The following is a 72,089-nucleotide window of genomic DNA, read 5'->3' as shown; positions in this document are numbered from 1 at the left end:
GACCTGAAAGCTATGCAAAAAAATTGACAGTCCGTCCTCTTTCTGTAACTTCTTACGAAATTTCAATCTGATACTCAGAGAGAAAGTTATGACAATTTTACCTAAGGTCACCTGTTTGGGATGTAATTTGGGAACCTGCAAAAACCATATCATCCTCAGATCATATCTCCGAAAATATAGCGAGACAAGATCTTAAATTCAGACTCGAGGTTTAGAACAATTTTGTCTCACATGGGCTTTTTTTTAGCTTCTGAAACTTCGTAGAGAAAATGTTATTGTGAAAACTCCACGATGACATGTTTGGAGCAACGAACCCTAGAATCCAAAGCTCTGATACCAAATGTTATGCTACCAGCTCACAAAAGATAGAAAAGATAGATCAATGACTTAGAAATTAGCCTCTTCAAGGGGGAAACCTCCTTTACATTACAAAAATGAACAATTCTTGTATGATAAAAATGACAAGACCTCCTTTCTATATATAGGAGTATAAGGGGTCATAATATAATCAAAGCCGACATAACAATAATAATGTAAGGGAACAACAATAACAATAATGGGATTCTATGGGGCACAATAATAACAATATGGGGACTACATGGGCACAACAATATAATAAGGGGGTTGCACTAATAGCAATAAGGGGTTACACTAGTATTATAGGGACCTAAAAAATTATTAGGTGGGTCCATCCTCAGCTAATAGCATAATGGATAGAGTTGCGTAGCCGCTAGTGTGTCCTGATTATTGTGATCCTAGTTACTCACTTTTCTCCCCGTACCATTCTTCTGAGGTATTCCTTCTAGGCCATGCCATCACTCTTGCGAACATTCGTGTAAGTGGAGAAGCCAAGCCTCAATCCCACAAGCTCACTAATGCCTCCTTCAACAACATAGGGAGTTTATAGATATTTTAGCTCACCCCAAGTGCTCACACAGGGATTCACCCCCTTTAGGGTGTCTAGAATCCATTGCTACAATAACATAGTAACCACAAATATTCCATCAGTTCTTCCTAGAAGCTACTTTAGGATGGATTATTCCCATGTTATTATAATGTTCAAGAGTCTAATATCTCAACCTAGAGCCTCCAGGGGACCCAAGCTCTTACAGTGCCTCGGAGACTACATCCCAACGCACAACGTCTAGGGACCCAAGCTGTTACAGGGCTCCACAGAACTTTGTCTCAACCCAAAAACTCTAAGAACGCAAGCTATTATAGGGCTTTAGGGATCCTATCTCAACCCACAACCTCCAGGGACCCCAAGCTACTAAAGGGCTTTAGAGACTAGCAACTTGTCCCACAACCTTTAGGGAAACATAGAACCAATCCCCTTCTCTTCTCTTCTCTTCTCTTCTCTTTAGAGATGCCTGCTGCTTTTCTATCACTTGATGTTGAAATTTCATTTTCTTTCTCTTTCTTCCTCTTTCCCTCTCGTATGAATGTGTCTTCTATTATCTTTTCCTTATTTTACATTTTCTTCTCCGTCCTTACTAAACTCCAATGCGCAGTATCTGTTGGACTACTTGTCCAATTTTATTGTTTCTATTTCTCAAGCACCATGGGCTTGCTTACTTTCCCCTGGAGCCCATTCAAATTGTAGAATCAATTCATTAAATTCATGCACCAACCAACCTTTAATGGTTGTCCAAAAAATTTAGGTTTCTTGCACAAGAAACCACATCATCCCAAGAAAGTAATCCTCCTTCTAAGCTTTGGAATATGTGTCCCTTTGACTCAGTCCCCTTTTATAATTTTCACATATTGCAAAAATATTTGCAATTTAGTTTATGAGAGAACGATGGGTGGGGTTGTAATAGTTCCCTCCCCTTTGAGGGAGCACTACCTTCAATGTTCACCTACCCATATGCAACACCCAGAACAAAACAAAACACATACTATTTCATGGAGCTTTATATACACAACTCTATACAATATTACAATCATGTACACACTTACTTTAATTGGAAAACAAGAAGGGATATTTAACTTTCATGGAATCCACCATTTTCCAGGTGGCCTCCTCTGGCCCAACCTGCTTCCACTGCACCTTGAATTGCTTGATGGCTCAATTATAGAGCATGAGAGTCCTCCAATCTAGAATTCACACTGGCTCTAATTAGAATCCTCCCTCTAGTTCCACTTTTAGCACATACCAATCAATTACATGATTAGGGTCTTGTACATACCTTTTAAGTAAAGAAACATGGGAAACATCATGAACTCTAACTGAAGGAGGTAAATCCAACCTATATGCCACTAGTCCAATCCTCTCAAGGATTTCAAATGGCCCACAATACCATGGTGCCAACTTGGAAAATGTCAAATCCTTAGGGAAAATTTCTTGGTTTTAATCCTAAGATAAACATGTTCCCCAACTTGGAACTCTTTGTGCACTCTATGTTGGTCTGCATAGATTTTCTGCCTATCTCGTGCCACTTCCAAATTTTGTCTTATGATCTGAAATTGTTGCTCCATATACTTGATAATATCAAGACCTACATGGTCCCTGTTAGGTGTACCACTCCAACTAATAGGAGTGTTGCAACTATTTCCATACAATGCCTCAAATGGGCTCGTCTTTAGGGATTCTTGGTATCTATTGTTGTATGAAAATTCCACAAGAAAAATATATTCTTCCCACTTATTAGGATGATGCATTACATACATTTTTAATATGTCCTCAAGGATTTTGTTAATCTTCTTTGTTTTCCCATTTTTTGGGAATGATAGGTTTTACTAAATGCCAATTTTGTTCCCATTCCTACAGATAGTTTCGTCCAAAAACTCGAATTGGACCTAACATATTTGTCTAACACAATCCTCTTGGGGATTCCATGCAACCTCACAATGTCCTTTATGAAGGTTTGTTCTATGTCACTAGTGGAATTACTAGATTTGACTGCTACAAAATGGGTTATCTTGCTCAACTTATCCACCATTATCATTAATCCATCATGTTTCTTAGATGTTTTAGGAAATCTTGTAATGAAATTCATAGAAATTACCTCCCACTTCCACTACAGAATGGGGATAGGTTGCAACAATCCTACCAGATGCTTACAATCGACCTTTTCTTATTGGCATTCCATGCATTTTTCCAAAATCAACCACTTCCTTCTTTAGATTCAAGTAATGACATTGCTTTTTAATGGTTGTAAGGGTCTTTTGATACCTCGAGTGGCTTGAATAAGTCTTAACATGGGGTTCTTTTATTATCATCCTTTTCATTTCATCACTATTAGGAACATAAATTCTACCTTTGAACCTAATTAGGTTGTCCTCAGTGAGGTGATATTATTCATCCTTACCACTTTGCAACATCTTTTCTTTTAATTGCTGATATTTTTCATCTTGCACTCCAACAATTTTGACTCTTTCTATTAGATCTTTTGTATAAGTAACTACAACTCCCAAGTGATTTACTTGAATTCTTATGCTTAAAGAATTAACAATCTTGTTTTCTTCACATTTTATGTACTTGATTTCAAAGTTGAATTCACTGAGTGTGGCCAAGCATATTTCTTTCCTAGAATTCAACTTCAGTTTTCCAAACAAATATTTTAGTCCACTATGGTTTTTTATGAGTGTGAATTTCCTGCCAAGGAGGTAATGCCTCCACACTTTTAAGGCATGAATTATAACAACCAACTCTAAATCCTGTGTTACATAACTCACCTCATGCTCATTTAATTTTATGAACTCATTGCATACAAATTTCCCTTCTTGCATTAAGACTCCATCAAGTACCTCTTTATAAGCATTTGTACGTACCACAAAATCCTTGTCAGGATTTGCAATTCTCAGCACTGGTGCATTAGTTAGAAATTATTTTAACTACTCAAAGATTTCTGCAGATTGTGTAGTCCACTCGAATCTCTTTCCTTTTCTCTGTAAATATGTAATGGATGGCATATCTTGGGGAAATTCTAGATAATTATCCTGTAATATGCTTCCAGTCCCATGAATGAACTAAAATCATCCAAATTCTTTGGAGTTGGTCACTCCATTATGGCATTGATCCTTTTAGGGTTAATTAAGATTCCTTCCTTGGAGATGATATGCCCCAAATAAAGTATATGTGACTGGAATAAGTCACACTTGCTAAGCTTTGCATATAGCTTGTGCTGTCTCAATAGTTGTGACACCGTAAGAAGATGTTTCTCATGCTCTTCTTTTATCTTTGGATATAGTCCAATATGTCATCAATAAATACAATGAAAAACTTGTCCAAATAAGGACATAGCACGTTGTTCATCAAGCATGTAAGCATGGTAGGGGCATTAGTAAGCCCAAAGGGTACCACTACAAACTCATAGTGCCCATATCTTGTTCGAAAAGGAATTTTGTGAATGTATTCCTCCTTAATTCTTACTTGATGGTAGCTTGACCTCAAATCAATCTTGGAGAAAACTATTGCTCCTCTTAATTGATCAAAGAGATCATCAATCCTTGCTAATGGGTACCTATTCTTGACATTCACCTTATTTAGCTTCCTATAATCAATGCATAATCTAAGGGTTCCATGTTTATTCTTTACAAAGAATATTAGTGATCCCCATTGGGACAAACTTGGTTTTATGTAGCCCTTGTCAAGAATTTCCTTTAGCTGCAATTTTTTCTCAACAAATTCTAGGGTTCTCATCCTATATGGAGCCTTAGATGTTGGTGCAACTCTAGGTACCATCTCAATAGATAAATCTCTCTATGAGGAGGAAATCTAGGAACCTCCAATGGAAAGACATTTGAGTATTGCTACAAAACATGGTACTTTTTTAGCAATTCAGATTCCTCATCTTCTTATTCTCTAGTACCTTCCTCATTCTTGGAAACTTGCACTGCAATTAGAATGAACCCTTTTTTTGCTACTACATTTATCTTGGATAGCCATGATTAACCTCACTAAAATGGGATTTGTCCTACCCTGCAACAGTCTTTTTGCTCCTTACTCATCCAAGCATTCAATTGATTTTTCATAGCAATCTATCTTGGTCTGGTGTAAGTAAAACCAGTCCATACCAAGCAATATTTCATACACACCCAATGGAGACACTTTCAAGTGGGTTTTTGTGGGCATGCCAGTGAGCTCAAATGCACAATACTTTACCCAATGGTTGATTTTTTGTTTTGTCCCAACTTCTAGCTGAACCAACCAAGGTTCATCATGCAATTCCTTGCCCAAACCACACATATCAACTAGCTATTGGAATACATAATTATATTTAGAACCTGGATCAATTAAAATTGAAATGACTTGCTCTTGTACCTTACCTTCCATATCAATGATGGATTCCTGGTGATCTGCTTGGCAGTGGTCCACTGCTGTTTAAATTCTTGGCATACTCTGAGCTACTTCACCCACTGTACTCACCTCTTGAGCACAACATCCTACATATGTGGATAGTCTCTCCTCTTGTAGTTCCCACCACAAATGTAACACTTGATCGACTCTCAAACTTTAATTGTAGGTTGTGATGATGCTAGTTGGTACCCATTTCGCTTATCAACAACATTGGATTTCTGTTGAAACTGTCTTATATGAGTTGGGTTCTTACATTTTTTCCTTTCTAAGGTTTTCTTCGACCAATACTTCTTATGTTCAACATTTATTTTAGCCTGCTAATTACTTTTAGTATCAAGCCTTCAATTTTCTTTCTCATAGCAATGATCTTTATTTTTAATTACACCTTTCAGAGTTTGGTATTCCAACTGTTTTATTTCAAATAAGACAATGATGTGGGGGATAACACCAACGACTCAATTTTATCCCCGAATTCCATAAGCAATCCACTGATGAATCTTTTAATTTTGGATTTTTCATCCTAGACATATGAAAAATACCTCTATAGTTCTAAAAATTTGGTGACATAGTCATCATTGGTTAACTGAACCATTTTGAGTTCATAGAACTCTCTTGCTTTACTATCATAATAGCATTTAGACAAGTATTGTTCTCTAAAGATATTTTCAAACTCATCCCAGGTCAATTATTTCTCAACAATAACTCCAACATTATTCAAATCCTCCCACCATATATCTTCTTTTCCCTTCAGGCTATAGGTGGCGACTCTAGCTTTCATATTCTTAGAATAATGATGTATTCTAAAAAGCTTCCCCATTCCAGCAACTAGGATTTTGCATCCCCTACTTTCTTCATATCCTCATCAATTGTGGGTGGCCTGGATTTATTAAATTCTTCAGGCATTCTCTCCTTTCCTATGCTTCATGAATGATGATTATGGTAACAATGAGAATGGTGATTGTGCCTTAGGGTAGCATAACTAGATGGTTCACTTGAATAATGCACTTGTGTGCCAGTTCCTTCCTTGGGGTGCTTAAAGGTACATTTCCTGGCACAGTTTCATCACTTCCTCATATGTGCCTCTTTTTGGACCTACCACAATCTACTTTATTGGTGTTATCCTCTAAATCATGAAGGGTTTTCCTCTCTCTATGACTGGCCTTCAACTCAGATTACTTTTGTCTCTACCAATCCAAGAGACTCTGGAGATGAATGCATTAATCTCCATTTTCCTTTCTTGTGCTCTTAATAGCCTCTCTTTATCGACATTAAATCTTCTCACCTTAGCCCTCAGGATTATCAAGGTTTCCATCCAGTCTAGGGAGTGTTTCTCTCCCCCTTGGCCAACTAATCTCTCTTCTTCATTAGCTCTGACCGCATCACTTCCATGATGTGATTGATCAGAGTTGTACTCAACCATTATGGTCCTCATTACTATATTTTATCTTTTTTATGATGATTTTTCTATGATTTAAACCACACACACTATTCTATTTTCATGCAATAATAACATAAAACACCATGAAGGTCATGAGACTTGCATTCAAGGAATTGTCATGGAGAATTCTGCTATGGCAGAACTATCATGTTAGCATGTTAACCCTATTTAGTAATTCACGTGCATAAGTTAAAATTCAAGCAATGTAATTTATTAGTGCATCATCAATAAATTAAAAATCTAATTAGCCAGAGGGTCGTGCCCCTACAAGGCTTCCATAACATTTTTCCTGCACATGATGACCTTTAACACATCATTACTATAACACAACAATTTTCGTATTGTAACCTATGATCTAGAATAGTCATAATCCATCATAGCTAATAACATCTGTGCCCACCAAATAATTTGAGTCCTAACACCTATAGTCTTCACCAAAAATCATAATTGATGGTCCTAACCTTCCACCTTCAGAACTGACGATCTTGATTTTTTGGTGTAGATATACAATTGGCACAGTGGGGGTCAAGCCCATGCTAACGTCACAAAGGAAGGGGTGCGATACCATTTATTTCATTTAACTCAATAAGCTGATAAATGATGTGCACAGGGGATCCCTTCCCCACTGACATCACTCTAGGGGGGTGCGCAGACCGTGATATTATTATGAAACTATCTCATAAAATAGAAGAAAATATGGATCAACGACTTGAGAAATAGCCTCTTCAAGTGAAAAACCTACTTTACATCACATAAATGAACAATTATTGGATGATACAAATGATAATACCTCCTTGGTATATATAGGAGTCTAAGGGGTCATAATATAATCAGATCCTACATAACAATAATAATGTAAGGGCACAACAATAACAATAGTGCGCTTCTATGGGGGCACAATAATAATGTGGGGGTACATGGGAACAAAAATAATAATAGGGGGCTACAATGAAAATAAAAATAAGGAGAATACACTAATATTATAGGGAACTAACATGCCCCTCTCCTTCAAAAAAGTGTTGTCCTCAATGCTTGAGTAGTTCCAGATGCTTCTGTATAAAATTATCTTTCTCCCATGTGGAATATTTAGCAGTTAAGTTGTTCCACTTAATGAAATACTCTAAAATTAATCAATTCCATAGCTTTCAAGTTCTTCTTTCCGTGAATCCTTCAGGCTCAAATATGATTTTTCCTTCTTTGTCAAGTTCTGAAAACACTGTTTGAATTGGGAGCTTGTCACCAATAACCTTTTTTAAGAATGAAACATGGAAAAATGGGTGTACTCGGGAAGATGTAGATAACTCCAATTTGTATGTCATAGTACTAATATTTAGAAACACCTTGTAAGGAAAATAGTACTTGGGTGATAATTTATTATCCTTCTTAGCTTGATTGAAGGACATTTATTTATACCCAATCACCTACATCAAAACTTCTTTCACAGTGATGCTGATCTGCTTGTTGTTTCATTCAATTCTATGCCAGAGTGAGGTTATCCTTTAAGAGTTGGAGAATTTGTTGTTGATGCTTTATGTGATCATCCATTGCTTGAACCTTAGAATTTTCTCTTAAATATGATGTGATTTGTTGTTTCCATTCATTATTTATTGTCGTGGGAGTGCTAAGGGGTTGCATTCAAGAATTTTGCTTTAAAAAATAATCAAATTTGCGATGTGGGAAACTTTAGGCCCTATTTCCATAATAAGGAGCACTAATACCAGAGCTATCATCTATGGAATACTCCACCAAGCGAGCGCAGCAAGATAAAAAATAGAATTAGCACAATCATGCCTTTTTGGTTAAAGGTCGAGAAAATCACATGGAAGATCGCCATCCATCTCTGCCTGACCGACCCCTGGAAACATTTGTGGGGGGGTAACTTGCACGGACGATAGACCAACGCTACCCCCCAAAGTTTAATAGTCAAATGACTGAGCCGCCGATCTGACGACCTAGATTAATTCTGAGGGGTAACCACAGGATCCCACCTCCCATTCTTCCACATGTCAGAGGAATGTGGGGACCACCTACCATGTCTCAGTTTTTTCGGCACCATTTTTCAAGCGACCAATGAAAGTAAAGGTAAAATGATAACTTCCTCACCCCCACTCCCATCCACCTATCACCTACATCGCTCAATCCTCCTCTTCTATGTGTCCTCCCTGTGATGTCATGTGACATAAAACGACCGTTTCCCCTCTCCACCTATAAAAATCCTTCCCATTCCATTTTTTTAGATTTGGTTTTCTTTCCTAGTGCAAACTCCTCCTATCGTTTGTCCATTTTGTAATGCCATTCAATCACCAAGTTGGTCCAGAATTCCCCTCCAACGTCGTTTCGGCTGTCCCCAAGCCAATTAGGCAACTTGTCGGTCCACTCCAACTGCAAATTGTTTTGATAGTTATATAAATTGAAGAAGGCGACTGCCAAGACCCCCAAATCCCGGGAAGCCAAACCCTCCTCCAGTGTCGAACCACTCATGGACATTGAGTCACAAATTTTAGATCCTTTTGTTCTTACCACCTGTCGGACATTTAGTTCAACATGTATGGCCATCACGTTAGAGGAGAGGACCCACTCTATGCAGTTGATTCAAGGCTATATTATCATATCGCCCCTTTTGTTCATCATTTCCCTGAGTTCATTTCTTGGTTAACTATTGCATATATAAAAGAAAATAATTGTTTTGTTCCCTCCACTGAAGCCAAAATCTAGGAGGTGCCGCAGAGTTGATTCAAAGAGATATGATTCACCTAAGCTCCCCTGAAAACCAATAATTCACAGAAATCACTATGGTTTATAATTATCTACCCTTTCAGCTGCTAAACAAAAATCCTTTCTGTAAATGTTCCTAGTCCTTAGCTTGCAGTCCTTGCCCATTGCTAACAGTTTCCCAATAACTATCTTTTATGATTCTGTGCAACCTATTATGTCTATAATTGCTCATCGTTTTGGGGATTATAATTCCAATATAGCCAATAAATCATCCCTAGGGTTTCTAAGGGAGATGATGTAGGTAAGCCATATGTTTGAGATACCTTCTTACATGGCTGAGTCCATAAAACTCTAATTATGCCATTTTCCTACCACCTGATATTAAGGTATTATTCCCTATTGTTATATATGTTTGTGTACACCAATGTGGATGAGTTTGAGTGCCTGGGTATCAGTCTGATGGCCTCAAACAAACAAAGGAAGTCTATTTTTGACTGGGATGTTGCTGTTAGGAGGAGACCAGATAATGATGGCTATTCCTAGTTCATATCCTCCTACATGGCCATTGCTTATAAAATTATTCATAATGTTTCCCCTCGAAGAATCCTCCCTCAGCAAAAATAAATCCTTCAACTGAGTAAGGACACCAGGGTGTGAGACTAGTATATGTTTGAGGATTACACAAAGATTAGGGTCTATGGGTGTGAGCTTCCTCCTTACCGCTTCTTGTATTCATGCTTATCAGGATATTCACCCTTGAGTTCATTTAACAAAATCTTAATGTGGACCAACTCTACTTTGTCCCTACTAAGAAGAGATATATGTTCAAGTCAGGTAAGCCTATAGGTCATTTTATTGTTAACTCCAAACAGGCCTTCCTAGAAGCTAAGGAATTACTAAAACAAATTAATTTTCATATGGGAGATGTTTGGAATTATTATCCTCATGGTTGCCTTGCAAAGAAAAGGGAACTCATACATGCTTCAACTTATGAGGATGAATGTAGGCTTGAGCTTAAATGGAAGGCTAACCTTGATTCATGGCTTATTAACACAGAGATGGAGATTGAGACTCCAACAAAAAAGAACAAGGAACAAAAAAGGACCATTGATGAGGCTAAGGATGTAGAAATGGAAGACATACACACCAGCAAAAATCCCAAGACCCAAGAGATAGAAGAAGAAATCAAGACTAGGTTGGTGGAGACAAAACAAGACCAACCAGGTTTCCAGTTGACTTTGGAAGACCCACTGTAAGCTGTTGCCTCATCATCCTCAGAGGCAGCCATTATGAGTTCAGCAGGAAGCACAATTATAGCTGAGCCTAGTTGGCCTAATGTAAAGGCCACTGAAGAAAGGAATAAGAAAATAAGGGAGGAGAGGCAACAGAAAATGGCATCCCATTCAATATCATACCAGGTCAGACTTCTGGATGCTATGGACTTCGAGAGAAAAAAAAACGAAATTATCATTGCATCATCCATTAGCACTGTCACTACCATCGGGCTCCCAGTTCAAGGCCATGGATGTATCTTTAGATTTGGAAAGTGTCCCTCTACCTGATAATATCAAATTCCATAGGTAAGTGGGAGAGATGCTGTACAATGAGATTAATAAAAATGTAATGACCATAAGAAAGGCTAAGAATTTGATTGAGAAAGTTGCATCAAGATTAAAGGGTGAAAGAGCTAACTCTAGAGCTCTACATATGCAGAATGATAAGTTCAAGGAGTTGATTGTGAAACTGGGGGTGAATCTAGAGGATAAACTGCATTTGAGGCCCTTCTTCAAATCTCACAAGAAAAGTTTTAGGAGTTAAGACACAATCTGAAGATGCCAGCCAACAAACATGTGCAGTCCAAGGAACTTGCACAAGTGGAGGAAGAGAAAGAGATCCTAGAAAAATATTTGATAGACATAAAAAATGATATGGTGGCTCTCAAACAATAGGTAGCATAAATTCAACTAAGAATATACACTCAAATTTGTGCACAACGGGTGCCTGTGAACCCTTAGAATCCCACATAGCAACTTACAAAGACCCTCACTGAGCTCCAACTCTCGAAAGGGGAACTCAATAAGGTGCAAAAGGAATTATACATGACCCAACGAGCTGTGGCACAAAAAGAAAAGAAACTTGATACTATCAAGACTAATGCAATTATGATCAGTAAGAACCTATAGGCAACCAATTAGGAGATCTCTGAGGTCAAAGGAAAACTGAAAGGAAATATCTACCTCTTGCAAGCTAAGAAACTGGTTTGAGATGAAATAGTAGATGCGATGAAAAACAATTGGGAGAACATAACTCTGATGGATGAGCAAAAGATTGTGATCAAGAACTACGAGTTCTTCATCCTACCTAGTAAGGAATTAGGTGAAAAGAATTCCCAAATTTCCAAGAAATTCATCCAGTTTGTAAATGAGAACCCACTCAGTGAGTTGAGGGCTATAGATGTGGTGGATAGGGTGTCTGCTATCATGGAGATCTCCAAAGTAGTTTAGAAGGAGGAGGCCAAAGCCAAAGCTGAAGAATTCCTAGACATGGTGCTAAAGGATGTGGCTACCTACAACTCTAAGTTTGAGGAGAGAGTCAGAGCAGGGTTGCTTAACTTTTTGGCTTTTGTGGGAGTGTTGATCCCATGGGAACAATACAGTCAAATGTTAGTTGAGGTCAAGAGAAAGGTGAATTCATCTCATGAGAAGACTTCCACCCTGAAAGGTAAAACTGTGCTTAGTTATCTAATAAGGGATTTTCAGATGTTAGGATTGATGAAGACCTTGTTCTGCCCTAGCTTAACTATACAGGGCTCATAAATCTCAATATTGCATAACAACAATTCTTTCACGCTCCTCTACCAACTCCAACACTATGGTAAAGATGTGAAAAATTTCTCAATTCTTTAGTGCTCCAGATCATCGACCCATCAACGATGCCTCCTGAACTTGTCTATCATGATTAAAGATACTGTTGATTATGTTGATCATGAAACTTTGATAATTTATGTTTTATGTACATATTCTATTTTCGGAGACTTAATGCTAGTTAGTTAGGATCCGACTAGTATAATTGTGGAACTAAAGCACGTTGAGATTTTTGTTATGATGATTCATTGCCAAATCAAGAAAGAATATTTTGTAAAAGGTTATCTCTCTTAGGCCATATAAAAAGTAGTTTATGATATAGAACCAAGTGTCAGGCGGAAAGAGTCGATAGTGCGGACACAACCAACCTCCCTAGGAGCCTAAGACTCTCTAGTGACAAACAAGACAAACAAGAGAAATCCTTCTCTAAACATGCATTTACTATACGAGAAATCAAGTGTTTAGATCCTACCTGTAGTCCAACGCTGTTGTAGCAGTCCAGCCTCGCTGATCCGGATGAGCTCCTCCTTCACTTCGAAACCTGCATTCACTAACAATCAAACGATTAAATAGCACTTGATAATCTCATAAAATAAAACATATTTAACACATAGACCAAGGAGTACATGAAACAACTCATAAATAACAAGTTATTGAGAAGAATGGACTCATTTTCATTAATAGGAAACAAAAGGAACAATTACAACCTAAGCCTTGGTGTTGTGCAAGTCCCTCCCAGGGTCGATCAAGAGTTCTCCTTTACTTTGACAAAGCTCACCCACTTCCAAATAGAACAAGCAAAGATGGTAATCTCTCCTCACAAGCCTCTAAATGGGAGTCCTAATTCCAGTAGCATCTACCCTTAGAAATGTTTAGCTTCCAACCTCTTCTCCTTCTGGCCCAATGCCTGTATTTATAGTGCTCAAGAGGAAGTTAATCAGGTCCACCATCAATGGGATAATCCCCTCTTTGGATGGGATAGCTCCTCTCTTGATGGGATAAGTTCCTCTTTCATAGGGGTACATGAACCATCTGGAGGCGCTCAATACACGTCGAACAACCTTCTAGAATGCTCTAGAAGTGACCACAAGTAACTTTTTAAAGATGAAACTTGCGCCTTTTGACCTTTACAGGGGTACGCACCTGCCCTTTTACATACAGAGCGTACAAGTACGCAGTTTTTGTGAACATTAGGTGCGTATACGCAGGTAAGGCCGAGAGAATCTGCGTACCCAGAGATAAACACATTTACAAAGAATTTCTCTCTTTTTGGAGTTTGACATGGAGAGCAGAGGCATAAGACTTGCCTAGGAGGATAGCATGACTGTTGATAGAGCCATACTAACTATAAATAGCCATGGTGACATTTTTTAGTGTAACAGATTGCCCCCTAAAGTGCGAAGCCTGTAGTAGATTAGGGTTTTGTATTATCTAGGAAGGGTGAAGCGCTTTATCATTTCAAGGATTATCTCGTGGAGAGCCTGGTCAGAACCTGCAATTTTCAACACAAAATACATGTATAAGATTATATCATCGCTGAGGTAGGCATTCCCATACTCAGATCAAAACTTTAACTAACAGACTAACTACTCTGATACAGGAATGATCTTGCAGTACATCATAATCATAGACTTTTGTAGACACAGTATGGGCGCAGCCATCTGTTTATGATTAGTCTACTAGATAATGAATACAAAACTCCTTGCAGCCTGGATGGTGGAAACTAGATCCAGGGTCTTCATTTCTACTTCCCGAATTGGTACGATTCTAGCCATGCGAATAAATGAGTTGATGTCGAACATGGTAGAAACCACTTGATTACCAGTCGATGATGTAAACTGTTAACAAGTGTGAGAGAAACCACCAGTAATGTCAATGGTTCTCAAAGTACCCAGTACAATCCATGAGATGTGAATGAATGAGTTGATGTCGAACATTTCACGGAATCCTTCGATCGAAAGTCAATGATGTAAACTGACGTCAAAGGCGAGAAACCTGCCATTGATGCATGCAGACTTCAAGGTACTGACGATTTCTAAGTCATCTCTCTAGATAATGTGCTGATGTCGATAGAAAGCGACCCGTTGTAGGCAAGCCCACAACACAAAATCATTGTTCAAGTTGAAGAAATGTTGCTATAAGGACTGACTCAGGGATGGTCAAATGGACGACAAGTATTTTGCAGATGAAAGTTTATTTGCAGAGACCTCTTGAACACATAACGACACGACAGATGGTTTGGTTACAATTTGACCCAAAGTTAATACCCGGAAACAGTTGAAGACTTTCAAAGTGGTTTGATCAACTTTTAAGGCAAAGGATTTCCCAACCCAGGTGAACGGAAAGTGTCGTGTTCAAGAGCGGTGATAAGGTTCTTCTGTAACAAAGGATAACAAATAGGTTCATTCTTCTCTCTTTTCCCCCACCATTTCTGGCAAGTACCTCTTTATTTTTAACAAGCTTGAGGAGGATAACATATGCTTGATTATAAGCTCATCCTTCGGATGAGTCCAACCTAGTTTTGATTCGAACCCTAGGAAGGAGTGGTTCGTTCCTGTTTGTAATTGAATAGGTCCTTTACTGTGAAATTTTAATGAGCCCAGTATAGGAGAAACTCGGCGTTTTTCAATTTTAGAGAGTCTGAAAAACTAAAGAAGACTCCACGGTGAAATTTTTCGTAAATTTGTGTCTCCCAAGCCCGAAAAAGTATAAAATAATACCTGAGAGAACCGCTTGATCTTGCGACCAAGGAGTACTTTCGTGTTTAGTGCCGTTGACCTGAAAAGTAAAAAGCGATCAAGGACACGTCGTTTTATTTCCAATATCGAGTTTGAAACGACAAAAACCCTGCAATCTTTTCGTGTTTTTACGGTCAGAAAAGGGCTATAAGAGGACTGTCTTTTAATTCCATTTAACGAGTGTAAAAGAAACGCTCGACAATCTTTTCATGTTTTAGGAGTCAGAAAAGGGCTTAAAAGGTGACTCTAAGGTTTCACTTTTTCGTAAGTTTTAACGAGTTTGAAAAAATGATAAAAATGTACTCATAGTTTTCACTTTTTCGTAAAATTTAATGAGCTCGAAAAAATGATAAAAATGTACTCATGGTTTTCATTTTTTCGTAAGTTTTAATGAGTTCGAAAAAATGAAAAAATGTACTCATATGGCCGACTTTCAATTTAATTTACGAGCAGGAAAAGACGGAAAGAACTCGGCATTTTCATTTGTTTTACGAGAATGAAAAATAGCAAAATAATCTCGGGATTTTCATGAGTTTAACGAGTCTTTAAAATAACTGAAATTGACTCGAGATAGGTTTCATTTTTACAAAAGCTTGAAACAGAGAAAAACTGTGCTTTCAAAGTAGTTTCATTTTTACACAAGCTTGAAACAGAGAGAAAACTGTGCTTGATGCCCCCTAAGCATAACTGCTAGAGCGCATGCCCCCCAGCTTCATTTCATTCAACTAAGTACAAGCTGGATGGAATGAAGGTTCATGAACGAGATCATTTGAAAGACTCGACCTAAAACTGTAAGAAAATTATGCAAAACACTGAAATAACTAACCTAAACATACAACTTAACATCTATGAGATCTAGTCAAACTCTCGATTCAAGTAGAGGAGGATTTGTTTCATTTTTTAACGAGCTTGACACAGGAAAAGAACTATGCTCGGATTCAGTTTCATGTTTACGCAAGCTTGAAACGAAAAACTATGCTTGTTATAAGTTCACATGCCCCCAGCATAATGACGCAAAACGAGGTACATGCCCCCCAAGCTTCATTGCATTCAATAAGGTGGATGGAATGAAGCTTTACTTTCAAGATCTTGGAAAGACTTGTGGGATTTGTTTCATTTTTTAGTGAGGTTGACACATTCTGGGTTCGATCCCCAGCGGAGTCGCCATTTTGTCAGGCGGAAAGAGTCGATAGTGCGGACACAACCAACCTCCCTAGGAGCCTAAGACTCTCTAGTGACAAACAAGACAAACGAGAGCAATCTTTCTCTAAACATGCATTTACTATACGAGAAATCAAGTGTTTAGATCCTACCTGTAGTCCAATGCTGTTGTAGCAGTCCAGCCTCGCTGATCTGGATGAGCTCCTCCTTCACTTCGAAACCTGCATTCACTAACAATCAAACGATTAAATAGCACTTGATAATCTCATAAAATAAAACATATTTAACACATAGACCAAGGAGTACATGAAACGACTCATAAATAACAAGTTATTGAGAAGAATGGACTCATTTGCATTAATAGGAAACAAAAGGAACAATTACAACCTGAGCCTTGGTGTTGTGCAAGTCCCTCCCAGGGTCCATCAAGAGTTCTCCTTTACTTTGACAAAGCTCACCCACTTCCAAATAGAACAAGCAAAGATGGTAATCTCTCCTCATAAGCCTCTAAATGGGAGTCCTAATTCCAGCAGCATCTACCCTTAGAAATTTTTAGCTTCCAACCTCTTCTCCTTCTGGCCCAATGCTTGTATTTATAGTGCTCAAGAGGAAGTTAATCAGGTCCACCATCAATGGGATAATCCCCTCTTTGGATGGGATAGCTCCTCTCTTGATGGGATAAGTTCCTCTTTCATAGGGGTACATGAACCATCTGGAGGCGCTCAATACATGTCGAACAACCTTCTAGAATGCTCTAGAAGTGACCACAAGTAACTTTTTAAAGATGAAACTCGCGCCTTTTGACCTTTACAGGGGTACGCACCTGCCCCTTTACATATAGAGCGTACAAGTACGCAGTTTTTGTGAACATTAGGTGCGTATACGCAGGTAAGGCCGAGAGAATCTGCGTACCCAGAGATAAACACATTTACAAAGACTTTCTCTCTTTTTGGAGTTTGACATGGAGAGCAGAGGCATAAGACTTGCCTAGGAGGATAGCATGACTGTTGATAGAGCCATACTAACTGTAAATAGCCATGGTGACATTTTTTAGTGTAACACCAAGGGTTCTCAATTTTGTTTTTAGTTGGGAAGATCTGCAAACTGTAAATGAAATGTATGCCTTGTTTAAGATTAATGAAATATTTTGGTAATTCCAACTCATATGAATGTGTAGTATGCATTCTCTCTTTTTTTTGTTCCATATACCCTCACTCTTCTTATGAGATTACATGTAATATGATCTAGGTGGATATTGGTGGCCACCCTCCTATCCCTCTTGCACCCCTAACATAGTGTCTTTCAATTTTTCAGTTTCATTAATTGTAGCATATTTTACTACTTTTGGTAGTTTTTTCGAGTCTGGAATTTCAGGAGCCATTTTGAGGCCCTAAATGACGTTTTTAGGGAAAACAAAGATATTGGTAAAGTCCCAAATGGGGCTTTCCATTTTTTTTCATTTAACTCTTTTAGATCTTCAAAATGAGGTATTATGATAGCCGAACGAAGATCGTATGCCAAAGTTACGACCCCAAGAAATTGATGTACCAATTTACCCAAATGAGGCCCACAATTTCGGTGCTTCATCTCCTAGTGTTAGGTTTCTCGATGTTTAGTGTTTTCCATTATTTATCAATAATAAATAGGCCTTGGAGCCTCATTGTAAGACATTTCAAAGGCATGTAGCCGACACATCTCTTCTTAGAGATAAGCTACCATCACCTGAGCTAGTTTATTTCCATTCTTTTTGTAAGCATATTTCAGTATTATGATATAAATGAAATGAAGTGTTATTTCTACTACATTTCTGTATTTATGGTTATATATGTAATTTGTTGCATTCATGTTTAAGTTTGGATCAGTGGTATTAGAGTGGTCTTCTCTTTCTCTTTTTTTCTTTTCATGTCCCCAATGAGGTCAGGGTATAAGGAGTTAGGGCTTGATCTGGTTGAACCTTTGCAAGACCAACCTCACAAAACCTGACGACCTCCCATGATCCAAAATGGATTTTGGGATAGACTCCTAAGTCTAAGTGTTCCTCATAGAGGAAAATCAAAGTCCAAGGAAGTTCCTAGACATAGCCGATTGCAGAGATCTTTCCATTCTGAATCTATTACAACTTGAATGGGAAAAAATGGACTTAGGATGCAGAAGTTATCACCAAAAGAAGATGCCCTATGTTCATTAGAAAAAGAGGAAAAATCCTCTAAAATGGGCAAAAACCCTTATAAAGGGAAATCGCATCGGACCACGGAAAAAGAGCAGATTTAAGCGGAAAGGGTAGAAACCCCCAATCACCAATCCTTGACATATCGGATCAGAGGCAGACACATATGTGATATCAGGACCCTGGATCTGGTGATTGCGATTATGCGATACACCGATCGCCAATTATCGAATCGACGAATCGCATCGGTGATGCACAGAACCCTGGGCCGAGCGACATTGCGATGGTTGAAATCGGCAATTGGTGATCGATGACCCTTAATTCCGATAAAAAGGCCTGACCCAATAAGTTTTCAAAGCCCGATTATATAAAATTTCAGGTCCAGGAATTCAGATTTTCACATATTCCCCATGTATTTGGGATTTTACCCAAAACACATATGCGATGCGATAAGTGATGAATCTGGACCCAAAAGGGTTTATAAATGTAAATGTATATTGTTTGAAGTCCGCCATAAAGCCATTCGATGGTATTTTCAATGTTTTAATGTATTTTTCAAATACAAAGGAAAACACTCGAAAACGATAAAAAACTGGACCCGAAGGGGAATTTATGCACGATCTAAATAATTTGAGTTCTGTAAAAGTGGATTTCAGGCGGGCCTCAAACGGTAAATGGTTTTGGGCTGGGTCTGCCCGATCCCACACAGTGAACGACGCGTGGCTTGGCGAAGGAACAAGGAAACCGCCTTTTCGGGCGAGTAACCCCCGTACTCCTAAGCTGCCCAAAAATGCATGGTGACCATTGGATCAAAGATCCCGTAGATTGACGGTGGAGAGCGCGATAGCGGCCAAAGGTAGACCCGATGCAATATTAGGGTGGATGCGATATAATTTGAAGTCTGACAGGCTGCATGTTGGCAGATTTTCCCGTGTTTTACAGTGTTTCTTTATGTAAACAAGGAACAACTATTTTTGGGTGATTTCAAGCACCGATGGTTCCTTCCGTTACAGAACAAGTGGCCACCATCCCTAAAGGCATTTAGCAATCATTGCTAATGCTCAGAGGGGGATTCGAGTGGACAGAGGCCGAGAGCCAAAAAGCCTGAGAAGAGGAAATGAACAGACAACACCGATTGGCTTTAAAGTCATAGAATGACAAAGACCGAGGGAGTTGTTGCTAAAATCGAGAATATGCAGGCAGTGAAAAAGCAGAAAAAGGAGCCAGAGAGAGTGAAAGCTAAAGCACAGAGTAGCTGAGAGAGTCTTTGGAGTCACTTGAAGGTTAAGTGAAAAGCTAGAGAGCTGAAGGTTGCAAAAAAGAAAGAGCTGGAGCCAAGAGCTAGAGCTGAGAGCCAGAAAGCTGAGAGCTTTAAGAGCTAGGTAGAGATGGTGTTTTGAGCCCATTTTTCCTGTGTAAATTAGTGGAGTTGAGCCAAGGAGCTTATAAAAGGACTTTGCCATAATCTCAAAGAGCCTAGTCGAGTTGACTAAAGCTCAAGGAGATGTAGCCCACGAGTTTTGGGTGAACTCCATATTAAGTTGCTGTCCTATGTGTTTATTATTTGCTACATTGTTTGTACTATTAAATGTATTTACATATCAGCACAAACAACAAATTTTGAAGCACATAGACAGTTAAAATAACCATAAGCATACACCTTATTTTCAAGCACATATTTAATTCCGCATTGGTTAATCATAAAGACTTGGGAATATTTAAGCTTTGGAAGTGGGAGAGGTTCTTGTAAGTTAGACATGAAGCGTAAGTGCCCCATTTTCAGATCATCCCATGGCAGAGGAAGAAAATGACAAGGAGGCATGAGATCCTTTTAAAATATTGCTTGAGGAAGCCCTCAAGCAACATAGGAATGCAATGATGGATAACTATGCCCAGTTCCTTCGACAACTACCCACATGTGACTTATCTTCATCCAACAACCACTCTGGAGGCTCCACTCCTTTTAAGGTACAAGTTAACTTCGATATTCCCATATTTGAGGGCCAAATAGATGCAGACGCCATCGATAAATGGTTGAATTTATTGGAAGGATATTTTTCAGCTCATGACTTTTCCAATCTGGAAAATATCAATTTTTCACTTCTTAAAGTTGCCCCACACGTTAAGGACTGGTGGAAAACCTACTGTGAACAAAAGGATGAGAGGGATTCCTTACTGTTTTTAGCCGCACCCATTTGGGATTCTTTCCGAGATGCCATCAAGGAACAATATTACCCTGTCAGGAGCTATGAAGATAAATACATAAAGTGGACCACACTATGACAGGGAAGGGACCAAGATGTGTTAGAGTTCACAAAATATTTTCCAAACCCTCAACACTAATTTGGGTATCAATAATTCTGAGCGGATTTTTCTACTCAAGTACCGATGCTATCTACACAAGTACATCTAAGATGATATGGAGTTCTTGGACATCTCCTCTCTTGGCACAACATACCGATGTGAATATTCAGCAAAAGTTTAAACAGAATAAGCGAGACTTTGGATCTATGAATCCGAAGCAAGGAAAAGGCACCCCAAAACCATAGAGTAATGGCCAAAGCCAAGGTGGGGTGGCCCAGGACAACCCGCTGAAGCTGCAAGAAAATAACAATGCCACGAAGACAAATAAGGGCATGGGAAAATAGTGTGTGTTCCATAAGAGATCCACTCACAAGATAAGTGAGTGCCGGGCCAAGCAATCATTGGTGGTCGAGCTGAAGGCTTATGAATAATACGCAAGTTCAAACTATGAGTTAGAACCCTAAAAGGGGAATGACAAAGGGAAGAATATCATTGATGTAGTGGATCCTAGTGCCATCGTGGTCACCACCAAAATCCAGAAGAATAAGCCTAAAGATCCAGAGGATCCAAAAGAACCTCATTTCACAACTACTTTGGTCTGGTGTAGGTACAACCAGTCCATACCTTGAAATATGCCATACACACCCAATGAAAACACATTCAAGTGGGATTTTATGGACATGCCACTTAGATCAACTGCATAATACTTTACCTAATGACTGATATTTCTTTTTGTACCAATTTCCAACTGAACCAACCAAGGTTCTTCATGTAATTCCTTGCCCAAATCATACTTCTCAACTAGCTCTCGGCTGACATAATTGTAATTAAAATTCAGATCAATTAAAATAGAAATGACTTAATTTTGTATGTTACATTCCATATTCATGATGGATTCCTAGCGATCTTCTTGGCCGTTGTCCATTGTTGCGTTGATTCTTGGCATACTCTGAACTACTTCACCCACCATACTCACCTACTGAGCACTGTAAATATTTGGTGTAACATCTCGTGGATGTGGAAAATGTATCCTCCTTTGTTTCCCGCCACAAGTCCGACACTTGAACGGTTCTCAACTTTCGAACTTGGGTTGTGCTCGTTTCAATTGCTACCCATTTTTCTTATCAACAACAATGGTTTTCTACTAAAATGGTCTTGTATGAGTTGGGTGCTTACCTTCTTTCCTTTATTAGCTTTTATTGGGCCAATTCTTCTCATGGCCAACATTTCTTTTAGCTTACCAATTAATTTTAATACAATGCCTATGTTTTCCTTGCTCATAGTAGCGCTCTAGCTTTTTAATGGTATCTTTCAGAGTTTAGGGTTCCAACAACTCAATTTTATCCTTAAATGCCATAGGAAATCCGTTTATGAATATTTGAATTTTGGATTTTTCATCCTTGAGATACAACACATACCTTAATAGTTCTAAAAACTTGGTGACATACTCATCACTAGTTAAATGGCCCATTTTAGCTCATAGAACTCACTTGCCTTACTATCTTAATAGTGTTCAAACAAGTATTTCTCTCTAAAGAGATTTTCAAACTCATCCTAGGTCAATTCTTTCTCAACAATACCTCCAAAATTATTCAAATCGTCTGACCATATATCTTCTTTTTACTTCAAGCTCTAGGTTGCGACTCTAGATTTCATATTCTCAGAATAATTATGTATTTTGAAAAAATTCCTCATTCCCAATAGCTAGGCTTCTGCATCCTCTGCTTTCTTCATATCCCCATCAAATGTGGGCGGCTTGGATTTCTTAAATTCTTTAGGCATGTTATCCTTTCCTTTACTTCCTGAATGATGATGATGGTAATGTTGAGAATGGTGATTGTGCCTTAGGGTAGAAAAATTATATGGTTTACTTGAATATTGGACTGTTGTGCTAGTTCCTCCCCTTGGGGTTATTAAAGGTACATCTCCTGGAATAGTGTCCTCACTTCCTCTTTTGTGCCTCTTTTTGGACACACTACCATATGCTCCATTGGTGTTTTCCTTTGAATCATGAAGGCTTTCCTTGTCTCTATGACTGGACCTCAACTTAGATTTCCTTTGTCTCTACCAATCTAAGAGACTTTGTAGGATGACTACATTGATCTCCACTTTCCTTTCTTGGGCTCTTACCAACCTCTCATTATCGGCCTTAAAGTTTCCCACCTTGGCCCTCAGGCTTCTTAAGGTGTCCATCTAGTCTAGGGAGTGATTGCCTCCCCCTTGGTCAACTGATATCTCTTATTCATTAGCTTTGACCCCATAACTTCCATGTTGTTATTGATAAGAGATGTACTCAACCATTCCGATCCTCATTGATATATTTCCTCTGATCTGTGATGCTCTTGCTGTTCTTTCAACCACAAACATTATTATATTTTCAAGCAATAATCAAATACAACACCATGATGGTCATTATCCTTGCATTCAAGGAATTGTCATGGAGAATTCTGTTGTGATAGAACAATCATGTTAGCATGCTTACCATATTTAATAATTCATGTGCATAAATTAAAATTCAAGACATCTAATTGATTAGCGCACCATCAATAAATTAAACAACTAATTAGATAAAGGGTCATGCCCCTATAGGGCTACCATAATAATTTTCCTACACGTGATGACCATGTTAACACATCGTTATTACAAAACAACAATTTTCCTACTGTAACCTATGACCTACAACATTCATAATCCATCAAAGTTGATACCACCCATGCTTGCTAAATAATTTGAGTCCTGACACATATAGTCTTTGCCACAAATTGTAATTAATGGTCCCTACTTCTCACCATTAGAACCAACTATATGGATTGGCCAGGGTAGATCTACAACTTGAGTGGGTGGGGGGGTTTCAAGCTCGCATTGTCATCACTAAGGAGAGGGCATGATACCACTTATACTGTCAACCTGAGTAAGTTTATTAAATTTATGCACAGGGGGTCCCTTCCCCACTGACGTCACTCCAGGGGGCTTCTACACACTATCAAATCATCAACAATGATCCAACGACCTAAATTTTTGTCGTTTCATGATGTCATAGGATGAATTTATTGCCTTTTAGGTTGTTTATTAATCTATTTAGACCAACATTTAACACTTAAACTATTTGTTTAGACAATTCTAAATCGTGACTTGGTCATGATAGAGTCCATTTAGTCCAAGTGTTGAACTTGGATGTTATGATACCACTTTGTAATGTCACTTGACCCCTCATATTACCTTTAGAGGAATGGGGTAATTATTATTTTTAATTCTTCATTCTTAATTCCATACTTATATGTAAACACACACACACACCCACACATATACATACATATATAAATTCTCCATGCCCACCAAAATCCCCAAGGGGTTCCGCCCTTTGCATTAGCCAAATGCCTTTTGGGTGGGTCCCCTAGGACACATCACCTTGATCCCTCTCTCTGGACGGTTCCCAAACTACGCGTTTGGTTACCCATCGACTACTCTGCACCAGGATTACATTGACAATGGGTCCCTCGTATCTCCTCCTCATAGGCCCAAGCCTGTCTACCAATCGTCGTCGCCACATATTCACATCATCCCAACACCTCATCTCTTATGATTACTCTTTATTCTACTGGGAACACAACATCAGGATGATCGGGCTATGGGTTTTCCTTCAGCCAATAAGAGCTATGTTTAGCTTGCGTGTATGGCCATGCAACTAACTCACATCATCCCCTTTGGTCCCTTCTGATGCATTACCAAAAGAGACCTTTACTTCATTCCGAGCTTCACTTACTAGGATTGCATGTATGGTTGTTCCATATGGCATCTTCCCCATTGGTCTTCCACAACAAACTCCCTGCTGCCACCATGACCACTTCTACATCATCTCGCTTGCCTCCCATCCCAACGCTTGAAATTTCCTACCCTCTTAATCTCTTTTGGATTCATGGCATTGAGCTGAAATTACTGGTGGGACCCTTCTCCACCAATAGGATGGATGGATACCACTGCATGGAGTAACTTATGTCATCTCACTAGGATTTTCCCGATGTTTTCCATTTTGCCTTCTTTTTATTCTTTTAGGCTAGGAATCTCAGGTTATGTGGGTTGTGAGCCAACTCTCCATCCAATAGACAAACTGATGGGCACACATCATCTTTCCATGTCATCCCTCTACTTCAATCCTGGTTCTCCCTTACTTGCACCTTTAGAGATCTTTTGAGGCAAACCTCTGGGCTCTATCTTTAGGCCACATAAGTTTGGTGGGCCACACTTGTGCATGGCCCTTGCTCTTGAATGGGACATGTCGTGGCACTACCACATCATCTTGCACCACTCACCCTGCTCCCTTCCACCTGCACCTTATGTGATTGTTCCATGGTGAACCTAACAGGATGAATTGTCAGTTGGGTCCATCCTCAGCTAATAGCATAATGGTCAGGGTTGTGTGGCCACCAACATGTCCTCATTATCATGATCCTGGTTAGTCCCTTTTCTCCCTATACCATTCTTTTGGAATATTCCTTCTAGGCCACATCATCACTCTTGTGACCAATTGCGTAAGGGGAAAATTGACCACGCCAATGGAAGGTGTCCATGGCTAGGGCTTGATCTATGAAAGGATAAGGTTTACTACTCTTTTCTTATAAGTTGAAGGCTTGATCCCTCTATGCTACAACATGTTTTCATTCTGATTCTCTGCTATGTCTCGGCTAAGGGACTTTGACCCTGCCTCATGTGAAGTCTCAAATGGGGATCTCCATAATCACCCCAATAAAAAACTATGTTACTAAACAAACTTCCTCAAGCTAGTATTTTTGACCATGGATCTCCCTCAGAGGTCTGAAAGGTCTCCAGATCAATGTCAAGGCTTCATGGCGACTCCAATGGTTTATTAAGGCATTCCATGGTGCTACCCTCCTGAGCTTGGATGAATCCAACTCCAAGGAATTATTGTCCCATCTACATTCCCCGTTCTTAGACAAGGAATCCCACACATGCCGACTTATGTGCTCTAGTGGTCATTATCTACCACGATCTTGGTGTGGAACCATAAGAGGTTTCTGCCTTACTTGCCACATGATGATAGTTCCATAATCCATGTCGAGCCTGTAAGAGGCTCCATGGCACTACACAGAACCTTTCCTTGCCTCACCGATGAAATTGGGATGCCAACAAAAGATATCCATCCTACTTAGAACGCAGTGAAGGCCATTTAGGTAATTCCCATGTGCTCATCTAGCCCCAAGGGAAATAACCCTCAATGTTAATGCAATTCTTGCCCCATGAAAAAAAAACTTGTAACAAGGGCAAATAAATGGGTGTAAGTGAATATAGACCCTACTAAAAAGGCGATCTTCCATGTAATTGGTTCATGTTAATAAAAGGGTCTCTGAGCCCAATATTTCAAGTTTTTAATTCAATCTCTTATGGATTGTTTTGTGGCCTATAACACAGCCTTATTTTCCTCTATGATTCACTTATTTGTTGTTCTCAATACACTTAAGCATTTCATTTAGATTAAGGTTCAATTTATTTTTATAGCTTAGAACTTGTTATCATATAGTTTATTACACATTTTGTGCACTTGCTATTATGTTTTCAACACCACCAAGTCATTCACACAACATCTTATTTCTAGTTCAAAGCTCATGCTCACTTAGTTTATTTTAATAGTATCATTTTTTCCAGAGAAACAACACACACACATATATTCAATATGTCCATTAATACGTCCCTACATAAAAATACATCCACATATTCATTCATTAAAAACACAAATACAATTCCAAAATCCACAACTAATAAATACGGAATGCATCATGGTTCATCAACATATAAATAAGTACAAGAAAATACTTATCTTTGAACTTGCAGTGAAACTGAGTCTCAGACAAGGAATCTCCACCCAACCATAGACAACTACAACCACACTTACTTGCAACTATCACCCTGAGCCAGATTCCAGAGTCTGAGGGGAATGCTTTCTTAAGGGATAAAAACACCATCTGCCAAATGAGAAAGGCACTCTAGATGACCTCCTTCCTCAATCCCACTAGTTGACTAATGCTTCCTTCAACAACATAGGGAGTTTATAGGTATTGTTCCTCACCCCAAGTGCTCACACATGGATTCACCCCCTTTTAGGGTGTCTAGAATCCACTGCTATAATAACACAGTAACCACAAATCTTCCATCAGGTCTAACTTGAAGCTGATTTAGGATGGCTTATTCCCATGCGATTACAAGGCTCCAATGGCTACTATCACAACCTAGAGCCTCTAGGGGACCCAAGCTGTTACAGGGCTCCAAAGATCTCTGTCTCAACCCACAACCTCTAGGGACCCAAGCTGTTATAGGGATCCAGGGATCCTATCTCAACCCATATCCTCCAGGGACCCAAGCTGCTAAAGGGCTCTAGAGACTAGCAACTCGTCCCACAACATTTAGGGAACCAGAGAACCAATCCCCTTCTTTTCTCTTCTATAATCTTTAGAGTTGCTTGTTGATTTTCTCTCATTAGATGCTAAAATTTCCTTTGGTTTCTATTTTTGCCTTTTTCCCTCTCGTATGAATGTGTCTTTTGTTATCTTTTCCTTATTTTGCATTTGCTTATGTGTCCTTTCTGACCTGCAATGAGCAGTCTCTATTGGACTGCTTGTCCAATTTCGTTGTTGCTATTTCTCAAGCAACATGGGCTTCTGCAGTTTGCCTTGTATCCCATTCAATTTTAAGAATCAATTCATTAAATTCATGCACCAACCAAGCTTTAATGGTTGTCCAAACAATTAAGGTTTCCTGCATAAGAAACCATATCATCCCAAGCAAGCAATCCTCCTCCCTAGCTTTTGAATCCGTGTCCCTTTGACTCACACATTGAAAAAATATTTACAATTTAGTTCATGAGAGAACCATGGGTAGGGTTGTCACAGTTCCAACCCCCTTGAGGGAACACTACCTTTGGTGTTCATCTACCCATATGCAACACAAGAAACAAAACACAACACATATTGTTTCATGGAGCTTTATACACACAACTCTATGTAGTATTTGCAATCATGTACACAATTAATTTAACCGGTAAAATAGAAGGTATATTTAACTTTCATGGGATCAACCATTTCCTGCATGGCATCCTCTGGCCCAAACTGCTACCAATGCACATTGAATTGCTTGATGGATTGATTCTTGAGCATGAGACTCCTTCGATCTAGAATTCACATTGGATCTGACTGGAAGTATCCCCCTGGTTCCACATTTAGCACATACCAATAAGTCACATGATTAGGGTCTTGTACATACCTTTTAAGTAAAGGAACATGGAAAAAATCATGAACTCTAACTGAAGGAGGTAAAGGCAATCTATATGCCAATGGTCCAATCCTCTCAAGGATTTTAAATGGCCCACGATACCATGGTGCTAACTTGGCACATGTACCAATCCTTAGGGAACATTTCTTGGGTTTAATCCTCAGATAAACATGTTCCCCAACATAGAACTCCTTGTGCAATCTATGCTTATCTGCATAGATTTTTTGTGTATCTTGTGCCACTTTCAAATTTTATCTTATGATCTGAGCTTGTTGCTCCATATACTTGAGAATATCAATATCTAAATGGACCTTATTAGGTGGATTACTCCAGCTAATAGGACTGTTGCCACTCTTTCCATACATTGCCTAAAATGGGCTCATCTTTAGGGATTCTTGGTATCCATTATTGTATGAAAATTCCATAAGCAGAAGATATTCTTCCCACTTATTGGGATGATGCATTACATACATTCTTAACATGTCCTCAAGGATTCTGTTAATCCTCTTTGTTTTCCCATTTTTTTGGGGATGATAGGTTGTACTAAATGCCAATTTTGTTCCCATTCTTGCAAACAATTCCCTCCAAAACCGGGAAGTTGACCTAACATATTTGTCTAACAAAATATTCTTGGGGATTCCATGAAGCCTCACAATCTCCTTTATGAAGTTTTTTTCTCTGTCACTAGTGGAATTAGTGGATTTGACTGCTACAAAATGGGATACCTTTCTCAAATTATCCACCACTATCATGATTGTGTCATGTTTCTTAGATGTTTTAGGAAATCCTATAATGAAATCCATAGAAATTACCACCCACTTCCATTCCATAATGGGTATAGGTTGCAACAATCCTACTAGATGCTTGCAATCGACCTTTACTTGTTGGAATTTCATGCATTTTTCCATGAAATCAATCACTTCTTTAGATTCGAGTAGGGACAGTGCTTCTTAATTGTTGTAAGGGTCTTTTGATACCCTCAGTGACATGAATAAGTCTTAACATGAGGATATTTCATTATCAACCTTTTCATTTCATCATTGTTATGCACATAAATTTTGTCTTTGAACCTGATTAAGTTGTCTTTAGCGAGGTGATATTCTTCATCCTTACCACTTTGTAACAACTTTTCTTTCACCTTCTGATATTTTTCATCTTGCACTCCAACAATTTTGACTCTTTCTATTAGATCTTTCGTATAAGTAGTTAAACTTCTAAGTGATTTACCTGAATTCTTTTTCTCAAAGCATCAACAACCTTGTTTTCTTTACCTTTTATGTACTTGATTTTAAATTTGAATTCATTGAGTGTGGCCAGCCATCTTTCTTGCCTAGCATTCAACTTCGGTTGTCCAAACAAATATTTTAGTCCACTATGGTATGTTATGAGCATGAATTTCCTGCCAAGGAGGTAATGCCTCCATGTTTTTAAGGCATCAACTATTACAGCCAAAGCTGAATCATGTGTTACATAACTCACCTCATGCTCATTTAACTTTATGGACTCATAACATGCGACTTTCCCTTCCTGCATTAAGACTCCACTGAGTCCCTCTTTGTAGGCATCTATACATACCACAAAATCCTTGTCAGGATCTACAATTCTCAGCACTAGTGCATTACTTAGTAGTTGTTTTAAGTCCTCAAAGCTTTCTGCACATTGTGTAGTCCACTCAAATCTTTTTCCTTTTCTCTAAAAAGTTGTAATGGATGGCCTATCTTGGAGAAATTCTAGATAAATATTTTGTAATATGTTTCCAGTCCCATGAATGAACTAACCTCATTCAAGTTCATTGGATTTGGCCACTCCATTATGGCTTTGATCATTTTAGGGTCAACTGAGATTCCTTCCTTAGAGACGATATGCACCAAATAAAGTATATGCAACTAGAAGAAGTCACACTTGCTAAGCTTTCATATAGCTTTTTCTCTGTCAATAGTTGTAAGACTGCAAACAGATGTTTCTCATGCTCTTCTTCTATCTTTGAATATACAAATATGTCATCAAAAAATACAATGACAAACTTGTCCAAATAAGGACGTAGCACTCTTTTAATCAAGCACATGAGCATGGTAGGGACATTAGTAAGCCCAAAGGGTACCACTACAAACTCATAGTGCCCATATCTTGTTCTCAAAGAAGTTTTGTGAATGTATTCCTCCTTAATTCTTACTTGATGGTAGCCTAACCTCAAATCAATATTGGAGAAAACTACTGCTCCTCTCAATTGATCAAAGAGATCGTCAATCCTTTGTAATGGGTACCTATTCTTGACAGTCACCTTATTTAGCTTCTTGTAATTAATGCATAATATAAGGGTTCCATCTTTCTTCTTTACAAATCATACTAGTGATTCCCATTGGGACACATTTGGCTTTATGTAGCCTTTGTCAAGCATTTACTTTAGCTGCAATTTCAGCTCAACCAATTCTAGGGTAATCATCCTATATGGAGCCTCAGATGTTGGTGCAGCTCCAGGTACCATCTCAATAGAGAAATCTCTCTCTTTGTGAGGAGGTAACCTAGGAACCTCCAATGGAAATAAACTTGTGTACTACTGCAAAATAGGTTAGTTTTGTAGCAATCCTACTTCCTCGCCTTCTAATTATCTAGTAGCTTCCTCATTCTTGGAAACTTGCACTGCAAATAACATGCAACCTTTTTCTTCTTCTACGTATGGCTTGGATATTCATGATTAACGTCACTAAAATGGGTTTTCTCCTGCCTTGCAACACTCTTTTTTGTTCCTTAGTCATCTAAATATTCAATTGATTTTTCATAGAAATATACCTTGGTCCAGTGTAAGTACAACCAGCCCATACTGAGCAATATCCCATATAAACCCAATGAAGACACATTCAAGTGGGTTTTTTTGGGCATTTTAGTGAGCTCAAATGCACAGTACTTTACCCAATGACTAATTTCTCATTGTGTCCCAATTTCCAACTGAACCAACCATAGATTTTCATGCTATTCCTTGCCCAAACGACACTTCTCAACTAGCTATGTGCTGACATAACTATAATTAGACCCTAGACCAATTAAAATTGAAATGAATTTCTCTTGTAGCTTACCTTCCATCTCAATGATGGATTCTTGCTGATATTCTTGGCAACTTTCCACTGCTGTGTAAGTTGTTGGCATACTCCAAGCTACTTCACCCACCGTACTCAACTCTTGAGCATTGTAAATATTTGGTTCAACATCCTACAGATGTAGATAGTATCTTCTCATGTGGTTCCCACCACAAGTGTAATGCTTGATCGACTCTCGAACTTTGAACTTGGGCTATGCTGATGCCAATTGCTACCCATTTTTCTTATCAACAAAATTGGACTTTTACTGAAACTATCTTATATGAGCTGGGTGCTTACCTTCTTTCCTTTCTAAGGTTTTCTTCAACCAACACTTCTTATGTTCAACATTTATTTTAGCCTTATAATTACTTTTAATATAAATCCTTCGATTTGCTTACTCGTAGCAGTGCTCTAGATTTTTAATTACATCTTTCAGAGTTTGATGTTCCAATAACTCAATTTTATCCCTGAATGCCATAGGCAATCCATTGATGAATCTCTTAATTTTTTATTTTTCACCCTTGAGATATGACACATACCTCTATAGTTCTAAAAAATTGGTGACATACTCATCATTGGTTAACTGGACCATTTTGAGTTCATAGAAATCTCTTGCCTTACTATCATAATAGTGTTTAAACAAGTATTTTTCTATAAATATATTTTCAAACTCATCCTAGGTCAATTATTTCTTAACAATAACTCCAACGTTATTCAAATCCTCCCACCATATATATTATTTTCCCTTCAGGCTATAGGTGGCAACTCTAGCTTTCATATTCTCAGAATAATTATATATTCTGAAAAACTTCTTTATTCTCAGCAACCAGGATTTTGTATCCCTTGGTTTCTTCATATTCTCATCAAATGTGGGTGGATTGGCTTTCTTAAATTATTCAGGCATGTGATCCTTTCCTTTTCTTCATGAATGATGATGATGGTAATGGTGAGAATGGTGATTGTGCCTTAGGGTAGCATAACTAGATGGTTTGATTGAATAATGCACTTGTGTTTTAGTTCCTCCACTTGGGTTGCTTAAAGGTACATATCTTGGCATAATTTCCTCACTTAATCATATGTGCCTCTTTTAGGACCTACCACAATCCAATCCGTTGGTGATATCCTCTAAATTCTAAATGGTTTTCCTATCTCTATGACTGGCCCTCAACTCAAATTACCTTTGTCTCTACCAACCTGAGAGACTCTGTAGGATGACTGAATTGATCTCCAATTTCCTTTCTTGGGCTCTTAATAGCCTCTGTTTATCGACCTTGAAGCTTCTCACCTCAACCCTCAGGATTCTCAAGATGTACATCCAGTCTAGGGAGTGATTACCTCCCCCTTGGCCAACTAATCTGTCTTTTTCATTAGCTCTGATCCCATCACTTCCATGCTGTGATTGATCGGAGTTGTACTCAACCATTCTAGTCCTCATTACTATATTTTATCTGTTTTATGATTTTTTTGTTGTGCTTTCAAACACACGCATTGTTATGTTTTCATGTAATAATAAAATAAAACACCATCATGGTCATGTGCCTTGCATTCAAGGAATTGTCATGGAGAATTCTGTTATGACAAAACAATTATGTTAGCATGTTAACCATATTTAGTAATTCATGTGCACAAATTAAAATTCAATCCATCTAAGTTATTAGTGCATCATCAATAAATTAAACAACTAATTAGATAGAGGGTCCTACCCCTACAGGGCCACCATAACAATTTTCCTGCACGTGATGAATGTTAACATATCATTACTATAACACAACAATTTTCCTATTGTAACCTATCAACTAGAATAGTCATAATCCATCATAAATGATACCACCTGTGCCCACCAAATAATTTGAGTCCTGACACCTATATTATTTTCCACAAATCATAATTGATGGTCCCCACCTTCCACCATGAGAATCAAAGATCTTGATTTTCTGGTGTAGATCTACAACTTGCACAAGGGTGGTCAAGCCCATGCCGACATCACTAAGGGGTGAGATACCATCTATTTTGTCGACCTTAATAAGTTTATCAATGACATGTGTGGGGGGTCCCCTCCCCACTGACATCATTCTAGGGGGGTGCACACACCGTCAGATTGTTATGCAACTAGCTTACAAAATAGAAGAAAAGATAGATCAACGACTTGAGAAATAACCTCTTCAAGGGAGCAACCTCCTTTACATCACAGAAATGAACAATTCTTGGATGATACAAATGATAAGACCTCCTTGGTATATATATGAGTCTAAGGGGCCACAATATAATCAGAGCCTACATAATAATAATAATAATGTAAGGGTACAAAAATAACAATAGTGGGCTTCTATGAGGGCACAACAATAACAACGTGGGGGGTACATGGGCACAAAAATAACAATAGTGGGATACAATAACAATAAAAATAAGCATAATACACTAGTATTACAAAAAAGTGTTGTCCTCAATGCTAGAGTAGTTCCTGATGCTTCTGCATAAAATTATCATCCTCTCATGTGGAATCTTTAGCAGGTAAGTTCTTCCACTTAATGAGATACTCAGAAATTAATCAATTCTGTAGCTTTTGGGTTCTTGTTTCCATGACTCCTTCAGGCTCAAATATGATTTTTCCTTCTTTTTCAAGTTCTGCCAACACTACTTGAACTGGGATCTTGTCACCAATAACCTTTTTTAAGCATGAAACATGGAAAAATGGGTGTACTAAGGAAGATATAGGTAGCTCCAATTTGTATGCCATAGTACCAATATTTTGCAGCACCCTGTGAGGACTATAGTAATTGGGTGCTAATTTATTATCCTTATTAGTTTGATTGAGGGACATTTATTTGTATGGTTGTAGCTATAAAAATAACCAGTCACCTACATCAAAACTTCTTTCACTTCGATGTTGATCTTCCTGTTGTTTCATTTGATTCTGCACCAGAGTGAGGTTATCATTTAAGAGTTGGAGAACTTGTTATTGATTATTGATGTGATATTCCACTGCTTGAACCTTAGAAATTTATCTTAAATATGATGTGATGTGTTGTTTCCCTTCATTATTTCTTGTTGTAGGGGTGCTAAGGGGTTGCATTCAAGATATTTGTCTTAAAAAATAATCAAATTGGTGATGAGGGAAACTTTAGGCCCTAGTGACATAATAAGTAGCACTAATACGTGAGCCCTCATCCATGGAATACTCCAACAAGAGAGCGCAATGGGATAAACAATGTAATTAGCACATGCATGCCTTTTTGGTTAAAGGTCAAGCAAATCACATGGCGGATCGCTGTACATCTTCACCCGATCGGCCCCCAGAAACATTTTAGGGAGGGTAACTTGCACGAATGATAGACCAACGATATGCCCCAGAGTTGAATAGTCAAATGAGCGGGCCTGCCAATCCAATGACCCAGATTAATTCCGAGGGGTAACTGTAGGATTGCGCCTCCAATTCTTCCACCTACCATGTCTCAGTTCTTCCAACACCATTTTTCAAGAAAGCAATGAAAGTAAAAATAAAACAATAACTTCCTCATCCCCAACTCTCGTCCACCTGTCACCTACATCGCCCAATTGTCCTTTACCATGTGTCCACCCCGTGATATCCATCCATTATGCAACATCATTCAATCCCCAAGCTGGTCCAGAACTCCCCTCCAATGTCATTTTCAACTTGTCACTAGGCCAATTAGGAAACTTGTCGGTCCCCTCCACCTATGAATTGTTTTGATAGTTGTCTAAAATGAAGAAGGAGACCACCAAGACCCCCAAACCTCGGGAAGCAAAACCCTCCTCCAATGTTGAACCTCTCATGGACATGGAGTCACAAATTTCATATCCTCTTTGTTCTTACCACCTGTCAGACATTTGTTTCGACATGTATGGCCAACACATTAGAGGAGAGGACCCACTATGTGTAGTTGATTTAGGGCTATATTATCAGATCACCCCTTTTTTGCATCATTTCCTTGAGTTGGTTTCTTGGTTAACTAATGCATACAAAGAAGAAAATAATATTTTTGTTTCCTCCACTGGAGCCAAAATCCTGGAGGTGACCCCAGAGTTGATCCAAAAATACCTGGTTCACCTAAGCTCCCTTGAACACCAGAAATTCACAGAAACCAATATGGTTTATAATTATACTACCGTTTTAGTGGCTGAACAACAATCCCTTATGCAAGTGCCCCTGGCTTACAATCCTTGCCCATTTCTGATAGTTTCCCAATAAATATCTTTTATGAGTTTGTGCAACCTATTTTGTCTATAATTTCTCATCTTTTTGGGAATGATAATGCCAATATGGCCAATAAATCATCCCTAGGGTTTCTAAGGGAGATGGTTTAGCCAAGACATATGTGACATATCTTCTTACATGGCCAAGTCCATAAAACTCCAATATCGAACCGCTCATGGACATGGAGGCACAAATTTCAGTTCCCTTTGTTCTTACCACTTGCCGGAAATCTATTTCAACATGTATGACCACCATGTTAGAGGAGTGGGTCTTGCAATCCTTTCCCATTGCTAATAGTTTCCCAATATCTATATTTTCTGAGTCTGTGCAACCTATTTTGTGTATAATTTCTCATCTTTTTGGGGATCATAATGCCAATATGGCCAATAAATCATCCCTAGGGTTTCTAAGGGATGTAGCCAAGCCATATGTGACATACCTTCTTACATGGCCAAGTCCATAAAACTCCAATGTCAAACCACTCATGGACATGGAGGCACAAATTTCAGATCCCTTTGTTCTTACCACCTATCGGACATCTATTTCAGCATGTATGGCCACCATGTTAGAGGAGTGGGTCTTGCAATCCTTGCCCATTGCTGATAGTTTCCCAATAACTATCTTTTCTGAGTTTGTGCAACCTATTTTTTCTATAATTGCTCATATTTTTGGGGATGATAATGCTAATATGGTCAATAAATCATCCCTAGGGTTTCTAAGGGAGATGACGTAGCCAATCCATATGTGACATACCTTCTTACATGGCTGAGTCCATAAAACTCGAATGTCAAACTGCTCATGGACATGGAGGCATAAATTTCAGATCCCTTTGTTCTTACCACCTATCAGACATCTATTTCAACATCTATGGCCACCATGTTAGAGGAAAGGACCCACTCTGTGTAGTTGATTCAGGGCTATATTATCATATCGCCCCTTTTGTGCATCATTTCCCTGAGTTCATTTCTTGGTTAACTGCTGCATATATAAAAGAAAATAATTGTTTTGTTTCATCCATTGTAGCCAAAATCTTGGAGGTGACCCCAGAGTTGATTCAAAGAGCTCTAATTCACCTAAGCTCCCTTGAACCCAAGAAATTCACAGAAATAACTATGGTTTATAATTATCTACACTTTTAATTGCTGAACAACAATCCTTTCTGAAATTGTTCCTAGTCCCTGGCTTGCACTCCTTACCCATTGGTGATAGTTTCCCAATAACTATATTTTCTAAGTTTGTGCAGCCTATTATGTCTATAATTTATCATCATTTTGGGGATGATAATGCCAATATGGCAAATAAATCATCCCTAGGGTTTCTAAGGGAGATGATGCATCCAAGCCATTTGTTTGAGATACCTTCTTACATGGTTGAGGCCATAAAACTCCGATTATGCCATTTTCCTACCACCTGATACTTAAGGTATTATTCTCTATTGTTATATCTGTTTGTGTACGCCACTGTGGATGAGCTTGAGTGCCTGGGTCTCATTCTGATGGCCCCATACAAACAGAGGAAGTCAGTTTTTGACTGGGACGTTGTTGTTAGGAGCAGACCAGATAATGATGGCTATTCCTAGTTCATATCCTCCTACATGGCCATTGCTTATAAAATTATTCATAATGTTTCCCCTCTAAGAATCCTTCTTCAGCGAAAAGAAATCCTTCAACTGAGCAAGGACACCAGGGTGTGTTACTAGTATCTTTTTTAAGATTACACAAAGATGAGGGTCTATGGGTGTGAGCTTCCTCTTTACTGCTTTCCTTATATTCATGACTATGAAGATATTCACCCTTGAGTTAATTAGATAGAGTCTTAATGTGGAACAAGTCCACTTTTTCCCTGCAAAAAATGGATATATGTTCAAGTTGGGTAAGCTTATGGGGCCTTTTATTGTTAACTCTAGACATGCCTTCTTGGTAGCTAAGGAATTACTAAAACAAATGAATTTTCATATGGGAGATGTTTGGCATTATTATCCTCATGGTGTCATTGCAAAGAAACGGGAAAGCATAAAGGATTCAATTTGTGAGCATGAATTTCAGACTGAGATTTAATGGAAGGCTAACCTTGATTCATGGCCTATTAACAAATATATGGAGATCGAGACTCCAACAACAAAGGACAAGGCACAAAAAATTACTATTGATGAGATAGGGGATGTAGAAATGGAATATGTACACACCAACAAAAATCCCAAGACCCAAGAGATTAGAAGAAGAAGAAATTGAGACTAGGTTGGTGGATAAAAAAGCAGACCAAGTAGGCTTCTAGGTGAATTTGAAAGATCCAATGCAAGATGATGCCTCATCATCCTCAGAGGTAGCCATTCTAAGTTCAACTGGAAGTGCAACTACAACTAACTCTAGTTGGCCTATTTTAAAGGCCATTGAAGAAAGGAATAAGAAAATATGGGAGGAGATGTAGCAACAAATGACATCCCATTAAGTACCATACTAGACCAGACTTCTGGATTCTATGGACTTGGAGAGAAATGAAATGAAATTATCACTGCATCACCCATTTTCATAGTCACTACCACTGGGCTCCTAGTTCATGGCCCTTGATGTTTCTTTAGACTTGGAAAGTGTCCCTCTACTTGATAAGATCAACTTCCATAGGAAAGTGGTAAAGATGCTATACAATGAGCTTAATCAAAATGAAATTACCACAAGTAAGGATAAGAAGCTACTGGAGAAAGATGCAACATGATTAACGTAGGAAAGAGCTAACCCCAGAGATCTACATATGAAGAATGAGAACTTCAAGGATTTTATTGTGAAACCAGGGGTGAAACTAGAGGATAAAATTGCAGTTTAGGCCCTTCTTCAAAGCTCACAAACAATTTTTCAGGAGTTACAACACAAGCTGGAGATGCCAACCAATGAACATGTATAATTGAAGGAACTTGCACAGGTGGAGGAATAGAATGAGATCCTGGAAATAGAGATAATAGACATAAACAATGGGGTGGTGGGTCTAAAAAATAGGTAGCATGACTTCAACTAAGAATAAACACTCACATTTGTGCACAACTGGTGTCGAGAACCCTTAGAATCCCACATAACAACTTACAAATACACTCACTGAGCTCCAACTCTCAAAAGGGGATCTCAAGAAGGTGTAGAAGGACTTAGACACAACCCAACGAACTCTGGAACAAAAAGAAAAGTAGCTTGAGACTATCAAGACTAATGCAGATATGAGAAGTAAGAACCTACATTCATCCAATCATGATATCTTTGAGCTCAAAGGAAAACTGAAGGAAATATGTCTCTCTTGTAAGCTAAGAAACTAGTCTAAGATGAAATAATAGAGGAGATGAAAAAAAATGGGCGAAAATAACTCTAATGGATGAGAAAAATATTGTGATAAAGGACTACGAGTTCTTCATCCTACCTGCTAAGGATGTAGGTGAAAAGAATTCCTAGATTGCCAAGAAATTCATTGAGTTTGTAAATAAGAATCCACTAAGTGAGTTTATGGGTATAGATGTGGTGGATAGCGTGTTTGCTATCATGGATATCTCCAAAGTAGCTCAGAAGGAGGAGGTCAGAGGAAAATATGAAGAATTCCTAGACATGGTGATGAAGGATGTGGCTAACTTCAACTCTGAGTTTGAGGAGAGAGTCAGAGTAGGGCTGCCTAATCATTGGGATTTTGTGGGAGTGTTGATCCCATGGGAAAAATACAGTCAGATGTTAATTGAGGCCAAGAGCAAGGTGAATTCATCTCATGAGAAGACTTCGACCCTGAAAGGTAAAACTATGGTTAATTATCTAAGAAGGGATTTTTAGCTATTGGGATTGGTGAAGACCTTATTCTGCTATAGATTGAACTATACAGGTCTCACTAATATCGAGATCGCATAACAATGATTCTTTCACGCTCCTATACCAACTCCAAAATTGTGGTAAAGATGCAAAAAATTTATCAATCCTCTAGTGCTTCAGATCATTGACCCAACAACATGGCCTCCTGAACCTGTCTATCATTATTAAATATATTGTTGATTATGTCGATCATGACACTTTGATGTTTTATATTTTATGTAAATATTCTATTTTCAAAGACTCAATGTTAGTTAGTTAGGATCTAGATAGTACAACTATGCCACTAAAGCACACTGATGTTTTTGTTATGATGATTCACTACCAAATCAAGAAAGAATATTTTGTAAAAGTTTCTCTCTCTAAGGCCATATAAAAAATAATTTATGATACAAAAAAAAGGTTCTGAATTTTGTTTTCAAGAAGCAACCTTTGCAAACTATAAATGAAATGTATGCCATGTTGAAGATTAATGAAATCTTTTGGTGATTCGGCTCATATGAATGTGTAGTATGTATTCTCTCTTGTGTTTGTTCCACATACCCTCACCATTCTTCTGAGATTACATTTAATATAAACTGTTGGATATGTTTCATGAATTCATTGATTCATCTATGTCTAATGCTGATCTAAGATGCCTATGAGTGATAAGAATTATTATCCTTAAAATGCACTCCATATATCTTAACAAATCACTTGAATTTTTTTCTCATCCACTTCATGATGAACTTCAATGCACTAGATTCTTAATTTAAGACCTATGCATTGGTTTTCCTTCCTTCTTGGTTCCTCTTTCCAATATACTAAAAATATATGTTAAAGCTGCATGCTCATGTAATGTTGGCTACTGGAGTTAGACATTAATGCTTCTATGAGTATTATTTTACACCTAGATTAGTATTTCTCTCTCTAAAGAAGATTCTAAACCAATTGTGACTTAAAATCTAGTTATATATTGAGTGTAAGTGAATAACTCTAGAATATCTTATAAGCACTCATAAAGATGTCCTAGGCACTGATCTCTCTTCAACCTAGGGGTTGTCTCTAGGAGCTACAACATCTTATGGCACCATTGTCAGGGACGAATCAGAATATTTTCCCTGGGTACTACATTTGCACACCCTTTTCTAAGGTGAGAAGAAAGGGGTGTGGGTTTAATATCTCTCACCTTGGTGACTTCACTGTTTGAATCTCATTTTGAGTATCCTGGCTTTCAAAAGGACACACTCTCTCGCTTTAATACTTCACAACAGAGAACTCCTCCTATTTTTGACCCTGAAAAGATAATATCTAGGAGAGTTTGGAAAGAAATAATTCATGTCAATCCAATTCCTATGATCTCTTTTCCAGAAGTATCGTCCTGTAGCTCTCAAAAGGTTGAGATAAATTACTAAGTCTTCCTCCATAGTTTTAGAATATCCTGAGGAATGTTGTGCACTGTTTTGGCCATTTTTCTCAAGAGTCAAAATCGAATAAGCTTTTGTTAGTTCACCTCCCTTCACATTTCATACCTTCCTAGAACCCGAGGAAGTTAAATATATTCTCATAAATAGTGCAACGCAAAGCATCAACAATTTTCCAATTCAGCTCCATTTAGCTTCAATTTAGAAATCTCCTCAGAAAATCCCTGTGATAAACCTCCTACTACCTCCCTTGTGCAACATGGTTGTCCCTGGATTTCTCCTAAATAAATATTATCCATTGGACTTTTCACAACCCCTAAATGGTATGCCACAAGACTATCTTAAACTCTTGCCAAGATTCACTGGAGAAGATGATATCTCAACCCAAAGATGTAAAATTCCTTGCAGATTCAAACTACAGATTGTAAATGATTCTTGATTACCAAGATAAGCAATAAAGCTTTTACTTAGATGATTTCATCAATAGGCCTTCCTCTAATTGCATGCACCATCGATTTAATTTAGATGATTTTCCAATTGATAGTACACTGTCTTTGAACTCTAATCTCAACTAGGTCTTTCTCTGATTTGACATGAATGAGTTAAGTATGAGTGAATCTTCAGTTTTTTTGGGTCCCTATAATACTAGTGATTACCCATTACTATTGTAGTTATACCCCTTATTTTGTTGTGCCCCTATTACCCACATATTGTTATTTCTGTGCCCCATAGAATCCCTCTATTATTATTTTTGTGGCTTTATATTATTATTGTTAGGTCGGCTGGATTATATTGTGACTCCTTAGACTCCTATATATAGAAAGGAGGTTTTGTCATTTGTATCATCCAAGAATTGTTCATTTATGTAATATAAAGGAGGTTGCCCCCTCGAAGAGGCTGAATTCTAAGGCGTTGATCTTTCTTTTCTATCTTTTCTTGAGCTGGTTTCATAACATTTGGTATCAGAGCTTTGGATTCTAGGGTTTCGCTGCTCCAAACAGGTCATCGTGGCATTTTCGCTATAACTTTTTTTTTGTGACGTTTCAGAAGTTGCAAAAAAAACCCATTTGAGAAGAAATCGCGCTGAACCTTGGGTCCGAATTTCAGAGTTTTTAGCGCGATATTTTCGGAGATATCATCCGAGGAAGTTGGTCTTTTTGCAGACTCCTTAATTACACTCAAAACATGTGACCTGAGGAAAATCGTCATAACTTTCTTTCTGAGCATCGGATTGAAATTTCGTAAGAAGGTACAGAAAGAGGATGGACTGTAGTTTTATTTTGTATATTTTACAGAGTCAAAGGTTGAAACAGTGACACGTGGCATGTCGTACAAGTTCACTCTACTGAACTAGTCTATAATCAAGTCAATGTGGGAGATTTCGCATAACTCTTCCTTGGAGAATCCAATTTGGGTCAGAATTGTGGCATTGGAAAGAGGACACAAAGGGCTACTACAGGTCAAAAATTCAGAACTAGATAATCAGAAAGTACAGAGATACATCGGAGGTAATATCGAGCTCCTACAAAGTGAAAAAAGGTGTGTAGATTTTCTTTAATTTTTGCTTAAGCTTGGTTTGAAAATTTATTTTGAAGGAATTCAAAGGGCATATTAGAGAATTATTATCGGTAACTGATGCCCCGAGGAAAGAAAATGCAAACACCTAGTAAGGAGCCTAAAAGCTCTAGCATGACTCATGAAGAAGAAGAAGAAATGTTATATGATATATCAAAATTACAAGAACAAGTGCAACGAGTGTCACTTGCACAAAAAGCAACAGAATCTAAAATGGATGGTTTAAGGAAAGATGTAGAAGCTAAGATGGATGATTTAAAGAAAGGTGTAGAAGCTAAGATGGATGGCATGGAAGCTAAGATGAATGGCATGGATGCTAAAATTGATGGCATGGATGATAAGATGGATAAGTTGCTACAAGAAATAGTCACTAAGGGTGAAAGAGTACTAAAGGAAACTCATGATGAGAACAAAAGAAATGTTAATCATGATTCCATAGACTCTAATGTTGGATCGAAGACTCACCATGTTCCAAAAATCGATATGAGGAAGTTTGATGGCAAGGATCCCGCCACATGGATATTACAGATGGAGCAATTCTTTGATCTCAATAATGTGCAAAACACACAAAAGGTACGTATGGCAACTTTATATTTGGAACCAAATCAGTTTGTATGGTATCAATGGCTTTGTTCTCGTAAACAATTTATCACTTGGGCAATTTTTACGGAAGAATTGATAGCACATTATGAGGATACAAAAAGCAACACTTTTTTTAGCCAATTGATAAGTCTCAAACAAAAGGGTTCAATAATGGAGCACATTGAGGAGTTCCAAAAATTGAACATAAGGGTAAAAGATATTCCAGAGGAGCATAGGATTGATGTGTTCATAGGGTCTTTAAAGGATAATATCCAACATGATGTGCGCCTTTGGGAACCTGATTCATTAGAGAAGGCATTCAGGTTAGCAAGAAAAATGGAAAGCAAAATTATGGCAACTAGGAAGCATACCATTCACAACTATAAAGACGGAAGTGTTGTTGCCCATAGTCTTCCACAACCTACAAGGTTGACACCACAACAATTGGAAGAAAAAAGAGCAAAAGGGCTTTGTTACAATTGTGATAGCAAATACACAAAAGGTCATAAGTGTGCTGAGAAGAAATTATTCTACATAGATTGTGAAGAGGAAGAAAAAAGGAGCAAGAAAGGTCAAAAGAAGAGGATATATTCCAGGAAAAAAGCCTAGATGAAGAACAAATAAATCCGACCATATCTTGTAATGCATTGGCGGGAATTACCACTCCTCAAACCATCAAGATAGAAGGACAAATCAAGAAGAAAAAGGTAATAGTGTTGATTGATTCAGGAAGCACCCACAATTTTATTCATTGTAGGGTAGCAAAAGAATTGAATTGCTTCCTATATCCAGCACCAGAGTGTCAAGTGATGATTGCAAATGGAGGAACAATAAATTGTTCTGGAAAGTGCCATAATATCAAGCTATCCATGGGAGAATATGTATTGACTAGCCCAATGCTTTCCATTCCAATGGGAGGTGCTGATGTTGTACTAGGAGTCCAATGGCTACAATCCTTGGGTACAATAGCTTTTAATTTTCAAGAACTTTTCATGAAATTTTCTGTGGAAGGAAAGGAAGTTGAATTAAGGGGTATTGCAGGGAAACCAGGAAAGATAATCAGCTCTAATGGCATGACAAAGCTTCTAAAAAAGGAGCAAAGAGGTGTAATTGCACAATTATGTTCGCTAGATGTTTCCACATTGGAATCATCTATTTCTCCAGATCTCCAAAAAGTCCTGGACAATCATTCCAAGGTATTTGAGACTCCCAAAGGTCTCCCACCTATGCGTGATCATGATCATGCTATTCATCTGATTCCAGGAAGTGTTCCTCCAAACATCAGGCCGTACAGATATCCATATGTCCAAAAAAGTGAAATTGAACGTATGGTTGCAGAAATGCTAGAGGCTGGTATAATTCAACCGAGTCAAAGTTCTTTCTCAGCTCCAGTAGTATTGGTGCACAAGAAGGATGGATCATGGCGCATGTGTCCAGATTATAGGGAGCTCAACAAGCTCACTATTAAAGATAAGTTCCCCATTCCTGTCATTGATGAATTACTGGATGAATTGCATGGATCAATTTACTTCACCAAGTTGGATCTTCGTTCGGGATATCATCAAATCAGAATGAAGATTGAAGACATTCCAAAAATGGCATTTAGAACTCATGAGGGTCATTATGAATTTTTGGTCATGCCTTTTGGCCTTACCAATGCACCTTCAACATTTCAAGGTTTGATGAATTCAATTTTCAAACCATTCCTTAGAAAATTTGTGTTAGTATTTTTTGATGATATACTAATCTACAGCAAGTCTTGGAAGGATCATGTTGAACATGTTGACAAGGTGCTACAACTATTGGAGGAGAAACAATTATATGCAAAAAGATCCAAATGTTTCTTTGGAGTCCAGGAGGTGGAATATTTGGGTCATATTGTATCTCATGAAGGAGTTAAGGTAGACCCTAGCAAAATTAAAGCCATTAAGGAATGGAAAATCCCCACATCCATAAAGCATCTGCGAGGATTTCTTGGGTTGACAGGGTATTATCGCAAGTTTGTTAAGAATTATGGGAGAATAGCAGCACCTCTAACAACATTATTGAAGAAAGATTCATTTTCATGGACTCCGGAAGCAACAAAGGCCTTTAAACATCTTAAAGAGGCAATGTGCCAAGCACCAGTCTTAGCTACACCGGACTTCACAAAAACCTTTATTGTGGAATGTGATGCTTCAGGAAATGGAATTGGTGCTGTTCTAATGCAAGATGAAAGACCCATTGCTTTTGAAAGTCGTCCAATCAAGGGAAAGTTTTTAAGCAAAGCTATTTATGAGAAGGAAATGTTGGCAATACTCCATGCACTTAAGAAATGGCGACCCTACCTAATGGGAAGACACTTCAAGGTAAAAACGGATCATGATAGCCTTAAATACTTTTTAGAACAAAGATTATCCTCTGAAGAGCAACAAAAGTGGGTCACAAAGATGTTGGGTTATGACTTTGAAATCATCTACAAAAAAGGGAAGCAAAATGTGGTGGCAGATGCACTCTCAAGAAAGGATGAGGATATGGAAGCATTGTTGTGTGCCATTTCTATTATCCAACCAGATTGGATAAATGAAGCAAAGGAGGAATGGAAGAATGACGAAGAAGTGTGGGCACTTATTCGAAAGCTACAACAAGATTCAAGTACTTCTGATACATTTAGCTGGCAAAATGATTCGTTATGGTACAAAGATCGCTTATACCTCTGTAAGAATTCCCAGCTAAAACAAAAGATTCTTATGGAATTGCACACTTCTCCCTTAGGAGGGCACTCAGGATTTTTAAAAACTTACCACAGGGTTAAGAAGGAATTTTTTTGGGATGGCCTTAAATCAGATATTCAAAAGTTTGTGGCGGAATGTTTGGTTTGCCAACAAAATAAAGTTGAAACAATTAAGACACCGGGTCTATTACAACCTTTATCCATTCCAAGCCAACGTTGGGAGGAGGTTTCAATGGATTTTATCACAGGTTTACCCAAGTCTGAGGGAAAGAGTGTCATCATGGTGGTAGTTGACAGACTTACCAAGTATGCACACTTTTGTGCATTATCACATCCATTTAAAGCCAGTACAGTTTCTACTGCATTTATGGAAACAGTTCAAAAGCTACATGGAAACCCAAAGATTATTGTAAGTGACAGAGATCCCATTTTCACTGGAAATTTTTGGACAGAATTATTTTCTTGTCTTGGTACTCAGTTAGCTCATAGCTCATCTTATCATCCTCAATCTGATGGGCAAACTGAGATAGTAAACAAATGTTTGGAAGGATATCTTCGTTGCTTTGTATCTGATAAACAGACACAATGGGTCAAATGGTTGCCTCTGGCTGAATGGTGGTATAACACTTCCTTCCATACAGCAACAAAAATGACCCCATTTATGGCACTTTATGGGTACCAACCACCATCAATCACATCATATTTAAGAGAAAATTCTAAGGTTCAGGCAGTGGAACATCACATCGAACATCAACAACAAGTCCTCCAACTCTTAAAGGATAACCTCGTGTTGGCACAAAATAGAATGAAACAACAGGCAGATCAACATCGCAGTGAAAGAAGTTTTGATGTAGGTGATTGGGTATTCCTACGGCTACAACCATATAAGCAAATGTCCCTAAAGCAAGCTAAGAAGGATAATAAATTATCACCAAAGTATTATGGTCCGTACAAGGTGTTGGAAAAGATTGGTACTATGGCATACAAATTGGAGCTTCCTGCAGCTTCTCGATTGCACCCAGTTTTCCATGTTTCATGTTTAAAGAAGGTTATAGGCGACAAGCTCCCAGTTCAAACAATATTGCCAGAACTTGACGAGGAAGGAAAAATTATATTGGAACCGGAAGCAGTCACAGAAACAAGAACTCGACAGCTACGAAATCGATCAATTTCAGAGTATCTTATCAAGTGGAAGAACTTATCCGCTGAAGATTCCACATGGGAGGATGAGAATTTTATGCAGAAGTATCCAGAACTGCTCAAGCGTTGAGGACAACACTTTTTTGAAGGAGAGGGGCATGTTGGGTCCCTATAATACTAGTGATTACCCCATTACTATTGTAGTTATACCCCTTATTTTGTTGTGCCCCTATTACCCACATATTGTTATTTCTGTGCCCCATAGAATCCCTCTATTATTATTTTTGTGGCTTTATATTATTATTGTTAGGTCGGCTGGATTATATTTTGACTCCTTAGACTCCTATATATAGAAAGGAGGTTTTGTCATTTGTATCATCCAAGAATTGTTCATTTATGTAATGTAAAGGAGGTTGCCCCCTCGAAGAGGCTGAATTCTAAGGCGTTGAAATTAGCCCATATTTAATTGGGAAATTCCTCATCCATAACTGCACAATCCATCAATAGGCCTTCCTCTAATTGCATGCACCATCGATTTAATTTAGATGATTTTCCAATTGATAGTACACTGCCTTTGAACTCTAATCTCAACTAGGTCTTTCTCTGATTTGACATGAATGAGTTAATTATGAGTGAATCTTCAGTTTACTGGTTGAGTAGTGCTAGTTACACCCCACTACTGGATCTCCCACTTATTCCTCCATCAGTTGGAACTAGTTTCACTAAATTTAACTTAGTTAAACTAAATTAAATAATTACAACTCAAAAGAACTCAATCCGGGCCCCTAAAATTTATGAATCACTCTTCATGACTCTAGATAGACTCCCAACTCGAATTAACTAATCCAACTAAGTCAAATTAAATTAGTTAGCTATTACAAGTTGTTATGAGAATATAATTACAAATTAATTCCTAATTTAATTCAAGTACAAAATTAAATTAGGATTTTCTTTTTACATTTTTCAACACTCCCTCTTAATAAGAAAGGGATTATCTACTACCCCAATCCTGCCTCTGTGGAAGTCGAGTTTGCATATTGACAATGCCTTTGTAAAAATATATGCATCTTGCTCCTCTGTAGGAATGTATTCCAACAACATGATTCTCCTCTACACACAATCTCATAGATGGTGATATCGTATGTCGATATGCTTGGACTGGTCATGAAAAAATGGATTCTCAAAGAGTTTGATAAAACTTTTATTGTCACAATAAGGGACTGTAGGATCCATCTGCTAACCAAATAACCCAACAAGTATTTTCCTCATCTAGATAACCTCACAAACTTCTTAACTAGCAACCATGTACTCTTCTTCTATTGAACTAAGTGCAAATGATCTGTGCTTCCTATTGTATCAAGAAATTGTTGCTGACCCAATACTGAAGATTCCCCCTAATGTGCTCTTTCTGTTAGATGGACTCCCTACCCAATATGCATTTGTGAAGCCTTGGAGCTTCACTCCCTCTGTCGGTTTGTACAAAAGACAAAACTAAGTGGTGCCTCTGAGGTATCTCAACACATGTTTAACTGCCTCCAATAAAGTTTGGTTGGCTTAACCATGGCTTGAATAAGCTAGTTAACTACAAAAAATATGTCTAGTCGTGTATTCACCAAGTACATAAGTGAACCCACAAGCTGTCTATAAATAGTAGCCTCCACTAATTCACCTAAAGTAGCATCCTCCTTCCTCCAGTTACCTGCTAGAGGAGTCTCAATGGGTTTTCTGCTCTCCATGTGGAACTTCTTCAGTATCTCATTGGCATACTTTCCCTGAGAGACAAATAATTCCTCACCTCCTTGTCATACTTCCAAACCAAGAAAGTAATGCATGAGCCCTAGGCCCTTCATCTTGAACTCTCTTGAGAAATCTTCTTTGGAATATTTGATCATCTTCTCATCACTTGTCAGAATCAAAACATCTACATATAATACTATAATAAAAAATTTACCTTCAACCACAATATGGTAAAGGTTCACATCTTCTTCACTTTTGGTGAATCCAAACCTAGTGAAATAACTGTCAATCCTAGTGTACCAAGTACAGGGTTCTTGTTTCAATCCATACAATGCTCACTTGAGTCTGCACACATGTGAATCTCTATTGAAGGTATCAAATCCTTCAGGATGTTCAATAAACACCTATTCCTCAATCATGTCATTGAGGAATGTTGTCTTCACATCCATATGATATATCTTCCTTCCCTTCTGTGCTTACAGTGCTAGAATAGATCTGATTGAAGAGTACCTTGCTACTGGAGCAAAGGTATCCTCATAATAAATTCCCTCCACCCGAGAGAACCCTATGGCCACAAATCTGGCCTTTTGTTTCTCCACACTACCATTTGCTGCTTGCTTTACCTTATAAAGCCATTTGGAACTCACCACTGACTTGTCTGCTAGTCTTGGGACCTCTTAGGAAACATCGTTTCTAATAATGGAGTCATACTTCTCAACCATGGCATCAACCCATACTGGTTGATACACTTCTTCCTTGAATGAGGATCGCTCAATCTCTACACTCTCGCTCATCAGTGCCATGTAGCTAGTATATCAATTTGGTGACCTCCTCTACTTGCACTATGTTGTGGGTGCTCCCACATTCTGTCTAGAATCATGCATCAATCTATCAACCTCTCTGGTGTGCTTCCTTCCATCTTTGGAAGTATCTGCATGAGTGGGTGATTCCACTCTTTGCTCCTCTGCTTGTGGCTACTCCACATCATCCCGAGGTTCCTCATTTGGAGCTAAAAGATCCTCATGTACATGTAATTGAAGTTCCCACTCAAGGGAACATATCATGGCCTTCTCTTCATCAAACTTCACATCTTTGTAAAACATTGTCATCTTGTTGGATGGCAGGTACACCTGATAGTTGTGAGGTGTATCAGTGTACCCCGCAAATATGCCCAAATCGGCTATTGGCTCTAGAATTTTCCGTGCATCCTTGATAACATGACAATAGAATAATGAACCAAAGATCCTAAAATGTGCCACATCTAGCTTCTTACCTGAAAAAACTTCTTCTGGTGTACTAATTTTGAGAATTTGACGAGGGTTTCTGTTATGCAAATAAGCAACTGTGTTTCACGCTTCAGCCCACAAGTGCAACATTAGGCCCTGATCATGTAAGATCGCCCGTGTTTCTCCCACAATACTTCTGTTCTTCCTTTCATCCACACCAATTTGGTGGGTTATGAGGTGCTATCAACTACAGTCGAACGACTTCTGAAGCACATACATTCTTGAATTCATTCAACACACATTCTCCACCATTATTGCTTCTCAAAGATTTAAATTTCCTACTAGTATCTTTCTCGAGAAGTGATTTGAATTCCCAAAATTAGCAAACATCTAATACTTATTATGCATGAAGAAAATCTAGCACTTACGTGAAAAATCATCAACAAATATTACATAATACCTATTCTTGGCCATGGATGTTGTCAAGAACGGTCCACACACATATGAGTGAACTAGATCAGGATCACTTGCACTCGAGTGTCTTTATCATGAAAGGAAGCTTTAGTGTACTTCCCCAATGTACACCCTTTGCATATGTCTCCCTACTCCAGTGTACCCTTGGGAAGTCCTGTAGAAATTTTCTGCATGATCTTCAAAGCTCTGTGGTGCAAGTGACCTAATCATCTATGCCACAACTCACCGATGTATTGACTCTACACCTTCTCTGCTTTTGTGCTCAAAGTAGCACAGTCTTCACCCGAACCCTAATTAGCTTCACCTTTCCTAAGGCTATGTGATGAAGGAAAGTCTTTCCCTTGCTAATATCACATCGTAGACACGGTCCTCCAACATGGCAACTGAAACCAAATTATTCTTCAAACCCAGAACATACATGACATATTTTGATGTGAGAGGAGTACTAGATTCCCTTTGAAAGGTAACAATACCGATGCACTCGTGCTATACCTCCCATCATCTCCCATCTTGATGTGCATTTGGAGGTCCTTCTCCTCCAAGTCACTGAAGAACCCTTTATTGCTAATCATCTGGAATGAGGCTCCACTATCCATGTACCATAGAATACCCATCACTGATGTCACCATGCAAGCGATGAGGGTGAAATCTAGTTCAAACTGTGAAGCAAGAGCTTCACCTGCCACTCCTCCTGAGGGATTCTTACCGACCTTCTTGTGCAGACACTTTGTGGCATACTGTCCCAACTTGTGATAGTGAAAGGATTTAATTACTTCTTCTCTCTTCCTTGAATGGAATCTAATTTGGAATGGGAAGAATTCCCCTTCCCTTTCTTCACCTTTCAAGCTAAGGAAAAATTCTCCTCATCATCATGCTTGGATGAGGATCCATCTCTATTGTTCCGTTAGATCTCTTCTTATACCAAGTCAAACCATAATCACTCCCACTTTGGTAGCTTCTCCCTCCCATTAATTTAGTCCTGGTAGCTGTGCCAGCACTTGGGAAGTCCTAGAAGTGCTAGGCTCACCAGATCATCTTCAACAACTATAACACCGAAACTTCCAAGCTCATCCTGACATTGTGTGAACTTGGTCAAGTACTTCAGTATTGTATCGCCCTTCTCAATCTTGATCTTTTTGAGGTTTTCCTTTAGTGCCAACTTTCTGTGGTCAATTCTATTTTGAAATAGGACCATCAAGGCCTTCCACATTGCAAATGACGTTTCCTTACCGTGGAGTTTCGAGATAATATGATCTCGAACTCCTCCTAGGATAATCCTTCTCGTCTTTTCCACACACTTTTTCCACTTTTCCAAATCTTGAGCATCAATTGTTAGAGGCTTAGGAATGTCATTTTCTATGAATTCGTTAAGCCCGTTGTCTTGTAACACTGCCTCCATCCGCTCCTTCCAAGCAATATAATTCGAACTTCCCTCAAGGTCATATTCGAGACTCAATTCGTAGAATGACATCCTGCTGGATCTGAATTATGATGCTGCAAATTTGATTTCTCCTACAAAAGAAAAATTAGTATGCTCCTCTTCTATGGTGATTTCAGCTGCAATACCATGTAGAATTTCCTTGTAGATTAAAACTGTAGATTATAATATGCTAAAACAATTGACTTGAATCTACTCTACTCATCAGCGGAAATAATAATTGATCGATGAAATCACGAAGAAGAAAAATGAAGAATTCAATCAGACATAACACAATAATTTTCTGGGGAAATCCATAGCTAAAAACCCCTGCTATCTGTATATTGAATTAATAAGAAAATATGATAATATTACAATGTTTTTCTCAAGCCTGAGTAACCTCTACATTATCTCAATCTATGTCACTTCTTCACGAACAATATCCAACCAATACTTAGCCAAATATGTTGCCTGCCAAGCTCCTATTTCCTTGCATATTTTTCTAGGGAGTTTGCCCATATTTAATTGGGATATTCCTCATCCATAACAGCGTAATCCATCAATAGGCCTTCCTCTGATTGCATGCATCGTCAATTTAATTTAGATTATTTTACAACTGATAGTACACTATGCTTGAACTCTAATCTCAACTGGATCTTTCTCTCGTCTCAAATGCATGAGTTACATATGAGTGAATCTTCAGTTTATTGGTTGAGAAGTGTTGGTTACACCCCACTACTGTAGGTTACACCCCACTATTGGATATCCCACTAATTCCTCCATCAGTTGGAACTATTTTAACTGAATTTAACTCAGTTAAATTGAATTGAATAATTACAACTCAAAATAACTCAACCTATGCCCCTAAAATTTAGGAACTTCTCCACATGACTCTAGATATACTTCCAAATCAAACTAATTGATAAAAATAAGTCAAATTAAATCAGTTAACTATTACAAGTTGCCATGAGAATATAATTACAATTTAATTCCTAATTTAATTCAAGGAAAAAATTAAATTAGGATTTTCTTGCATTTTTCAACAAAAGGCATATAGAAGGCTTTTGTGCATTTGCAAAAAATATGAATGTAGAACACCTAGATGTGGTGTTAATACTATTTGTCCAGTGCCTAGATGGGGAGGCCAGGAAATAGTTGAAATCCCTCCCAAATTCTTCAATCACTACCTGGGAGGCAATGGATAATTCTTTTATGCAGAGGTGGGGAGAGAAAAGGGACCATGGGTACATCCTCAATGAATTCAATTCAATGAAGAAGAAACATAATTAATATGTTTCATAATTCATAAAAAGGTTTAACAAATTATACAATAGGCTTCCAACTGAAATTAAACCTCCATAGGCTGCTGCCAAAGTGGTTTTTGCTGGTGATTTTGAACCTGAATTTGGGTTCACTCTTAGAGAAAGAAAGTCCTGTACCTTGGAATAGATTCAAATATATTCTTTAGAAGTTGAAGAAAATTTCACCTCCACCTATAAATGGAAATGGAAAACTGAGTATGGTGATAGGAGGAGGGGAAAAGAGGAATCCATCTCTTTAAGCCATGGGAAGGAAACCCAAGAACATAAGCTTGAGGAGATGAATAAGATGATAAGAAATTTGTCTAACAAGCTTGTAAAATTGGAGTTGGAAAAAAAAACCCCTCCTGAACAAAGTCAACCATCTCCAAACCAGAATTCGAACCCTCAATATAGAAGACCACATTTGTAACACTTGCAAAGGGAGAGAAAGGAACAACAAGATCACATTCAACCACCTTTGTATTTGGAAGATGATCCAGAGGAACAGGTTAAAGAAACCATAGAGGTTCAAGAAAACCAGTTCTCTTTTTCTGATGAGAAACATGAAATAGAAGCACATGGGGAAGAAGGGGATGACATGGATGCCCCATTGGATGATGGTGAGATTGACAACTATTGTAGACCATTTGCTAACTTCATGCAGACCTAGTTACGCAAAAAATATGACCTCAAGTCTTCTAGGGAAAGGTCCAGTATGCAATATCATAATGAAAAGCCTCCCCACTCATATCCCCCTAAGTCAATAGAGAAAGGAAAAAAATATTATTGACCAAGTCCCACCAAAGAAGAAGGAGTCCTTAGATCCTATTTCTTGTAAGCCTGAAGTCCCAAAAATAGAGCAATTACCTCCCCAAACCAAGCCAGTCTATAGTAAGGAGACAGAACCTACTGAAGTTGCAACAACTAATAGGAACCCCTCTACCTTTAATATTCAAAAAGATTTGGACAAGGTCAAAATATTTGTTCCCTTGACTGAACTGTTAAAACAACCTAACTATAAAGCTCAAGTATCTTAGTTCATGTGTCCACCCACTATAGATCTTATGCAAGATAGCCTGAACCTCCAAGAAGAAAGGCCCATGGTTGTATTTGTACGTCATATTGAGGAGAAATACTCTTCCATTGCACCTTTCTATGTTACCTTGGTAATTCATGAGCTTCTATTGCATAACTGTATGGTTGACTCAAGAGCTTCTCATAATCTAATGCCCTTGTCTGTCATGGAGCAGTTGGGGATGCAAATAAAAAAACCATATAAATACCTATACTCCTTTGATTCTAAGAGAGTAAAATTCCTGGGGATGATTAAAGACCTAATGGTCAATTTGGCTTAGATCCCTATAAAAAGTGTTGTAATTGATATTGTAGCTATTGACATCCCAACAAGGTTCATTATGATTATGTCTAGGTCATGGGGATCGAAAATTAGGGGATCTATCAAACTGTATTTGATATATGCTACCATTCCTTTGTTTGGTGGAGAGGAACATAGAATGTATAGAGAATCAAGATTTGTAAAGATAGTTGCAAGGGATGATTGTTCAAATAATTCTCCATTGTATGGTAAAGATAAGGATTTCTCTTGTTTGTTGTTAGAGGAAAATGATCAAATGTTGGATGAAATACACGTGTAATGTTCTTTCCAGCTAAATAAACAATCACTAGAATGTAATAAAGTATGGACACTATACTTTGATGGTTCTTATTCCAGGGAAGGAAATGGGGTAGGTGTACTGTTGTCTCCAGAAGGCACCATGATTCCTCTCTCCTTCAAGCTAGAGTTTGAAGCCACTAACAATGTTTCTGAATATTAAGCTTTTTTGTTAGGGCTGCAAGATACCATAAATCTCAACATTGAGTGCTTGGCATTCTTTGGAGATTCAGATCTGGTGGTGAAGCAAATCAGAAATAAATTCCAAACTAAACATCTCAGATTGAAGGCTTACCGAAACGAGGTATGGGATGTGATTGCGAATTTTTTCTTAGCCTTTAATATCCAATTTTTACATAGAGATAGAAATGATATGGTTGACTCCTTGGCTGTAGCTGCTAGTAACTTTAAGCCTCCTAAAATCCCTTGCTTAGATATGAAGTCAAGGTTAGGTACAAACATTCAATACTAGACAATGTCAAGTATTGGAAGGTGTTTGAAGATGAGGAACAAATCAAACACTTCATGGAGGTTATTAGAGAGTTTTCAAACTCAATGATTGATCAGGAGGATGAGAAAGTGATAGATGAACAAGTCAATTGGGGAGAAACTATTGTTGGAAAAAAGATTTTACCACTGAAGGGTAACACCATTCCCATGGATTTGGTCCCATTGGAAAGGATGTTTAACTAAAATGATGTGGCTTCCAAACCAACTGAACAAGAGCTTGAAGGGAAGGTGGAAGGCTGAAACATTGGTACACAACAAGAACCCAGAGTAATTAAGTTGGCTAAAGGAGTTCCTAAGGAATACAAGTAAAGGTATCTGGATCATTTTAAGAAGTATATGGATGTGTTTGCTTGGTCATATGACAACTTGAAAACATTTCACACTACTTTCATTCAACAAAAAATTCCTTTGGAGAGTGGGTTGAAACTATATAAACAAAAGCTCATGCAAATTAACCCTCTGTTACTTCCATCAATTGAGAAAGAGGTGAGGAAGTTTCTTTAGGCCAAAATTATTGTACCTTTGAGATATTCAAATTCAGTAACAAATTTAGTCCATGTCAAGAAGAAGAATGGAGAAATAAGGTTATGTGTTGACTTCAGGAATCTAAACAAGGCCTCACTAAAAGAAAATTACCCTTTGCCTAAGATGGACTACATTCTACAAAAGGTGGTAGGGTCTGCTTAGATGTCCATGATGGATGTATTCTCTCGATACAACCAAGTCGTTGTGCATGCAGAAGATCAGAAGAAAACTTCTTTCATTACACCTAGGGGAACTTTTATGTATGCCAAAATGTAGTTTGGCCTCATAAACGTAGGAGCCACTTTTCATAGAGCTATGGGTATAACATTTGTTGGAGAACAGGATAAATTTGTAGTAACCTACCTAGATGACATCATTGTTTTCTAAAAAATAGATGAAGAGAAAATTAAACACTTGCAACTCACTTTTGAGAAATGCAAAAGGTATCATCTGTATTTAAACCCTAAGAAATCTCAGTTTGCTATGAGTGAAGGAAAATGACGGGGATACATTATGACCAAGGAAGGAGTAAAGATTGATCCCAAAGGGTGGAAGCCATCAATAACATTCCATTATCGACAAATAAGAAATACATCCAAGTCTTCTTGGGCATAATCAAATTTTTAAGAAGGTTTATATCCAATTATGCTGAAATAGTCAAATAAATCACAAAAATGTTGAGGAAGGATAGGGAGGTAACGTGGAATATATAAGCTCAACAATCATTCTCCAGAATCAAAAATGATTTTGTAGAGGCCCCAATACTAATCATCCCATATTATCAAAAAACATTTTTCATATTTTCTTTTTCTTCTCCCCACATGATGACTACTATCTTGTTGTAAAAAAATTATGAAGGACATGAGCAACCAATCACATTCTTCAACCAAGTGTTACGAGATGCTGAGCTAAAATACAATATCTTGGAGAAACAAGTCTATGCCTTAGTCAAAGCCCTGAAAGTTTTTAGAATATATGTCCTACAATCAAATATAACAACTTATGTTCCTACAACTGTTATGAAAGATGTCCTTGTGCATGGTGATAGTGAGGGAAAAAGAGGAAAGTGGATTGCTAAAATATAGGGATATGACATGGATATCAAACCGCCAAGTTGATCAAAGAGTAGGGGGTAGCTAAAATTCTATCTGATACAAACTTCTAAGCATTGGACATAAACTTACTAACATGAAATGATGGAGAAATTGGAAAAGTAGAGGAACAACAAAGAATTGAGACCTTAACTCAGAAAATCCAGATGAAATACATTGTATCCCACTAGTATAAACATATTGTCCATTATTTACTTTTTCTAAGGGGTCCAGTCAATTTTGATAAAGTTAAATATAGGGCTTTGAGGCTTCAAGTGCATAAATTTGTGATCTCAAATGACCAACTATATTGGAAATACCTAGTGGGATTTTTCTCTTATGCTTGGTTGAAGAAGAGATCCATAAAGTTATTGATGAGTTCCATAATTGTGTATGTGGAGGAAATGATAGTTGGAGAGCTATAGCCCATCAAATTCTCAAAGTAGAGTTTTATTGGCCTAAGTTTTTTGGTGAGGTGCATGCCTATGTTCGAGCTTGTGAGAAATTTCAAATTTTTGTAGAAAAACAGAGGTTCGCTCCCTTTCCTTTAATCCTTGTTTTTGTAGAAGAAACTTTCAGGCAATGGGGATTAGACTTCATTTGAGAAATACATCCACCTTCTAGTTGCTAGCATAAATGGATACTCATAACCATTGATTATTTCACTAAGTGGATGGAATCTACCACAACTATAAATGCAACTGATGCAATAGTCATCAAGTTTATGGAGGAAAACATCCTTGCCAAATTCAGCTGCCAAGAGAAAATTTTCACTGACAATGCTCAAGTGTTAGACTTTAAGCTTATGTGGTGATTTTTTGGAGTAGCATAATTCGGATTAGCCAAATTTATTGATTTTTGCCAAAGGTACAACATTATAGTAGGCCATTCGACTATTTATTACCCCTAAGGAAATGGATTGGTTGAATCCTCTAATAAAAACTTAGTAATGATTCTAAATAAGACAATAGCAAAAAATCAGAAGAACTGGGATTCACAGTTGAATTTTTATTTATGGGCAAACAGATTTACCACCAAGAGGTCCAATGGGAAATCTCCTTTTGAATTACTGTATGGGAAAGCTGCAATTTTCCATATACAATTAGCAATGCCAGTAACTAAGATCCTACAAGATGTTGAGGAGGAGCTAAACGCATTGACCAAAAGGATAAATCCGCTGTTAGAGCTTCAAGAGAATAGGGAACAGGTAAACCATAATCTGCTTAATTATCAGGAGAGGATAAAGTCCCTTTTTGACAGAAAAGTAAAGGACAGATCATTTCAGCCAAGATATTTAGTACTTAGGTGGGATGTCAAAAGAGAAGATAAAGGAAAATATGGGAAGTTTGATCCTCTATGGTTTGGACCTTTCAAGATTGCTGAAGAAGAAGGGAACAATACTTTCTTGCTAGAAAATTTAGATGGTGAAATGCTTGGACTACTTGTGGATGGGATGTTTCTCAAGATTTACTTCCAGCATTGAAGATTCCCATTCTCAACCACTGTAAATACAGGTGAGCCATTGTAAATACCAAAAATGTTTTGTGTTCTTATTACTATTGTTTTGTTTTATGAAGGTTTGAATAAAATGAATCCATGCCCAAGGAATGAGACACTAATCTGCAGGTTCTCAGTGCATTGCATACAATACATTCTCCCTAGATGGAGCCAATGTTGTTTCCCTTCATTATTTCTTGTTGTAGAGGTGCTAAAGGGTTACATTCAAGACTTTTGGCTTAAAAATTAATAAAATTGGTGATGAGGGCAACTTTAGGCCATGGTGCCATAATTAGGAGATCCAATACTGGATCCCTCATCCATGGAATACTCCATCAAGTGAGCGCAGTGGGGTAAACAACAAAATTAGCATAGACATGCCTTTTTTCTTAAAGGTCGAGAATATTGCATGGTGGATCGCCATCCATATCCGCTCGACCGCTCCCTAGAAACATTTCGGGGGAGTAACTTACATGGACAATAGACGGACGCTACCCCCCGGAGTTGAATAGTCAAATGAGCAGGCCTGCCGATCCAATGACCCAAATTAATTCTTGGGGGTAACCATAGGAAATTGCCTCCCATTCTTCCACTCGCCAGAGGAAGGTGGGGACTACCCACCACATCACAGTTTTTCCAACACAATTTTTCAAGTGAGTGATGAAAGTAAAGGTAAAATTGTAACTTCCTCATCCCCTGGTCCCATCCACCTGTCATCTACATTGTCCAATATTCTTCCAACATGTATCCCCCCTTGATGTCATCCAACGTCAAATGACCATTTCCCCTCTTCTCCTATAAAAACCCTTCCTGCTCCATATTTTTGGATTTGTTTTTTTTATTGGTGCAAACTCCTCCCGCAGTCATCCGTTCTGCAACATCGTTCGATCACCAAGCTGGTCCAAAAATCCCCTCTAATGCCATTTTCATCTGTCGTTAGGTCAATTAGGTAACATCTTAGTCCCCTCCAACTGCGAATTGTTTTGATAGTTGTCTGAAATGAAGAAGGCTATCACCAAGACCCTCAAAGCTTCAGAAGCCAAACCCTCCTCCAATTTTGAACCACTCATGGACACAGAGGCACAATTTTATATCCCCTTTATTCTTACTACCTGTCAAATATTCAGTTCGACATGTATGGCCACCATGTCAGAGGAGAGGACCCACTCCATGTAGTTAATTTAGGTCTCTATTATCAGATAACCCCTTCTGTGCATCATTTCCCTAAGTTCATTTCTCGGTTAACTGTTACATGCATAGAAGAAAATAATTGTTTTGTTTCCTCCACTAGAGCCAAAATCCTAGAGGTGACCCCATAGTTGATCCAAAAATCTCTGATTCACATAAGCTCCCCTGAACACCAGCAATTCACATAAGCCACTCTGGTTTAATTATACTACCCTTTCAGCTACTAAACAACAATCCTTTCTGCAAATGGTCCTAGCCCCTTGCTTGAAGTCCTTGCCCATTGTTGATAGTTTCCCAATAACTATCTTGTCTAAGTCTGTGTAACCTATTATATCTATAATTAGTCATCATTTTGGGGATGATAATTCCAATATGAAGAATAAAGCATCCCTAGGGTTTCCAAGGGAGATGATGCAGCCAAGCCATCTACTTGACATACCTTCTTACTTGGTCGAATCCATAAAATTTTAATTATGCCATTTTCCTACCACCTCATAATTCAAGTATTATTCCCTGTTGTTCTATCTATTTGTGTACACCCGTGTGGATGAATTTGAGTTCCTGGGTCTTAGTCTAATGGCCCAAAATAAACAAAGGAAGTCAATTTTTGGCTGGGACGTTGCTATTAGGAGGAGACTAGATAATGATGGCTATTCCCAGTTCATATCCTCCTACATAGAAATTTATTATAAAATTATTCACAATGTTTCCCCTCCAAGAATCCTCCCTCAAAAAAAATAAATCTTTCAACTGAGAAAGGACACAAGGGTGGGAGACTGGTATCTGTTTGAGGATTACAAAGAGATTAGTGTCTATGGTTGTGAGCTTCCTCCTTACCACTTTCCTGTATTCACACCTATGAGGATATCCACCCTTGGTTTCATTAGACAAAGTCTTAAATGTGGACCAAGTACATTTTGTCCCAATCAAAAAAGGATATATGTTCAAGTTGGGTGAGCCTATAGGACCTTTTATTGTTAACTCTAGATAGGCCTTCGTGGCAACTAAGAAATTACTGAAACAAATGAATTTTGATATGGGATATGTTTGGCATTATGATCCTCATGGTGTGATTGTAAAGAAAAGGGACAGTGTAAAGGATTCAACTTATGAGCACGAATATAGGCCCAATCTTGAATGGAGGGCTAACCTTGATTCATGGCCAGCTATTAACACACAAATGGAGATTGAGACTCCAAAAACAAAGGATAAGGCATAGAAAAGGACCGTTGATGAGACAGGGGATGTAGAAATGGAAGACGTACACACCAGAAAAAAATCCCAAGACCCAAGAGATAGAAGAAGAATAAATCAAGACTAGGTTGGTGGAGATAAAACTAGACCAACTAGGCTTCCAACTAACTTTGTAAGACCCACTATAAGCTACTACCTCATCATCCTTAGAGGTAGCCATTATGAGTTCAATAGGAAGTGCAACTACAAATGAGCCTAATTGGCCCACTAGAAAGGCCATTGAAGAAAGGAATAAGAAAATAAGGGAGGAGATGCAACAAAAACTGGCATCCCATTCAATACCAGACCAGACCAGACTTCTAGCTACTATGGACTTGGAGAGAAATCAAATGAAATTCTTGCTGCATCACCCACTAGCACAATCACTACCATCGGGCTCCCAGTTCAAGGCCCTCAATGTTTCTTTAGACTTGGCAAGTGTCCCTCTACCTGATAAGATCAACTTCCATAGGAAAGTGGGAGAGATGTTGTACAATGAGTTTAATCCAAATGTAATGACCATAAGGAATGCTGAGAAGCTATTGGAGAAGGCTGCAACAATATTAGAGTAGGAAAGAGCTAACTCAACAGCTCTACATATGCATAATGAGAACTTCAAGCAGTTGATTGTGAAACTGGGGGTGAATCTAGAGGATAAGGTTGCATTTGAGGCCCTTCTTCAATTCTCACAAGCAGAGGTTCAGGAGTTAAGACACGCTGAAGATGCCATCCAACGAACATGTGCAGTCCAAGGAACTTGCATAGGTGGAGGAAGAGAAAGAGATCCTGGAAAAAGTGTTGATAGACAGAAACAATGAGGTGGTGCCTCTTATGCAAGAGGTAGCAAAACTTCAGCTGAGAATAGACACTCACATTTGTGCAGTGATGGTGCATGAGAACCATCAGAATCCCATTGAACAACCTACAAAGACCCTCACCGAGCTCCAACTCTCAAAAGGGGAGATCAAGGAGGTGAAGAAGGACTTAGACACGAGCCAATGAGCCCTTGAACAAAAAGAAAAGCAACTTGAGACCGTCATGACTAATTCAGATCACAACTACAAACCTAATGCAAGATGAATCCGGAAGAAGATGTACACAAACCTATAGGAAGTCAATAAGGAGATCTATGAGCTCAAAGGGAAACTGAAAGGAAATATGTTCCTCTTGCAACCTAAAAAACGGGTTTGGGATGAAATAATAGTGAAGATGAAAAACAACTGGGAGCACATAACTCTGATGGATGAGCACAAGATTGTGATCAAGGACTATGAGTTTTTCATCCTAGTTACTAAGGAAGAAGGTGAAAATAATTCCCATATTTCCAAGAAATTCATCCAGATTGTAAATGAGAAGTCAGTGAGTGAGTTGAGGGCTATAGATGTGGTGGATAGGGTTTCTGCTATCATGGTGATCCGGATCTTTGGGGGATGCCTTCAAGATTTAAAAGATTGAAATGGATCTTGGGGGGAGGCACCCAAGATTTGAAAAATTGAAATGTTAGAAGAAAAAGAGGAGAATACCCAATAAACAACAACAAATAATTTTTTTTTATTAAAACAGAGAATAATTATAAAGGCTACATTGTGGTGGACAATTTGCCCTTTTACAAAATGCGACTTGTTATTTATAGTTTTTTTCAGTTACAATACCACGGGTCAATTCCATGGGTGAATGAATACCAGGGGTTGATGTCACAATACCATGGGAAAATACCATGGGTGGATGTCACTTACAATACCATGGATGGATGCCACTTACAATACCATGGGTAAATTCCATGGGTGGATGAACAATATGGGTGGATGAATATCATGGGTTGATGCCATTTTGCATTCGGATCATTCCTCTCTGCTTAAGAAGCAATGGTCTTCATTGCGTGAAGTTCTCTCCTACTAAGCCTTTGTTGAATATGAAGAGCCACTGAAGAGAAGGGTTTTATGTTGTTAACCCATAACCATGATGAACGAAGATCTGAGGAAAGAGATACCCTGTAATGCTTGTGACCAACTATTATATTGACAGTGTGAGGCCTAGCAAATGGATTTTGATGAAGTGTGGGTTTGTGGATGACCCAGAACCATGACAAACGAAGATCTGAGGATAGAGATACCCTGTAATGCTTATGACCAACTATGATCCTAACAATGTGTGGCCTAGAAAATGGACTTCGATGACAAGGATTTTATGCGGTTGACCCATAACCATGATGTTGGTTGTTGATGAAGTAGCAGGTGCCTACATAGCCTGGGGTGGGAGGGCACGTCTCCAATGGGAACCCGCTCCGAATGTTGCTCCAGAGTTAAAATGGATATAATTCGGTCAATATAACTCATAATATTTATTATAACCTGTTTTTGGAAGCAGAAGGACCATTTTTCATCTTCTCATGTGTTGGAAATCCTTATTTGCACACTTTAGAATCTCCGATTTGCGCTGCAATTTTTCTAACGTCACAAAAGTTCTGAAAAAAATAGTTGATTTTAAATCAGCGATATCTCCCACATCTGAACTCCGATTCGATTCATTTTTTTTTTTAAATTGGGTGACTTTTCAAGAGGAGCTCAGATCTACAATCCATTTTCTGAAATTCTGCACAAAAAATTCAAAAAATGAGAGGAGAGTCACCATCCACCAAATGTCGTCAGAAAAATATTCTACAACATAGCTGATTTGAAATTAGCGATATCTTCCTCATCCAGACTTCAATTTGGCCGATTTTTTTTTTTTAATTTTGGTATTTTTTCGCAAGGAATCTAGATCTGTTCTTTTTTTTGTAAATATTCTACCAAATGTTTCAAATCTGATTTGCAAACTCACCACCCAAAAAAATATTCCTGCAAAAAGATGAAAAAACAAAAATTATTCCTGTTTGTCCCAAGAAAGTGCTCTGTGGAGGTCGTAGCAATTGCCTGAAGTTTTTTCAATATTGCTGCAAAAATTTGAAACGAAAATATGCATGAAACCCTCATTCTCATGAAATCGTAACCTGCTCTGATACCATTGATCCGGATCTTGGGGGGAGGCCCTCAAGATCTTAAAAATTGAAATGACAGAAGAAAAAAAGGGGAATGTCCAATAAACAACCACAAAGAATTTTTTTAATTAAAACAGAGAATAAATGTAAAGGCTACATTGTAGCAGACAATCTGTCCTTTTACAAAATGCGACTTGTTACTTATAGTCTTTTTTAGTCACAATACCATGGATCAATTCCATGGGTGAATGAATACCATGGGTGAATATCACTTACAATACCATGGGTGGATGCCACTTACAATACCATAGGTAAAAATTCCATGGGTGGATGAATATCATGGGTTGATGTCATTTTGCATTCAGATCACATGGAGATCTCTAAACTAGTTTAGAAGGAGGACGCTAGGGCCAAAGATGATGAATTCCTAGACATGGTGTTGAAGAATGTGGCTACCTTCAACTCTTAGTTTGAGAAGAGAGAGCAAGGCTGCCTAATTGTTGGGATTTTGTTGGAGTACTGATCTTTTGGGAACAATACAGTTAGATGTTGGTTGAGGCCAAGAGAAAGGTGGATTCATCTCATGAGAAGACTTCCACCTTGAAAGGTAAATTGTGGTTAATTACCTAAGAAGGGATTTTCAAATGTTAGGATTGGTGAAACCTTGTTCTGCCCTAGGTTGAATTATACAGGGCTCACAGATCTCAAGATTTCATATCAATGATTCTTTCACGCTCCTCTACCAACTCCAACGTTGTGGTAAAGACGCAAACAAATTATCAATCTTCCAGTGCTCCAAATCATTGACCCAATGACGATGCCTTCTGAACCTGACTATCATTATTAGAGATACTGCTAATTGTGTTGATGACGAGACTTTGATATTTTATGTTTTATGTAAATATTTTGTTTTTAGAAATTCAATGCTAGTTAGTTAGGATATGGATAGTAAAACTGTGCCACTAAAGAACATTGACATTTTTGTTATGATGATTCACTGCCAAATCAAGAAAAAATATGTTGTAAGGGATTCTCTTTGAGGCCATATAAAAAACAACTTATGATTCAAAACTATTGTAGCTACAAACAACTCCCCATTTTAACTTCGTATAATAATGGAGACCCTTCTACTAGATTGTTTTAAGGTTTTATTTGGTTTTCTTTACTTGGAAAATGAAGTTCTCCAACAACATTTGCATTAGTTGACTTCATCTTCTAAATTAAGCTTTGATTTTCTTTGAATCATTTAAATGTGGCAGGATCACATGGAGCTCAAGAAAATCTTTGACGTCTTAACATTCATTGGATCATGCGCATAGAAGGTATCGAATCTGGCATGGGTTTCGGTTAACCAAAAGCTAGTGGCGGTTCTTGAGCCAAACGCAGTTACTATATGCCATTTCTGGTTCTTATGGCAACAACGTTTAGTTGGTCATTGAATTTTTTTGTTGAATCACCATGGAGAGGCAGGGAAAACGTTGGAGGGGACACGTTTATATAAACACAGAAGATCTCAAAACGAAGGGGGCTTCAGAGATATGAAATTGCTGAGCTTATTTCCTGCACAGTGTTTTCGTTTGGATTTTTCCGAAGGGGGGTTCAGAGATATGAAATCGCTGAGCTTATTTCCTGCACAGTGTTTTCGTTTGGATTTTTCCTCATACCTGGAGCTATTCTTCATAGCATAAGCTCAGTATTAGTGTTAAGGTTCAGCGTTTTCTGGTTTTGGATATCATAGTTATTCAACTAAATACAAATCATTCTCTGGTTTGTAAAGATTTTAACGACTCTGCTGTAATTCCTTTTGTTATTTGAAAAATCAAACTAATCAATTAGTTGACTTGATCTTGTAAAAAACAAAACATTCTCTGCTTGTTTCCATGATTAGCTACGTGATGTCCATCATATATATATATATAAATCAATTTTTTTTTTTTTTTTAATGCTATAATATGCATAATACGTGTGGTTTGAAATTCACATTTTATTTGTGAAGTCTTCCGAAGTATTTCATGTATTTAATGTGGAGTATTTGATGTAGATGTCACATTAATCATTTGATATATTTTTGTTTTAAAATTTATTTATATATTATATATAATATATAAATTGAATTATTTGTATTTTATATTTTTTTATATTATATTATATGATATTTTATATTTAACAAAAAGGAATTTTTTTTTTTTTCAAATCAAGTTGTTTCGTGTTCTTTAGAACAAACATTTATTCATTTAATGTTTTCTTTGCCTCATAATTGAACAAGTTTGTTTGTTTGTTTGTTTTTTATTTTAATGCATGGTGGTGCTCTTAAACTAGAATAAATGGATGTTATAGTAATAGATTTAAATTTTTTAGTCATTTTGTTATCTTCCTTATCCACACTTACATGTTATTGGTTATATGTGGGTTACATGTTATTGGTTATATGTGGGTGGATGCTGCAGGTTGTATTAAGTTCATTTCAAATCATTTGATAAAATATGTTTATAAATTGCAGGATAGTTTAAAGCATTTTCTTAGTTAAATTAATATTTAGCTAAGAATCATTTTGTTTCACATATATAGGTCAATACATTCATTTAGCATGTTGTGGAAACACTGTAAATTTTGTGTTTGGAGTTATGCTCCTAACAATAGTTTATTCGATTAATCTTTAATTTTTCGAATTCCCTATGCATCACTCATTTCTGTCAACATTAGTTTGACCCTAGATTTGTAAATACATCAGTAGTTTAGAATCAAGTTGCATATAGACTAATTTTCCTTGTACTATTTTCTCATTATATTCTCAAAAATATAAAAAAAAAACATTTTCCCAAATAAAGTCTCCATTAGTTGGAGCATCATCTCGCAAAGGATAGCTAGATCCAAAATTCTAGTTAGGACTACCAACAACGGAAAATAATCTAATTGAGATTCTGAGTGTGTAGCTCCTCTCGTGTTGAGTTAGTTCATTTGTAGACTTCAACAAGAACCAAGGGTTCCAAATTTTGTTTTCAAGAGGGAATCTTTGCAAACTGTAAATGAAATATATGCCCCGTTGAAGATTAATGAAAGCTTTTGGCAATTCCAGCTCATATGAATATGTAGTATGTATCCTCTCTTGTGTTTGTTCCATATACCCTCACTCTTCTTCTCAGATTACATGTAATAACAGCTGTTGGATATGTTTTTATGAATTCATGCAATTACACCCCATTTTTCTTTATTCAGAAGCTTTATCATGCCATTAGAGTTGATTATCTTTCCTATTTTTCTTGTGACACCCATTAATTCAACTTCCTATTCTTCCAAAAACAATTTCAAAAAATGTTCTTGAAAATTAGAAGCTATCGTCCCTAAATATTGTAACCATTGGACCCCTGGTACAACATCAATACCACCCATTGGAATGGAAAGCATTAGACTATTCAATACATATTCCCCCATGGCTATCTTGATATTACAACACTTTCTAGTGCAACTTATAGTTTCTCCATTTGAAACCATCACTTGACCCTTTGGTGTTGGATATAGGAAGCAATTCAATTCCTTGGCTATCCTACAATGAATAAAATTGTGGGTACTATCCAAATCAATCAACACTATTACCTTTTAATGAAAGAAGTGTCCTCAGACACGTAATTTTATTAATCAGAAAAAGTAATTACATAATTTGATTTTGCAAGAGTTTACACCCGAACAACCAAACACTCTTTCAATGAGCTATTTATAAGCTCCATGTCCTAACTACCTCTAATTATGGATCACTTATTAAATAACAAGTGTCCATTTACAATAAATGGCATTTAAAACAACTAGCTAACAAATCTCCTAAAATAGAGCCTAAGATACGACACTTTTGGAGAGTCATATCTTGTTACAACAATATACTAATTCTAATGTCTCCATTAAATAATTAAACATTCTAGAATAATAATTATTAATTTAATATCTTGAATTAATAATTATTTTATTCCTACTTTATAATCTATGATAATATTTTATTTTTGGATCATCTAACACCTTTTTATTCTTGATATATCCTTCTATATTAAGAGTTAGAGGAGTGGTAATTCTTGCCAATGCATTACAAGATATGGTGGAATTCATTTTTTCTTTCTTTGGGATTGGTTCCTGATATATACACTTCTCTTTTGATGTTTTCTGTTCCTTTTCTTCCTCATCTTCACAATTTATGTAGAATAATTTCTTATCAACACACTTATGACCTTTAGTGTATTTGCTATCACAAATATAACAAATCCATTTTTCTCTTTTTTTCATCCAATTGTCGTGGTGCCAATCTTGTAGGTTGTGGAAGGCTAGGAGCAACAACACTTCCATCTTTATAGTTGTGAGTGGTAGACTTCCTTATTGCCATAATTTTTCTTTCAAATTTTCTTGCTACCTTGAATGCCTTTTCTAATGAATTAGGTTCCCAAAGGTGTACCTCATGTTTGATTTTATCCTTAAAATTCTGTATGAAGGCATCATTCCTATGCTCCTCTAGAATATCAACTACCCTAATATTCAATTTTTTGAAGTCCTTAATTTGCTCCACCATTGAACCCTTTTGCTTGAGATTTATCAATTAGCTAAAGAAGGTGTTGTTCTTTGTATCCTCATAATGTGCTATCATTTCATCCATAAAAATTGACCAAGTGACAAGTGGTTTACTTGAACAAAGCCATCGATACCATACAAACTGACTCAGTTCTAAAAATAAAGATGAAATGTTTACCTTTTGTGTTTGTTGCACATCATGGACAGTAAATTTTTCGTCTTTGGAGATTCAAAGCTGATTATAAAGAAAATAAAGAACCACTACCAGACAAAACACCCTAGGCTTAGGGCATACAGAAATGAAGTGTGGGATTTGGTTGAGAACTTCTTTGAAGCTTTCAACATTCAGTTCATTCCAAGAGATGGAAACATATTAGAAGACCCTTTGGTTATGGTTGCTAGTACTTTTAGACCTCCTATCAATCCAAAGATAAGATATGAGGTTGAAATGAGGCATAGGCCTTCTGTTCCAGATAATATAAAGCACTGGTATATTTTTGAAGATGATTAGTAGATTAAGGAATTCTTGACTATGATTGAAGATTTTCAGGGCACAGAGATTGATTAAGATGAAGATGAAGCAGCAGAATGTGTAGAAGTAAGTGGTTTGAAACATTCTATGGTTAATCAAAAAATTATTCAATTGAAAGATAATACTTTGCCAAGGGCACTTGTCCCTCTTGAAAGACTTTTTAACTCCAATGATGTAGCTGTTAGTTCAGAGAAAATTCCACAGGATGAGCAGATTCAAGATCAAAATATTGGAACCTAGGAGGAGCCCAGGTTAGTCAAATTATTTAATGGAGTTCCACTTAATTACAAGGAGAGATATATTAAGCTTTTCAAGGACTATATTGATGTTTTTTCTTGGTCCTATGAGGATCTCAAAACATATTATGTAAGTATTATTCAGCACAAGATTCCCTTGAAAGAGGGGATTAAACCATTTAAGTAGAAACTCAGACAGATAAACCCTCTTCTTTTACCATCAATTGAGAAAGAAGTCAAAAAGTTGTTTGATGCCAAAACAATAGTTCCACTTAGGTACTTTGATTGGGTGGCCAATTTAGTGCCTGTAAGGAAGAAAAATGGAGAAATAAGGCTATGTGTGGACTTTACAAATCTCAATAGGGCTTCCTTAAAAGATAACTATCTGTTACCTAAAATGGATCATGTGCTGCAGAAGGTAACAAGATCATTTAGGATGTCAATGCTAGATGGGTTTTCTGGGTATAACCAGGTGGTTGTTGATTAGGGAAAATTTTAAGGACCCCCCCTAAATTTATAAATATAATAAATGGGCGAATCTCCATGGTATATAGGAAAAATGGAAGGCGATTTTATCAATAATATAATATGTATATATAATTTTTTGGCGAATCTCTCACTAGGCATGGCGAATATTTTACTCAATTATAAAATCTTGTAAGATCTTGGCGAGTCTTTCACTAAATAATAAAACTTTGTAAAGTCTTAGTGAATCTTAGCATAGGCTACATGCTGGTTTAATTCCCCCATTTAAATAGGCTACATTCCAGGTGAATACCATGGGTCAATACCATGTGCCATTTTGGTGAATACCATGGGTCAATACCATGTGCCATTTTTATTTTTATTAATTCTAATATTAGGGTTAATAATGGTTTTTTGCATGGTATTAATAACAATCTAGTCCATGGTATTTGTCCCATAGTATTTTGGCCATAGGTTTCACCTAAATATAACCCATTTTTTGAGTGTTTGTAAATATACGGTGACTTATGGAGTAAATATAAAAAATGTTTTATTTTTTTACCATACCTCTCGTTTATTTATATTTTTATTAATTTACCATACCTCTTTTACAAATATGGTATTTGACCCATAGGATTTACTTAAATAAAACCTCTTTCTTGAGCCTTCTAAATAGAACGAGGTTTATGGACTAAATGTAAAAAGAGGTTTTATTTATTTTTATTAATTTACCATACCTCTTTTACAAATATGGTATTTGGCCCATAGGATTTACTTAAATAAAACCTCTTTCTTGAGCCTTCTAAATAGAACGAGGTTTATGGACTAAATATAAAAAGAGGTTTTATTTATTTACGATACGTCTAGTTTATTTATACTTTTATTTATTTACCATACCTTTTGAGTAAGTATAAAAAGACGTTTTATTTTACTTTATTTTTATTTTTTTACACCCTTACATGTATATAAGGTGACTTATGGAGTAAATATAAAAAATGTTTTATTTATTTACCATACCTCTCATTTATTTATATTATTATTAATTACCATACTTATTTTATAAGTATGGTATTTGGCCCATAGGTAAAACCTATTCTTGAAAATGGGCGAACGGATTCACTTAAATAAAACCTATTCTTGAAAATGGGCGAATGGAAGGTTGTAATTCCTAATTTCAAGGGCTAAATTTACCTTTTTTACCCTCTCCCTTAAAATAAGGTGGGCTATTTGAGGCGATTTGTAAAAATGTACTATGATACAAAATATTCGCCCACTAAAAATTTAAAACCCCTTAATTTCGCCAAAGGGCGAACATTCGCCCCTAAAATTATCCTTGTTGTTGATAAAGAAGATTAGAAGAAGACTACATTCACAACTCCTTGGGGAACCTTTATGTATGCTTGAATGCCTTTTGGGTTGATGAATGCAGGTGCTATATTTCAGAGGGCTATGGTCATTGATTTTGTGGGTGATAAGTTTGTAGTGATATACTTGGATGACATCAATGTTTTCTCTAAGTCTGATGAGGAGCATGTGGACCATATTAAAAAGAATTTTGAGAAATGTAGAAAATACGGGCTTTCCTTGAATACTAATAAGTCTATTTTTGCTCTCGAAGAGGGAAAACTGCTGGGGCACACTGTTTCTAGAGATGGAGTGAAGATAGATCCAGCAAGGGTGCAAGCTGTGTAGAAAATACCCCTGCCCAGGAGTAAGAAAGACATTCAAAAATTTCTGGGAAAGAGAAACTTTTTAAGGAGGTTTGTGTCCAATTATGTTGAAATTGTAAAAGAAATTACTAATATGTTAAAGAAGGAGAATCAAGTACATTGGACCAAGGAAGCCAGAGAGTCATTCTCCAGAATTAAAGAAGCATTACAAACAGCTCCAATTTTAATTAGCCCTGATTATTAGAAGCCTTTTTAGGTTTTTTCATTTGCATCATCTAATTCAATAGCTATTGTTTTGTTATAGAAGAATGATGAAGAAAAGGAGCAACTAGTTGCTTTCTTCAGCAAGATTCTCAGAGATGCTGAAGTAAAGTACAATATTCTTGAAAAACAGGTATATGCTTTGGTAGAAGCCCTAAAGGCCTTTAGGACTTATGTGTTGCAGTCACAGATTATTTCTTATGTGCCAAATGCTGTAGTAAAGGATGTCTTAGTCTAGAGTGATGTGGAAGGCAAAAGAGGAAAATGGATAGCTAAGATCTAAGTGTATGACTTGGACATAAAGCCCACAAAGCTGGTGAAAGGGCAGGGATTGGCAAAGATGTTGACAGAGTCAAATTTCAGGCATTGGGAATCAACTTGCTAACACCTTCAAATGAGGAGATAATTGAAGAAGGTGAATAAAAATTAAATCCAGGTATGAAGATTAGGTATAAGTAAAAATGTTAAGAATGGTACAAGCAAATAGTCCATTATTTATGTTTTCTCTCTTGCCCTAAATCTTTGGATAGAACAAATTATAGAGCATTAAAGATTAAAGCTCAACCATATGTGATTGTTGAGGGAAGATTGTATTGTTTAATAGAGGATGAATTTACAAAGACCATTAAAGATTATCATGAGAAGTTATGTGATGGACATTATAGTTGGAAGGCTACTGCACAAAAAATCCTCCAGGAAGGGTTTTATTGGCCCACCCTATTTGGTGATACATATAAGTTTGTTAGAAGTTGTCAGAAGTGTCAGCTTTTTGCTGAGAAGAAGTGGTTTAAGCTCCCTTGCCTTTGATCCCTGTATTCATAGAAGAACCATTCAGACAATGGAGACTATATTTTGTTGGAGAGATTAACCCACCTTCAAGTGGACAACACAAGTGGGTTCTTACAGCTACTGATTATTTCACCAAGTGGGTAGAAGCTATACCTACTAAAAGGGAAAATGACCAGGTGGTGATGAAGTTCTTGGAGGAAAATATTTTCAGCAGATTTAGGTGCCATGTCAAAA

This window comes from Pinus tabuliformis, chromosome 2_2, assembly GCF_031772625.1.
Source record: "Pinus tabuliformis cultivar Carrire ecotype Pingquan chromosome 2_2, CPIR1, whole genome shotgun sequence".
Taxonomy (NCBI): domain Eukaryota; kingdom Viridiplantae; phylum Streptophyta; class Pinopsida; order Pinales; family Pinaceae; genus Pinus; species Pinus tabuliformis.
Note: the sequence above shows the minus strand (reverse complement) of the source record.